This window comes from Vitis riparia, chromosome 15, assembly GCF_004353265.1.
Source record: "Vitis riparia cultivar Riparia Gloire de Montpellier isolate 1030 chromosome 15, EGFV_Vit.rip_1.0, whole genome shotgun sequence".
NCBI classification, from domain to species: Eukaryota; Viridiplantae; Streptophyta; class Magnoliopsida; order Vitales; family Vitaceae; genus Vitis; species Vitis riparia.
This window is the reverse complement of record NC_048445.1, coordinates 20360866-20432954: the sequence shown is the minus strand read 5'-3', so window position 1 is coordinate 20432954 and position 72089 is coordinate 20360866. Positions and strand designations below refer to the sequence as shown.

The 72089-nt window shown below is 32.3% G+C and overlaps 2 protein-coding genes across 6 annotated transcripts; both read left to right on the top strand.

The window, feature by feature from the left end:
• The first annotated feature begins 26170 nt into the window (after nt 1-26170).
• Nucleotides 26171-38435, top strand: LOC117931659 (tRNA (guanine-N(7)-)-methyltransferase). The gene is made up of 8 exons (XM_034852658.1): nt 26171-26428; nt 27056-27112; nt 27256-27331; nt 35632-35711; nt 35855-35904; nt 35997-36081; nt 36212-36310; nt 38087-38435. Exons 1-8 carry the CDS (start codon nt 26171-26173, stop codon nt 38309-38311), a joined length of 930 nt encoding a protein of 309 aa, XP_034708549.1. The 3' UTR covers nt 38312-38435.
• A 1002-nt stretch (nt 38436-39437) lies between these two features.
• On the top strand, nt 39438-47820 carry LOC117932487 (glycine-rich protein A3-like). Of its 5 annotated transcripts, none has more exons than XM_034853754.1 (3): nt 39438-39635; nt 45977-46366; nt 47349-47820. In XM_034853754.1, exons 2-3 carry the CDS (start codon nt 46000-46002, stop codon nt 47588-47590), a joined length of 609 nt encoding a protein of 202 aa, XP_034709645.1. In that variant the 5' UTR covers nt 39438-39635; nt 45977-45999; the 3' UTR covers nt 47591-47820. The 5 variants fall into 5 exon arrangements, with proteins under 5 accessions (XP_034709645.1, XP_034709641.1, XP_034709644.1 ...); XM_034853750.1 differs by lacking the exon at nt 39438-39635 and adding an exon at nt 43807-43913; XM_034853753.1 differs by lacking the exon at nt 39438-39635 and adding an exon at nt 43999-44226.
• The last annotated feature ends 24269 nt before the right edge of the window (nt 47821-72089 follow it).

The following is a 72089-nucleotide window of genomic DNA, read 5'->3' as shown; positions in this document are numbered from 1 at the left end:
AAATATATTAAAAGCACTTTAAAAAATAACTTACTGATTACTACTCAAAAACTACACATTTTAGATACTAATTCTCATGAGTTTCATATCTTTTGAGTAGTAATTATGCCTAATATGCCCAAGTAATACATTGCTACCCTTGCAAGAGACACTAATGGTTTTTTGTTGAGTTTTGGAGATATTTTAAGGTGATCTTTGAAGCATGGAATGACAAATGGAAAATGGAATGGAGGAGGGTACACAATGCATGTGGATGAAGAGGAAGAGGAAATGCACTTGGACCAAGCTTTGGAGCTGAATTGAAGGTTGTGGAGGTGGATTAAAAATGAAGAAATGGGAGAAATTGCAAAGAGGAGTTGAAAAAGCATGTTTTTCAATTTCGCATGACCATGCGAAATGAAATAGAATGGGTTTTGGCTGCAGCATACTAAGGGAAAAGTGAAAAGCAATTTTGCATGACCATGAGAAATTTTCGAAAAGTTATGTGAAATTTTCGCACAATCATGTGAAATGCTCCAGGAAGACTAAAATAATGCTGATGGATCCTCCACTTCGTACCATCGTGCGAAATTTCTGGGGCTCTTGCGAAAATGTATTTTCTCCATATTCCTTGCGAAAATGTATTTTCTAGGGCTAAATCTCATTTTTCTCGGAGAATGGAGGATCTAGAGGCAAGATCTATGGTGAATTAGATAATTGAGCTTGAATTGCAAAGGTAATTTGATCCAATTAATTGATTAATTGAAATTTGGGGATTTTTCTCTTCAAATTGTCTTGGATGATTACTACAATGCAAGCTAGGTAGATTCATCAAATTCTTAATGCTAGATTTGATGAGATTGAATAGTTGCATTGTGTGAATCATTGGAAGATAATTTAAGATGAATTGAATATATGATTGAATTGATCTCTTGGATTAGATTACCTAATTTGAAGATAAATTAGATCTAGACCTAAAACTAAATCAAAAATCGATTTAGTGAAAATTTAGGTTTTCAATCTAACTTGATGAAATTACTTTCTAGAAAATCCTAACTCTAAGAATTTCACCTCCTATTAATTTTCTTCTCTCTTACACTTCATTTTCCTCTCAATTTGAATACATTGTTATTTTGGAATTTTATCATGCAATTTCAAGTCAATTTCATTTGATCACAATCATTTCTTATCATCTCATTCAACCCTTAATTACCAAGAATAATCCATCCTTGTGGACGATACCTAAAAAACCACTACACTACAGTAGTTGGTACTAAAACCACTTTTTGATTGGGTACAAATTGCTATAGAATAGTGAATTAGGTTATAAATTTTGTTTTGATCCAATAAACGACAAAATCATGAGCGGTCACTTACTTAAAAATTATTTATGTACATACCACTAAAAATTTTATACTAAAAACATTTAATAATAATAATAATAATAATAATAATAATAATCAATGTTTTAAAAACCGGACCGGACCGGCCGGTCCAACCGGTTCAACCGTCGACCGGTCACATTTCCGGTCCGGTCCACTCTATTAAACCGTTTAGCTATTGGACCGGTTACGAACCGCCTGAACCAGCGGTCGAACCGGTGAACCGGTAGAACCGGACGGTTCCAAACGAACCGAACAGTCCATATTGGCCCATTATTTTGCAAGCCCATTGTATAAAATATTAAAAGCTGTAGGTCATAAACCATACTGGGTCATGTCTTTGCATGACAAAGCCCACACCCCAACCATTTAATGAGCCCACAAGGTGGGCATGCTGTAGCTTTCAACAAGGATACCTTTTATAGGCATCCTTTGCACCCTTATTTCTCTCACAAACCGATGTGGGATTGCAAACTAATATCAATGAAAAAAGTTTTACAAATGCAACAAGAGGATTTTAAGCTGGGACCTCAAGTTTGGTGAGTGAACAAGGACACCACTGGGCTACACGTGATTTGTTGTTTGATATGCCAAACAAAACAATATATATTGGATTTTAATTTTTTTATAATATTAAATAAAAATAATATAATATTTTTAAAAATTATAAATTAGTTAAATTTTTCATTTTTAATATATTCACATTTAAATATTGTATACATTTCATTTAATATGATTTAATTTGATAATATCAAATATATAAATAATATTATTGATGTTTAATTTATTCATATATATTTTAAAATTTTTATAATTATTTTTAATTTTAATAATATATAAATTATATATTTATGACATCACCGGTTCCATAGCGGTTCGACCGCCGGTCCGACCGGTGAACCGTGAACCGGTAACTTTTCCGGTTCGATCACCGGTCCGGTTCTGAAAACATTGATAATAATGATAATGATAAAAAGAGATGAGATAACCAATCACATGCAATTTTCTGAAAATAAATAAATAAAAGTAAACAAATAACTAAACAAATAATAATCAATAAATAACTAAATAAAATAAATAAATAGGTAAATAAATATAGAAATTAAGCACATGCGATTGTTAAAAAATGCAAATCATGCGAACTATATAAGTCATGCAAAAGTGACCTATACAAGCCTAGATGAACCTAGATGAGCCTAAGTGGTGCCTAATGGGCCAAGTGTGCCTAAATGGGCCTAGGTGAGCCTAAGTGGGCCTAGGGTGTTTAAATGACCTTAAATGGACCTAAAAGGCATCTAAGTGACTTAGGGTGTTCAGGATAGTGCCTAAGTGACCTAAATGGGCCTAAGTGAAACTAGATGTGCCTAAGGTGTTGTCTAATGGGCCTAGGTGAGCCTAAGTGGACCTAGAGTGTCTGAATCAGTCTAGGTGGACCTAAAAGGCGTCTAAGTGACTTAGGGTTATCAAGATAGTGCCTAAGTGACCTAGGACAATCAGGAAAGTGTCTAAGTGACTTAGGGTGATCAGAATAGTGCCTAAGTGACCTAAGGCAATCGAGAAAGTGTCTAAGTGACCTAAACATGCCTAAGTGTGCTATCCTAAAAGTGTACCTAAATGAGTTATCCTAAAAATGAAAGGAAAATCCTAGATCTAACTCTGGGCTGCCTAGGGTCACAATGAGGGGCCAGATAAATTCCTCGACTAGAGTCTCCAAGGTGGCTCGAAAGGTAAGTTGTACGAATAGCATGGGTTACCAAGGGACTAATGTGGAGTACTAAAAGAACACTTAACAGGGCATGTGATAAGGGAACAAAATGGAGGGTCTTCACACTGCCATGAGACTTGGAAGCATTACATGATGGGCACCAAGTTCATGGTGGTGACAGACAATGTGGCTAACATGTTCTTTACGACTCAGAAGAAACTAACTATTAAGCAAGCTAAATGGCAAAAGTTCTTAGCAGACTTCAACTTTGTGTGGGTACATAGAGTAGGCAGGCACAACCAGGTTGCAGATGCCCTAAATCGAAAAGAGGTAATGGAATTTATAGGATCCTTATCTATAGTTATAGCAGATTTCACTACTAGGGTGAAGCAGAAAGCTCCACACGATTCTGCATACAACAAACTAGTGGAGCAAGTGAAGGAAAGCACCACTAGATACTACTGGTTAGAAAACGGATTGCTATATTAAGTGGGTATGAAGCTATATGTTCCTTCCAACAAATTAAGATGGGGGTTGCTAAAGGAAATGCACGATGAGCTAGTCACCTTGGAGAAGATAGGACATTCACTTTGATTTCACAATCCTGTCATTGGCCCAAGATGAAAGATGATGTACAAGCTTATGTGAAATCATGTATGGTATATCAGATGGACAAGATAAAGTGGAAGAAGGAAGCTGGTCTATTGCATCCTCTATCTATCCCTGAAAGACCATGGCATGTCTTTCAATGGATTTTATAACTGGATTCACTAAGGTGCAAGGTTATCGATTTGTTTTTGTGGTGGTTGACAAATTCTCAAAGTATGCAATGTTCATCCCAGCACCACATGAATGCCCTATTGAGGAAGCAGTGAGACTCTTCTTCAGCACTGTGAAGAAACACTTTGGGATACCCAAGGATATTGTGAGTGACAAAGACTCACGATTCACAGGCAAGTTTTAGGTGAAGTTGTTCAAGATGATAGGAACATAATACAAGTTCTCCACCCCCAACCACCCTCAAACAAATGGGCAAACTGAGAGGGTGAAGGCTTTGCTAGAAGAATACCTAAGGCACTACGTATTAGCTACATAACAAAACTGGCTCAAGCTCATGGATGTAGCCCAATTGTCTTACAACCTACATCAAAGTTCTGCAACCCGGGGGAGCCTATTTGAGGTGACTATTGGGTTCCAACCACGTATGCCTATGGATGTACCGGCCACTTCTCAACCAAGACGAAGTGTGAGTCCTGCAGCATACCAGTTTGCTAAGACCTGACAAAAATTACTTGATAAAGCCCGGAATAGCCTAAAGATGGCAAGCTAACGAATGAAAAAATATGTTGATAAAGGGAAGAGACCATTGGAGTACCAAGTGGGAGATAGAGTGATGTTCAAGCTCACTCCCCAGATTTGGAAGAATATCATAAGTAGGTAACATCAGAAGTGCCTGATTCTGAAATATGATGGTCTCTTTAAGATTGTGAAGAAGATTGGTGTTATCACTTACAAACAGAAGCTTCCAAAAAGATTGCAGCTTCACCCCTCATTCCATGTAAGCTTCCTAAAACCCTATCATGAAGATCCTAATCTAGACATAGTGTAAGAAAAGAGACCATCTCCTAACATCCAAAAGGAGTTTAGCAAGGATATAACAAGTATCCTAAATGATAAGAAGATGGGAAATCGGAAGGTTAAGTGGACCGAGTTTTTAATTCACTAGAAGAGGATGCTCAAGAGTGAAGCAAGTTGGGAAAAGGGTGCCACCTTGTGGCAATTTGAAGATAAAGTACAAGAGTACCTAAAGCCAAGTTGACGAGAACGTTGAATGGGCCAAATGGGTGAGGGGAAGAGGGTTTATCAACCCCTCAAACTAATCATGTTGGCATTGTGGTCTCATGTGGGTAGCACCTTGGCCCCATGAGCAACCTATGAGCAATGCAAGGTGCAACATGTGAGATATATGCCTCGGAATGGTGTGCAAGATGCTGGCGCACATAGATAGCAACAACACACAAGCATGTTGATGTGGCAGCATCCAAAGACTTACACAAATGCACAGGCTAATGCCTTCATCTAGAGTAACCTGTGGGTATAACAACACGAGGACTGTGGGAACTTAGATGAGATAACTTGGACAAAGGAGCCACGCTACAGTAGGAATGAGCACAACCTTAGCAACAAGGGCCTTGATACGTGAGCCCAGTACACATAGATGCAACATCATGCAAGTTATGTGTAGGCAAATATGAGTAGCGAGGTATGTGGCACAGCTTGAGCAGGATTGACTCAAGGCAAGCATGGGGCGGACTTAAGTCAAATCATGTAAGACACGTCTTGGCATTGGTTAAGCCTGAGCAAGGTGTGGTCTTCTTCAACAGCAAGCATAATGAGTTAATGCATTGTATTTATATGAGTTAAACTCCTATCACTTGAGACTCCTAGTCAAAGTAGGGGACTGAGGCCTAATGCAAGAGGAGAATGACTCATAACACACGAAGACTCCTAATCGGAATGGGAAATTGAGTTTGGATGCACAAGGAGACAAAGACTTATCGCACAAAAACTTGAGATTAAGTAGAACTTAGAGTCCTACTCAATGTGGCATCTATTAAGCTTGAGTCAGAGTTGGACTAGGACTAAAACACTAGTTCCCTAGTAATATTGGATTACTTGGTGCAGCATGTATAAAAGAAGGTATGCATGCATTTAGAAAGCAAGTGAACTACCTGTTGCTTATTGTGGGAGTCCTTGCCAGAGAACCTCTTGTATTCTATTGGAAGATCAATAAAATACAAGTTGGGGAAAGCCCCATAACCTCTATGTGTGTACCTTGTGGCTTGGAGAAAGGTTGGCTTAAACTATGTCTAGGCACCATACATATGCAAAAACTTTGAGACCCGATATTGTGTGTGTGACAATTTTATCTTTTACTATCTCTATTATGAGATTGTTTATAGAATAAAAAATTAATTAAAAAAATTATGTATAAAATACAAGACTTGTGAAAGTAATTAAAAGATTATGAGTAAAAATTATGAAAAGTATTTTTTACTTTAATTTTGCCTATGGAGCATTACCAACTTAGTAACTTCTTCTCTAAATTGGATGCCTAGAAAACCATGAAGATTTGAATATTTGGATTTCTACATATAGTCCTTTTTTTTTTTTTTTATTATTATGTTGGCAAGGATGTGGTCGAAGATGTGGGAGCACATGTAAGCCCCATAGAGCCAATGGTGGAAAATATATACCAACACCCACAGTGGAATAAAAAGGCTCCTTCTCATGGTACACATTTGAGGATTTTACCATATATGAGTTGTATTTTGGTTATTGTTAGTATTTCACATATCATCATTTTGCTATTGTGGAAGTTGTCAACTAGTGTTAACAAAAATTGGTTTACTCATGTTGGATTGCAAAGTCTAAATGTTGATTATGATGTAAATAGGTGGTACAATTTAGACATCTGGTTGTACTAATAGTAAAACTTATTTATTGCAAACTTTAATATTTTTCTTAAAAGGTTATCTCTTGAAGAGATAACTTCATACTATATTGAAATCGTCTTTTCAAGAGACAACTTCAAAATTTATAGTTAAAGTTCAACTTTTTATTAAATAGTTTAATTGTTTTTACTTAATTTATACTGAAGTCATTACTTATATATATTCCAAGGTTCTCTATTCAAGTAACAACTTAGTTTAATTTTTTGGGTACAAATTTTATATCTTGAATAAATAAATTAACATTTAAATTATTATTTATTAAAGTTGAATAATTTAAAACAAATTATTTGTAAATTTAAATAATTTTCTATATTTAATTACATGAAAGTTGTGTTTTAAAGTGATAACTTCAATAAGAATGGTGAGTAGTTGTTTCTTGAATATATAGCTTTCATGCATATGGAAATTGTTTCTTAAAGTAGCCCTTTCATTGAAAAAGATATCATATCTAGAAAAAAAAGCAAATAAAAATAAATCGCCAATGTATAAGGAAGTAACACTTTTAAGCTGTGTTTGGTTCCCAAACAATTTGAAAGAAAATGTGAAAGAAAAAAATACAAAGGAAAAATAGAAGGAAAAAAAAAAGAATAGAGAGGAAGTTGATAAATTATTTTCATATGGTTTTTTAAATTCATTTTACTTGTTTTTTTTTCTCTCTTCTATATAAAAATTAAATAATTTGAAAATGAATAAGCTTCTAATTGATTTTAATTATCTCTATTTTTATATATTTTTCATAACAAAACTAAAAATGAGAAAATTATACTCTGTTTGGGAACCATACCTTTATTTTCCAAACATGCCCTTATTTTCTTTAACATTTTTTTTCTTTCCTTTACAAGAACCAAATATGGTATTAATGAAAATTGAGTATTTATAAAAATTAGGTTCTCCAAGAAGTCGTCTTTTGAGAAAACAACTTTTATGTAAATTATTTATATTTCAGTATTTATTATTTAAATTTTTTAAAAAAATCAATTTACACTTAATTGTTTGTGAAAAAGATAACTTTCATGAAAAGGATTGTTAGTAAAAAATTATGTTTTGATAAAAATAATTTAATTTAAAAAAAAAAAAAAAACTCAATGTATAAGGAAAGTGTCACTTGAAGTAAAACCTTTAATGAAAATTGAGTATTTATAAATAAAGAAAAAAATAAGCTCTCAAAGAAGTTATTTGCTTTTGAACAATAATTTTTATATAAGTTATTTAAATTTTAATAATCATTATTTAATTTTTTACAAAAATCAATTTACACTTAAAATTACTTTCATAAAATGAGTTATTAAAAAAAACTATTTATATGGATTATTTGGTTTGATAGGTTAAAATAACCATCAAATTGCAAAAGGGTTATTTGGATACATAGGCTAAAACATCCATCAAATTACAAAAATGACCCCCCTCCCTAATTTTATTGAAAGATGACCTCGAACGCTTTACTTTTTAAATTTTAGTTTCCCTCCAAAAACATATCTTTCTACTTGTTTTGTTTATTTCATTTTTACTCTAAACTCATTTATCTCCCAAACTCATTTTTTTCCTTTCCCACCATAACTTTGACATCAACATATCCTTTTACTTTTAGGGTTTCATCTTTTAAGTGTGACTTCAAACTTCCTTTCCTTCTCGCCTCATAAACAGTCATCACATTTTTAACTTTATTTTTCTATTTCTTCATGACATTGAGAAAATCTTTTCTCTTCTCATATTATCCTATCCCTTCTCTTATGCCTCACACAAGTCATTATCATTCTTGTTTGAGGTGTTAGTTGCATTAGGATTAAGTTTTGTTTATAAAAAAAATTAATTAGGGTTAAACTGTATATTACGGACGATCTTGAATACCATTCAACATTGAGCAAAACCACATGAGGGGGCCCATTAAATAGATCAAAAAAGCCCATGCCTGCTTATGATCACTTAAACTGTATTATGATTAAGTTCAATTTGCAAATAACCTAATTATGGTTAAATTTTCATTTAAGAATTTTACATGAACTATAATAAGGTTAAGTTTCATATACAACAAACTTAAAATGAGTTTACTCATACTCCAAAAATCATTGCAATATATTTAGATGCATAAATATTACTAAAAAAAGTTAAAAAGAAAAACTATGGATCCCGGGGATCAGGATATCTATCGAAAAAGTACGGTTGCAAACCACAGCACCCCTCTAAGCCCCTAAAAATTAGGTCTCTACTAATCAGTTAAGCCAAGTGTGGCAATCGATCAATCAATCATAGATACCAAACAATGATTAAAGATGTACTATAGCTAAAGTACGCAATAGAAAGTGATCGAACAAATGAGAGAAGATAGGATGTGTACCTATTTAGTGAATCAACTCAGGGCTTATGAGGTGGCAGAAAGCCTATGATGGGATTCGAGCAAAGCTGAAGCCCTGTACAGTGGTTCAAGGTGCCTACAAGCAAAGAACACCAACAAGAAATGTGACATCGACTACTTCACTTCACTTTTGCTTCATTTTTAAACTAAAAACCCATTCCCCTTATTTCAATTTTGTTGCATAGCTGCAAAGCATGCTTTCATGAACCAGTCTTTCCATTGAGATGCCAATATTCGGGTTCCATTTCCTCACATTTATGAAGATTCATAACACCCACATCCCCAACTTCAAAGAATGACCAATTAGATAAGTTGATGTATCTTTTTCAATATTTGGGACAAATTTTGAAGTAAACAATGATAAAATCTTCTGTATTTAAGGTATTTTGGATCTAGAAAATGGGTTTTTTGAGCAGACCTATAAACTATGCAACAACCCTACATAGAACAACAACCAATTGGGTCTAGGAAGCGGACCTTGATAAAACCCATAGTGGAAACCATGTTAATTATCCATTGTCAATGAGCATCTAAGAGGCCTTCCACAAAATCAATGTGCCACCCATCAATACCAAAATTACTTCGGAGCCAATTTGACCACTTCTGTATATCTCTCTACATAAAATCCCGTGAATGACCAATATTTGGTGTTGCATGAACCATATCACCACTATAAGGATTTCCATGTCCTTGGAAATTTGGATAATCACAAACAAATGCTTCAAGTCCCTCCACTAAGCTCAATTGAATTCCTAATTGAACCCACTCTGATGATGTGCTCGTTCTCAATTCCCTCTATTATTCTCGGACCGAAATGAACAGTCAAAATTACGCATCAGACTTGTTTCATCTAGAACATTTGCATGATACCATTCGATGAATGGCAATTGCTCTACTCAAAATCACATTCCAGAAGCTTGCTAACTTTGGTCATCCCATACCTAGTCTTACCCATTCCCATATGCAAATGATTCAAACTATGCAAGTCGTGATCCTTCACATGCCAAGCAAACTCGCTTGTCAGTAAGCTAATCCACCCTATGTTTGGTGTTCACAAGAATGATACTCCGAGTGATAGGTTGTAAGCAAGCCATACGACAAAAGATCGTTGATGACTAGTGAGCATGAGAAATTTCAAGTAAATGCGACAGTGGCCCACATCGATGACTATGAGAAAAGTGTGCTCAATGGGTTGACTATGCATTACCTCCAAACTGATAGTTTCCACACACGAGGATGAAGTCATGCTCCTGCATTTTCATTCACATGGGTTGGTGCCAGTGGTAGTGGAGAAGTGGTTTAGATTGGTTAGAGTTAGGTTGAGTAGGCATGAGGGGTGATTGGTGGGCATGATGACGGGAGACAAACCGATGGTAGTAAGCATGGTGATGAGATAAGTTGAAGGTGGTGGGTATGAAGGATGTGGATATGAGGGTGGCCATTCATATAGGAATTCATGCACATTGGGGGTGAATGAAAAAGAGTTCCTTGGAGAAAACATCAATTTCCAGCACATCAAATCACTAAAAATCACTATCATTCTTTTCACCATTGATCATGTTTTCACCATTGATTCTTATATTAGATTCTCTTTGCCATCATTGATGCCTAACAACTTCACATAAGTACAAGACCCAACTTAGAATTGCCCTCTCTCTTCGCTTTGGCCATCCAAACTTGCTTGTAGATGAGCCATGTCATGTCTCCTGTAACAACTTCTTCTGAGTGTGGACTGCCACCACTAGAACTGAGATATTCCATTGATAGCCAGAGCTACACCACTGCATGAATAGGATTCAAATGTAGCTTATTCCCTACATCTCGTCCCATATCTGACTTTGTTCAATTCCTCCAATCTCTCATTGAATAGCCCATGGCTAGTAAAATCTCCAATAGACTTCATTAGAAGAGAGAAGACAACTTCATGCCATTAACACGACATCTATAACATCTTGATGCATTCTTAAGTAAAGGATTCCAAGGATGATTAGAAACATCTTTCCAGAATAATGAAAACCAAATTTGTGGCCAAGAAGAGTACCAACACTGCCACTGCCTCGGGCCCATGAAGAAGATATGATTGGCATGCATGACTAAGAGTAACTAAGGAAGCTAGGGATAAAATAAGTGTACGTAGCTAGAATCCGGGTGCCATCATTCAAACTGTTGAGCAACCAAGTGTTCTATAATGGTGCCATATAATAAGAGAACTCATTAGACACCTCTTCTACAAACAAGTGGGGCAGCAGTCAATTCCAAAAGGTGCCATTAAATCAACTGAGCCCCTCTTGACGTCTAATTGCAAAAACCCTACTCACCAAACCATAGTCCATTCCCACCATAATAACCACCTTCAAAACTAACACTGATAAGACTTGGAGTTGTTGAAACGTCAAAAAGCTCTTATGACCAATTTTGCACAGCTTCGCAAGAGACCTTGCCATGCCCCAAAATCTGGGTAACCTAGAACTCGACTCATGACCTCAAGTGAAAGGTTTTGACCCTAACGGTTACTCCTATCACACTAGCAATCAATCAAAACACCCTGAATTTTTTTTGTTTTTTTTTCAATAAAGCGTCTAATCCTAAATAATTTTATTAAGCTAAGATTTACTACAACATATTATTTTATTTTTTCCAAAACCAACCATCACACTATCTCCTATTCTCAAGTATTATCAATTGGCCTGTCTTTTTTCCATCCTAGGTGATAACCCAACTAGTTACAATAATCTTTAAGTTAAAAGAATATTTCCAAAAATGGTTTAGAAACTAACAAAATATAATTTAAGTTACAAAAGTCCATATAACACAAATTAGTACATTTCAAAAAGGTAATATAAATGAAAAACAACCAATATTATGGTTCTTTTACTTTTTAAGGCTTTCTGGAACACTTCCTATTCTTCCTGTAGTTTCTCAGAAACTATATTTGCATCTAAGAATTTTAGAAAATAAAGAGGTGAGTATTTCCACATTGCTCAATAGGGTGTTTTACACCAAAATGGGTTAGAAATTCTAGATCAATAAAACACAACCATATGCCAAAATATAATATCACATTTACATTATACACACTAAAAGAAACCCTAACCATACAAATTTAAACCAATCAAAATTATCATTTTTTTATTCAATCATATGTCTAACATATCAACAATTCTTAATTTACAAAAGAAATAAGTCATTTTAGTCTTGAATAATATATTCAAACATACACTTGATAAATAATACAAATTTGTCTTCCATATGCAACCATGATGCAAATGCTTACACGTAATCACACAATGCATTATCGTTCTCAGGTTTTCATCAAAGGATAGCGTCCATACCCAAATACACTCCCCATTCGGAGTCATATTGGGATAAACTTTTAGGTCTTTCACCCCAAGAATCTCACTCACTTCTTAATTCGCCCTCTCTTGAGTCATTCCATTTCTCATTTTTATTTTCTTTTCATTTTTTTCCATCTTCGGGGTCTTTTCATTCTCATTTCCATTTCACACAACCATTTCTTCAATTTTTTCCTTTTTCTTCATAAAACCATGATGCATATGAAGTACGATCAAATCATATTTTAACATCCCTAATTTTCCAAGACATAATTCTATTTACTCTCTTTATGTTTCATAATTTCCAAAAATCCACACAACAATTTTTCTTCACTTTAATCACCACAAACATCAAAGAAAATTCACAACAATAATCACTCTTCAAATACTACAAATAACATCTATTATCTCTCAACGGCACAACATATAATTTTTTTCCAAAGAAAAATATTAAATCAAAGTTTTAAGGTTAAACCACCCTACCTTAGATTTGAAAATTTAACCGTTAAAACGAAAATCGAACTCCGTAAGAGTGTTCCTCGTGTTGAATAGAATATCTTTCTTGAATTTTATGTGAAATGAATGTCATTTGGTACGTCCACCGACTCCTTGAAGCCAATGCCCCATTTTTCCTACTCTCTGCCGATGACTCCCTTGCATCTCTCCTTCTACTTCCTTTTTTTTTTCTCTCTCTCTTCTTTTAAAATCCACTCCAATTTCAATTTATATATTATATATTATTATTAAAACAAATCCTAAAATACCACACACATCCCTTTTTCAATAAATTAAAACCATTATTCTCAAATTCACCTTCTGCAATTATGAATTATACACAACTTATGATTTTCCACCTCACAAAAAATACTACCATATTCATAATTAAATTTACTACAAGTTTGTTCTTCAAAAAGTATAATTTGACTATAATTACCTGAAGCATTTTTACTCTAAAATTCACTTAGAACATGATATAATTGACTATTAACAAAATTCAATTTCATAAATATTATAAACATAAAATTTTTTTTTGACAACCAAGAAGTTGAAATGTGTAATAACCCTTAACCCCTTAATTATACCACTATTTATTTACTAACAAAAATTTTAACAGTATACTGAAACTTAATTCCATAAATTCACATTTAATTAATTTATCCCTTTGTATTTTTTTTTTCTAACTTCACATATCATAATTTAATCTTAATTTAATTTTAATTCAATTTTGTTTGATTTTTTGTAATTCTATAAAGTTTAATTCCAATTATAAAAATTCAATTCAACTTCTTTTTAATTATCCATTAAAACAATTTGATATAATATAAATGTTTACCAAATTTTCTTCATAAGGTTCTCTAATAATTTCCTGATAACAATTAAATTAATTCTCGTAACATATTTAATATTCAAATTTTCAAAACCTAATTTCAATTATTTGATGGTTAAATTTTTTCTCCAAATCTAAATTTAATTTCTAAAATTCCCACTCTTTACATCTGACGCGGCTAAATTTTCAAACTATTGACTTTTAACCAACTTTTTCAAAATCTCTCCCAATTAAATACTAACACATGAATCTTCACTTTTTTTTATCATTTAACCCACAATTTTAGGAAAGACTTTATGCTCTAAGAATCTAACGTGTCCTTAAAAACTCGGGTATTACAAACCTTCTCAGACCATTTCCCAAGGGTTTCTTATGGAGTTTAACACAGAAACCTAACCTGCTCTTTGATAACATCTTCAACTTGAGGACATGTATCATTATAGAAGTTCATAACCAGGCTCGGGTCTTCTTCCTCACAACCCATGCATTTGGATAAGAGCCAAGAACAAAGGAAAGCCAGAACAAGGAGGAAACCATGGAAACAAAGCATAAAAGAAAACAAATAAAGATATCATCAAATGAGGCTCCACTTCATGGGTTATCAGTGAGCCTGCTAACTAGGTAGGGAAATCCATATCAAATATGAACAGGTCATGATTCTCAAGCATTTCACAATGGAATTGAAATGGAGTGAGGTCATCTTCTAGCAAAAACCAAGAGGAATAAGAAACAAAATCTATAACAATAAATCCACATTCATCCTAGAATATCAACAAAATTCAAACAATGGGAGTATCCACACTCAAACCAACAAACAACACCCATAAGTAGTCAGAAGAATAATGGATAAATAATGAAAATAAGAAAAATACAGGAAAATCATGATGGACTTACTTGAAGATCCTCCCCCAAGTAGTGTTGGTTGGCTTCAAGCAACCTCGATCCTCTCCAAAATCAACGAAACCAATGGGTTAGCTAAGCCATCCTCTTCTGCTTTCCTTTTGTTGTTTTTCGACCCCCAAATGCAAGCCTTCTTTGCTCTCTAAAACCCAGAATATACCTTTGTATCTTCCTCTCTAGCTCTCTCCCCTTTAGCTCTCAAACTTTTCTTGTTTTACCCAACTCACTCTCTCACCATACTTAGCTTTTCTTCTCAGAATCTGCTTGCCCTCTTCCTCGAAAAAAATTTCTTCCTATTCTTTCCCCTTTTAGCCCCCTACAAACACTCATTGATACCTCCTTTGCACTTCACTCTCTCTCTCTAAAGAAACAACCCACCAAGAACTTTTTGGCGTGTCCTCTCTCCATGGCCTACATTCTCTCTCCCTAACTATCCTAAAAAGGAATCTTCCCTACAGAATATCCCCTATGCTTTTTGGTCGCCACTCTCCACTTTGGAGAAGTCTCCATTATCCTGCAATAAGACATATATTTAAATATATTACATAATACACATTATATATGGCATTCTTAAATATGCATATCATAATACTTATATGTTTATATTATAAATTATAAGTCTATGAAGTGATATATATTTTTTTGTATATAGATATCATAAATTAATAATATTCAAAATATTATAAATTAATTAATTTTAATTATCCTATCTTTTTTTAATAACTACATAAAATATAAATATAAATTAATAAATAAAATTATCAATATTTTAATATAAAAAATATTTCTACATATATCATTAAATCTTTTGAACATTATTGTTGAATATCATAACTTATATGATATGTATATCAACTTTTTTAACATAACAAAACAATCTCAAGATGTCTATTATTATTATTATTTCTTTCTTTTTTTGAAGGTTTTCACAATATTTCAATAAGTTTTGATCAATTTTTGTTTCACCCATATTTTACGTCAAGATTTCCATCGATATATCCTGATATATCTATAAAATCAAATAATCAATATATTTCTAAAAATCGATATTTTCATCCTTAGATTAGATATCAATAGAAAATTGATGAGGGTTATTCTATTAATTAAGGATTATTTTGCCCATTTCAACAGAATATTTCTTTAATTTTTCTTGGGATTATTTTGTTGCTTTTATTTATATTTATAAAGAAATAAGAAAATTAAGATATAAATAAATAAATAAACCTAATGCCCATTCCATAACTATTAAAAACAGAAAATGGTTTTTCAAGTACAATTTTTTGGACGTAAAATTATTTTTTTAGGATGTGCTCTAAAGTTAGATTATTTCTTTTAAAATAAATTTTAAGTATTTTCAATTGTTTTTTAGAGTGTTATTATTTATTAGTAGTAACTGCAAAGATAAAAAATATTTCAAAAACTTTTAGGCCTATTTAGGAAGTGTTTCCCTAAACTGATTTTTGTTCTCTAAAACAAAAAAAACAAAAAACAAAAAAAAAATAGAAAACAAGTTTGGTGACCTAGTATTGTTTTATTCTTGGTGCTCTCCATGTTCTCAAAATCCCATTTTCAAAAAACATCTTAAACTCATTTCTCCTATTTTTTCACTATTTATAGAACATAAAAATAAAATAATAAAAATAATAAAAAAAATTGGATTGTTCTTCGTGTTTTCATTAGTCTTGTTCTTTATCTTCTTCATGTCCTCAAGTGCATCCCTTTCTTGTGAAGGTCTCCCCACCACCAACACATTCATTACAGAGAAAAACAACCAAGTGCATCATTTTTACTGCTTTCAAATCAAAATAATACAACCAAAAGAGAGAAAAATCTTTGAAAAACAAAGAAAACTTTATAAAAAATAAAAATAAATAAAATAAAATAAAATAAAAGCTAAGAAAAATTCTCCAAAAATACATTAAAATTTTGAAAAAAAATATATATCTAAAAATATAGAGAAATTTTTTTCAAAAAACTGAGAAATTTATGAACAAAAAAAGAAAAATCTCTAAAAAAAATAAGAGATTCTCTAAAAAAGAAAAGTTATCAAGACCTATGAGATGAAAATGAAGATGGAAGAAACTGATTACTACTCAAAAACCACACATTTTAGAGAATAATTCTCATGAGTTTCACATCTTTTGAGTAGTAATTATGCCTAAAACACTCGATTAACATGTTTTTGCCCTTGTAAGAGTTACTAACAAGTTTTATGAAGTTTTGGAGTCATTTCAAGGTATGATTTTGATAAATTGGTGACAAAAGAGATGAATCAAATTGAAGAGAACAAATAAAGTTGATGATGATCCAAATGCATAATGAAAGAAGCAATGCAATCAGTTTGGATTAGGATTTGGAGTTGATTTGGAGGTAGTTGAAGTGGAATCAAAAGAAAGAAATGGAAAAAATGACAAAAAGGAGTTGAAAAACTATGTTTTTCCATTTCGCATGAACATGCGAAAAATTCGCACAGTCATGCGAAATGGAACAGAAAGGAATTTAGCTGCAGCTCAAAGGGGAAAAGTGAAAACCGATTTCACATGACCATGCAAAAATTTCGTACAGTCATGCAAAATGCTCCAGAAAGGCGAAAATGGTGCTGATGAATTTTCCACTTCGCACAATTGTGCAAAATTGTTAGAGCTCGTGCGAAATTGCATTTTTTCTAGATTTCTTAGTGAAGAAGTCTCTGGAAGACCTCTTAGATGATCCCAAGTGTCCACTTGACCTTGGCCTATAAATAGAAACTTGATTTACTCATTTTGGACACTTTTTTACAATTTTCTAATTGTAGAACTTTCCAGATTTCCTCTCTCTATAGAATATTCTACTTTCCTTCATTTTCTCTCATTTTCTCACTAGCCAAACATGTCTTGTGAGACCAAATCTCCAAGCATGAGTGGTTAAATCTCGTTTTGCTTAGAGAAGGGAGGATCTAGAGGCAAGATCTATGGTGAATTAGAGAAATGAGCTTGAATTGCAAAGGTAATTTGATCCAATTGATTGATTAATTGAAATTTGGGGATTTTTCTCTTCAAATTGTCTTGGATGATTACTATGCAAGCTAGATAGATTCATCAAATTCTTAATGCTAGATTTGATGAGATTGAATAGTTGCATTATATGAATCATTGGAAGATAATTTAAGATGAATTGAATATATGATTTGAATTGATTTCCTAGATTAAATGACCTAATTTGAGGAGAAATTAGATCTAGATCTAAAGCTAAATCAAAAATCAGTTTAGATGAAAAATTAGGTTTTCAATCTAACTTGATGAAAATTAGATCTTAACATCTATTCACCATAGAGATTGTTTTCTAGAAAATCCTAACTCCGAGAATTTCATTTTCTATTAATCTTCTTCTATTTTACATTTCATTTTCCTCTCAAATTGGAATCATTGTCATTTTGAATTTTTACGATGAATTGTCAAATCGTTTTTACTTGATCTCAACCATTTCTTCTCCTCTCATTCAAGCCTTGATTACTAAGAATAATCCATCCTTGTGGACGATACCTAAAAACCACTATACTACAGTAGTTTGTACTAAAACCACTTTTTGATCGGGTACAAGCTACTATAAAATAGTGAATTAGGTTATAAATTTTGTTTTGATCCGATAAGTGACAAAAATCCGAGCAATCAAAAACCCAAATGATCGACGGATCAAGTAAAATACCTTGGTTCCAATGAAGCTGCTATGATGAGAGACATTTGATTCCTCTCATCGGTTGTCTTTTCCCTCTCTGCTTTTGGAATGGGTGATTAGGTGTGTTGTCTCCTCTTTGCATTGCATCGTGGATATTGTTAACTAAACTTTATGCGAAAATAATTATTTTAGAAAATCAATTTGGATGTATAAAATGTAATAAATATAAATACTAAAGCAATGGTAAAATGATGATCATATTCTTACCTTGATCCATGATACCAATAATACTTCTGAAGTGAGTCGAAGTCACCTTATCAATTGTTTTGGTTAAGGTTTTCAACTCACTACTTTCATATAGTGGATGAGTCACTTGTGTGGTGTATGTTGTTGTAAGTAAAACAACAAAAGGACATAAGAAAATGAAAGAGTGGCTTGGGACATGAACCTTACATAAAATATTTATATCTCTTAGTCTTTCTATCAAAGACTACATGGGAGTTATACTCATTATTTACAACCATTATGTACAAATTAATGGGTAATGGTGGGTTACCAACTTGAATGCATTCACATAATTGCATAGGTTATACTTTTCCATTTTCCTCCATTACTCATAAACATTACGTACAAATTAAATTTCATAATAATGAGGTTACAAAAATTGAAACAATATATTCATATAAATGAAATTTTCTAACTCCCCATTTATAATTTTAGTCTTTCATACATAAGACTCTTAAATGCCCAATCAATTGATTCACCTACCTATCAATTGATACTTTTAAATAATATTTACACAAATATAATTATATATGGCCACACATTATAGGAAAAAGCTAAAAACCTCCCACTTGGCCTACACAATTATATTTACAATAGATTAAAACATAACATGGCCATAATAATTTCTCAAATATAGCATCCCTTAAGTTAAGATTATGTTTCATGGAATAACTAATACTAAATCATTGAAATGATTGGATCATACAACAATCCAATATTCTTCAAAGATTATAGTACTAGCATCCCCACTAACATGAATCAATGACTTTTATGACATTAGCAACATTAAGGTGATAATGCTAATTCATTCACATAATGGTCCCATCTGCTTTTAAACATATAGATTGTGCACAAAATTGATGTATAAAAGTAATATAATTATAATCATCAATATATCATAATCAAGTACTTTATTTTCATTATAATGTGATCATATACATTACACTCTCAATCAATCTAAAATTGACAAGCTTGCCAGCAAGTCCATACGTGCAACATAATCCATAAAAAGTTTAGGTGGAGGACCTTTTGTCAATGGATTTGCCAACATTGAGTGTATTTTTAATATGTTCAATAGAGACAACTCCATTTTAAACTATCTTCCTTATAGTCAGATAATTAATATCAATGTGCTTTGATCCTATTGTAGTTTTATTATTTTTCGAAAATCGCACAACAACACTATTATTACAATATATTCTCAATGCTCTCATTATCGAATCAACAACATATAGCCTTGAGACAAAGTTTCTCAACCATATTACATAACATGTGGCTTCATAATATGCTACATATTCTACCTCCATTGTAGAAGAAGCTATCAATGATTGCTTATGGCTCTTCCATGAAATAGGTCCATCAAATAGCATAAAAATATAGCCAGATGTAGACCTTCTAGTATTTTTACAATCGACATAATTAGAATTAGAATAACCAATAATTTCTAGATTATTTATTCTTTTGTATGTAAGCATGTAGTCCTTAGTCCCTTGCAAATAACACAATACTTTCTTGACTACTTTCCAATGATCAATACCTAGATTAATTTGGTATCGACCAAGAATACCTACTACATAAGCTATGTCTGGTCATGTGCAAACTTGAGCATACATAATACTCCCTACTATAGAAGCATAAGAAATTTTTTTTCATTTGTTTCTTTTCAAGATCATTTTGGGGTAGAACAATTTTGCATGTTCAATCTTTTAAGAACTTTTTCAATATAGTTCTTTTGGGATAATCTTAATAATCCACATGACATATCTTGATGAATTTCAATGCCTATCATAAGATGCTTCACCAAGATCTTTCTTATCAAAGTTCTTGGATAAAAATTATTTAGTCTCATGAATCATTCCCATATTGTTGCTAGCATGCAACATATCATCAATATACAATACGATAATACAAATCCTACTCCCACTAATTTTAAGGTATATACATTTATTCACTAGATTCTCTTTGAAACCAAAACTGATGAGAATTTCATGAAACTTAAGATACTATTGTCTAGAAGCCCACTTTAGACCATATATGGACTTTCTAAGTTTACATATCATATGTTCCTTGCCTTTATCCTGAAAACCCTCAGGTTGATCCATATAAACTTCTTCATGTATGTTACCATTCAAGAAGGCGGTTTTAACGTCCATTTGATGTAACTTTAAGTCAAAATGAGCTACTAAAGCCATGACTACTCTTAAGGAATCTTTCTTGGAAACAAGAGAAAATGTTTACTTATAATCGATTCATTCTTTTTAAGTGCATCCTTTTGCAACTAATGATACCTTGTATCTTTCGACATTGCCCTTAGAATCATGTTTGGTTTTAAAAAATTCATTTGCAACCAATAGTTTTAATTCCTTTAGACAATTTTACAAGATCTCAAACTTCATTATCTTTCATAGATTTCAACTTTTCTTTCATAACATTAATCCATGGAGTTTAATTTTCACTATTGATGGCTTGGTCATAAGAAGTAGGATCATTTTCCAAGCCAAAATCATAATCAACTCATTAAGATTAACTTCATAGTCATTTGATATGGTAGGTCTTTTCTCTTTTTGTGATCTATGTAAAGATACTTCTATAGTTGGGACATTCTCATTTTCATCATGAGAAAACTCTTGAGTCACACCATATTCCATCATTGGTGTTGATACTTCATTAGAGGTTAACTTGTTAAGCTCGGTTCTCTCACTAAAATCTTCATTTTTATAAAAACACAGCATGTCTAGTTTCAACAATTTTAGGGCCCTAACCATGATAATAAAATCTAAAACCTTTTGATCTTTCAAGATAGCTAATGAAATAACAACTTATGGTTTTGGAATCCAATTTCTTTATTTATGGGTTAAAAATTTTAGCTTTAGTTGGACATCCCAATACATGCAACTAATTCAAAGTTGGTTTCCTACCCACCCACAACTCATAAGGAGTTTTGGGTACAACCTTACTAGGAACACGATCGAGAATGTGAACAGAAGTTTTCAATGCTTCACCCCACAAAAATTTAGGCAAGGTTGAGTTACTTATCATACTTCTCACATTGTCAATTAGAGTACGATTTTGTTGCTCTACTACATTTCCTCTAGTGTTCTAGGCATTGTGTAGTTTGCAATGATAGCATGCTCTCTTAAAAATAAGGCAAAAAAACTACGATGTTGACCTAATTTGATGAACATACCTACCATAATATTCACCGCCTCTATTAGATCTTACACTTTTAATTTGTCAATTGAGTTGATTTTCAACCTCAGCTTTATAAATCTTGAAAACATTTAATGCTTCAGATTTTTCATGAATAAGATACACATAATAATACCTTGAAAAGTCATCAATAAAACTAATAAAATACTTATATCCACTGATAGTTGGAATTGGATAAGGTCCCCAAATGTCAATATGAATGCATTCTAACAATTTAATAACCTTTAAGGCACCCTTTTTCTTAACCTTAGTGTATTTTCCCTTTATGCATTCAACACAACTATTAAAATTAGAAGAATCAAGTGAAGTTAAAATTTCATCTTTAACAAGACGTTCCATTCTTTTTCTTGAAATGGACATAATCGCTTATGCCACAATATGGATGAATTTTCACTCACTTGATTTCTTTTTTTAAAAGAATTCATACACATGATAAGATAAAAGAGACTATGAATATTTATAATCTAAATTCAATGAATAAAAATTACCACGTAAAGTGCCAAAGCCAACCAAATAAGAATTATAGAACAAGGAAACTCTATTATTTCCAAACTTTAATTCATAACCATAAGAATCAAGTCTTGGAATTGAAATTAGGTTTCTAGTAAAAACAAAAATATAGATTGTATTTACTAAATCCATAATGAAACCAATATCCAAAATTAAACGAAGAATGCTAATAGCCTCAATTTCCACTTTTGTTCTATTTCTCAAAGTAATGGTTCGCTCTCTTTTACTTAGTCTCTTGCTTATAAGGTATCCCTGCAATTAATTTGTTAAGTGAATGTTTGCACTAGTGTTAATCCACCAAGAGTTTGATGGTATATCAACTAAATAAGATTATAAGACACTAAGCATTGAGTTTTACCTTTTTTTTCCAACCAAGCCTTAAAACCAAAACAATATCTTCTTTTGTGACCTTTCTTATGACAAAAATGACATTGTATCTTATTTTCATTTTTTTGCCCATTGTAAGATGCATCATTACCTTGCTTATTTTTCTTACCCTTACCTTTCTTAAAGGATTTTTTACTTAGACTTGTAATAATGAGATGAGCCATAACAGACTTTTCCACTTTAAGCATCTTTTCTTCTTGAACACACATGACAATTAGTTCACTCATTTTCCACTTATCATTTTTTGTATTATAATTAATTTTGAAAGGCCCAAATGGTGAAGGAAGGGAAGCCATTATGAAGTGAACAAGAAAACCTTCAAAAATTGTCATGTACATTTCTTTTAATTGAGAAGTCATATAACTCATCTTCATGATGTGCTCACGTACACCACTATGACCATCATATTTTATTGTTATCATTTTGATCATAAGAGTGTTTTCCAAAGACTTGGAAGTTCTTAAGTATTGTTCTTTCAATTGATTTAATACAGGTCATTTCATTATTTAAATCCGAGAGTGCTCCATGAATTGCAGAAGTGATTTAACCTTTCATAATCATTAGACTCATGCAATTAGAGCGCACCCAATTTGTTCCTTACATTTTTTAAAGTTTGCCCCACTTAATTGTTCAATACCAGACAAATAGCCTATAATAATAGTAGGATTTATTACTACAAAATAAAATTTAATTCAAAAGAAAAATTATTTTTATGTCATGACAATATTTAACACCACACTTTACTATAATCCAACTACAATAAAAATTAGTTAGATATCATATTAATCATAAATATAAGATATAATATCATAGTTCTTTCATTGGACCGAACTACAATCACATAATCCAAAAATATATTATTATAATCATTTCGTTTGGTTGAATTATAATAATTTATAAATTATATGAATATGATATAATTATTAAAGTAAAAGTTTGATCAACACTTGTTTCATAAGTTGAACAATATACATACATATATACATACACACACACACACACACACACATATATATATATATAGAAATACACAAACAAACAAGTAAATAAACATACGTACTAGAAAAACTATTTCTTGAGATTTTCGTAATCACATATTTAAATTACTAATCATATTTTTGCAACTTTTATAAAATCATGAAATAGATATGATTAAAATCATAAAACATTGGAAATGTATGTTGATACACCATTCATATACATCACATCATATATAATTAGTTGTCCATAAGATCTAACAATAATCAAAATTCGGAAAATATGTTTTATGATCTAAAATTGGTTAGTTAATACCAATTGTTAACTAAACTTTATGTGGAAATAATTAATTTGGAAAATCAATTTTGAATGCATAAAACATAATGATATAAATACTAAAGTAATGATAAAATAATGATCATATTCTTACTTTGATCCATGATACCAATAATACTTCTGAAGTGAGCCTAAGTCACCTTGTGAATTATTTTGATTAAGGTCTTCAACTCACTACTCTCATATAGTGTATGGGTCACTTGTGTAGTGTATGTTATTGTAAGTAAAACAACCTTTACGTACAAAAATAAGAGTGGCTTGGGACCTTAACCTTACATAAAAGATTTATCTCTTAGTCTTCCCATCAAAGACTACATGAAAGTTATACTTATTATTTACAACCATTATGTACAAATTAATGGGTAATAGTGGGTTACTAGGTTGAATGCATTCATATAATTGCATAAGTTATATTTTTCCATTTTCCTCTATTACTCATAAACGTTATGTACAAATTAAATTTCATAATAATGGGGTTACAAAAATTGTAACATCATATTTATATAAATAAAATTTTATAACTCTTCATTCATATTTTTAATCTTCCATACATAAGTCAATTGATTCACCTACCTATCAATTGATACTTTTAAATAATATTTACACAAATATAATTATATATGACTACGCATTATAGGAAAAAGCTAATAAGTATCTCTTTGCATCTTAACCTAGGTATGCTTTTGGTGGTGTTTGGGCATTAGAAATGGGAATTAGATTTGGTAATATTATTTTATATAATAATAGTTTATTATTTTATTTGTGTAATAAGAATATTGAATCAAATCATATCACATAATGTATTATTTATGGCAATGGTAACATATATGGTGTATAATATAAAATCTAATGACATTGTATGATTTTAATAAGGTTTGGTAATATATTATTTTATATGGTAATGATGTATTATTTTATATGTTAATGGTATAATATTACCAAATAATATGGATTTAAGGATATGTATCATGACGTAGATTTAATAATATGTTATAATTTTATGATTTAAACTTATTTAATAGTAAATATTTTTTAATAGCTTTAATAATATTTTTATAATTTTTTGAACTTTTCAATTATCATATTTTGAGACATGAAAATTAATATACCTCAAAACCTTTTGACTTAATGATCAAGATCACAACTTTGAATAATTTGTCACAACTTGAGAATGTTGTTCCCACCAATACATCTTTATTGAGGCATAGAATGTATTTCCATGATTTACAATTATTTTAAAAATAAAAAATAATGCAAATAATTTTAAAAATTGATATAATTGTGTTAAATTTTAATAAAATGTGAATTTAAAAAATTATTATTTATATTTATAAATCAAGTTAATTGAAGAAAACACTCAATTTGAAAAAAAAACAACTTCTAAACAAATCTTTAATTTTACTCATTTTATAAAACTATTTTTATTAACTCAACCAAACATGGATTTTAAAAAAAAAATAAAAAAACTATTTTTTAGAATTCAGCGTTCAAACGAAATTTTATTTCTAAAAACACTAAAATTAAAATAAAAAAAACTATTTTCAAAAATTGTTTTTCAAAATTATTTTTTAAAATACTTCTCAAAACAGACCCTTATGATTTATAGAAAGATGCAATAACCGTCAATAATAAACCTAAAAAAACATTATGAAATCAAATAGAAATTGATTTCAAAAGATAAGCGAAATTCAAATCTAAGAGCATGTGGGACAATATTTCTATTTGAAATGGTTTTAGTAGATTTACTTTCTTTATTTATATATATATTTTTAAGAGAATCACTTAGGCGGTGTTTGTTTTTTTGGTTTTTTATTGAATACAATTTGTTTTCAGAATTTAGTTGGTTTGTTTTTCTACTTTTTCATGACTTATTATGAACTTTTTATTATATAGAAAAAAACCAAAATATGTAACTTTTTCTAAATAGAAAAAATAAAATATTAGGTTTTTTTATTTTTTAATACTTAATAAAAATAAAATACTATAAAAACAAACAACTTAATATTTAACACTATTAAGTATTAAGGTTCTATTTAGAATTAAATAAAAAAACAAACACCACTTTAGTGATCTTCCAATAATCAATACAAATCATTTGAATTTTTCAAAAGTGATTTAAAAATTTTATCAAACACCTGGTTGTTTTTTAAAGATATATTTCATACTAAAATGTTTTTCAAAAGCATTTCCAAATGGATTAAACTATCGGAAAAAACAAGTTTTTTTTTTTTTTCAAGTAACATTGTCAAATGTTTATTTTTTATTTCTTCTAGTGATAAAAGGGCAAGATTACAAAGAAAGAATAGGAAAAAAAAAAATGGGTTCCCTCAACCTCTGCTGCCACAGGGCTTTGCCCAATGCCAGACTACTACCGTGTTCTTCTGCAATCAACAACATTATCACAATCAAACCCCACCTTCTGTCTTCTTCATCTTCTTCTTCTATATTTAATCATCACCGCCATTTCTGTAACAGCCCAACAGCTGTTGCTTCGACAGCCAAACAACTCACAAGCCCAGAACTTGTTGCCTTGGAGTACGCCGACCTCAACCTCAACTACGACAATGTTTCTCAGGTATACTCTCAGAAACCCCAACCCTAACCCTATCATTCTTCTTATTCTTAGAGTCTCTGTAATTGAACGCATAGTCTTTGTAGTTATTGTCAAGGCCTCTTTGGTTAATATGAATATATCGGGGGCAATAATGTTGATAGAAATGATCGAATGGGCTGTCATCATTGTTATTGTGGGTCGTGTTTGGTTGGCGGCAAAGAATGCGTAAGAGGGAAGAAAGATGCTGAAATTTTCTTGGCAACGGGAGGGTTTTATTTCTGGAAGTAAAATTCCTTTTGAGCTTTCCTTTTGCCGCTTATGTTTCAAATGATTTGCTGGGATGATGGAAATTACCAGGGAAAGGGAAAAAAAAAAAGAAGGGTAGTTGGTTTTCGTAGACTATGAGAAGGAAAACAGAAAGTAATGAAAATTATTTAAATATTTGTAAATTGTTAAATTCTTTATTGTCTGTATAAGGTAGAAGGGAATTTGGAGAAAGGATGAGGGAAAAATTTAAACTAAATTTTTTTACTTTTCTTAAATCTTTTCTTGCTTTTCATTTCAGCTCCTCTCCCTGTACTCTTCCGTATTCAAATGGAATGTAAAAGTCTGGTTGATTGATTACTGATTAAAATTGTAATGTTACAGGAGGTAGGTCATGTTCGAATTCGGCAGCACGTCAACCCTTTTGCTCCTTCTTTCTCAGTATGCATCATTCACTTCCAACTCCATGTTCATGTGCAGAAATTTTATATTTGTGTTTGACATTCTGTTTTTCTTTAAAAAGAAAAATCTTCAATTTGTATTAGGAGATTTGCTCACTTCCAAAGTAATTACTGATTTGATAGATCCCTGCACCAGTGCCTAATTGGAATCAAGTCTTTAAAGATTCCACACTGCCACTCATGGTTGATATTGGAAGCGGTACTAGCTCACTCCTTGTGATATGCACTGTTTTTGAATTATAAGCTTTTTCCAGTTGTTGATTATGTTTGAATGCTAATGCATTTTTAGTTCATTATTATGTATAATAATAACGAACACATTTGGGTCATATTTGGTTTTTTGTTGGACCGATATTTCTAAAATTATTGTCTGATAAAAAAAAAAAGAACTCTGACATTATTCCTATTTATTGGTAATATGCCACTATTATGGGAGGAACATGGTCATATCTAAACTTGTGTTTCTTAATTTCTCGAAGAACACATCTTTTGTTTCTCTTTATTGTGGGGTAGTTTCTTACAAGATATTTAATCCTTTACAGTCCAGAAATTGTTGCTATGCTTGGACTTTTGAAAAATATCATGCATGATGATGCACAAAGTAGTAGAAAGGTCGGATCACTTGATGTTTGATGATGTAGAATATGTTATGTTTTGAAGAGTAGTATGCCATGGAGTTCCCATAAATTGCCTAAACATCTCTCCAATACCTTCTAGACATTGAAACCTGTAGGAACATAATTGGACATGTTTTCTATTCTTCTGCTAGTTTGTGGCTGTAGGTACTATTTGCTTAGTCCTTCTCATAGTTTTCTGATGATTTTTATAACGGATGCTACCATATCTTGAGTTGGTGTTTTTTGTGCGACAATCATTTGAATAGAAATAAACCATGCAAATAACATAATTAATAAGAATGTTTCAAAAGTTTATTTATTCATAGGTAATTATATGGGTATTATAATACTCGATTTAAGATAGACATGTTCTTTAAGAGATTATTAAACCATTAATCTTTTCTTATGAAGGAAGTTTAATTAGTCTTCTCGACATCAAGTTGTTCAATGTTTACATCACCCAGGATTTTTTACTACACCTCAATTACTGCTGCAGTATGCCTGTTCACCTTATGATGCTTTATTACAAAAAGTACCAATGTTTATCCTTGAGTCTGACTACAATGTAATCCCTGCTCCATTTCACTTGTTTAATATTCAGGACTTGCTTACCATGTAACTCCTCATGTTTGATGCATTTGATGTACTCAATTTTAACTCCAACCAATAATAGTTTGTTTATTTATTTTTTTATTATTCCCTTTTTTAATGTATCTAACATCTTGCACTTACTTTCTTTTGTGTAAGAATGGTTTTCTTCAAGTACTTTGTTATAAATACCATGTCCTTTGTCGAAGGCAAAGATGATACCATAGAAGAAGGGATAATTATTGTCATATTTATTCTACTTACAGCTCCTTAGGCTCCAAAGGTGCTAACTCATTGCATTTATAACAAGGGATGGTAATGGAGCAGGGGCTTTTAGGTACCCATCTGCTCCGTCCCTAGTTGGATGACTTAGGAAAATAATAAATGAGTTAAGGGATTTTTTTTTACCCATATCAGGTTCAGAGTAGGTTTGGGTATTGCCTGGCCCTATCCCACCTTGCACTATCTCATTTAGATATATAATTTTTTTTTTAAAAAAAAAGTTTTTTTTTATTTTGTTATTTTTAACACATAAAAAATAAAAATTAAATAAATTATTATATTTTATAATAGTTATTTATTTATAAATTATATTTATTTTAAAATAATTAAAATAAAAAATTTTGAAAATTTTGAAACAGAAAAAAAAACTAAATAGGGTGGAATGGGGCGGGTATGGGAATTTACCATACCTGTCCCACCCCATTTAATTTTTATTTTGGGATAGGGATGGAATTGTTTAAATAACCAATGCGGGGTCAAGATGGGGTGTCTTGTCTCGAACCCACCCTATTGCCATCCTTATTTCTAACTTGTGAATTAACCAATTTGAGGTAATCAAAAGTCACTAGAAAGAAACCTGCCTATGATGTTTACTATTAACCTCTTTTTATCATGAGGAGGTTGATGTTAGAAATCAATTCTAACTCTTTGCTCATTGCATCCTTAAGGTGAGAGTTGGGTAGATTCCTCATTTTGATGTTTTCGAAGAGCTCTCTTGCACAAAAAGAATATTGGGAATGGTTAGAAGATGTGTTGAGTTGTAGGGTTTTTAAAGATATGTTGGAGTATGTTAGAATCAAATACTTATCTTTCTCTTCTAATTCAAGAAGACTTGCAAAACAAATAGGGCTTGGAGATTACAATTTTGGTAAGGACTAAACTGGCCATAATGAAGCAGAAGTCCAACTTCAAGTTATGTTCTATATACTATGATACTCTAACTCTTCAGCTTCACTATAGTCCAACTTCAAGTTATGTTCTATATACTATGATACTTTGACTCTTCAACTTCACTATTTTAAATTTCTTTTTAACGAGGATAATGGAGAAGAGATGGTTTATGTATGTGCATGTGTGGGTTTGTTATTTTTTGCTTTCAATTATTTCTATTTTTATTATGTCATATCAAGTACTATTCAAAATCCTTTTCAGCTGAGTTTGAGTATCCTATAATTTGAGATACATAGGATTAGACACCTAGCCACACAACTATACCAAACTCATGCAAGATAGACTATGTACTAAGTACCCTCTCTATTCTTGTAAAACATTATCATATCCAAATTATTATTTGCTTAGGCATCAGAGAGATTTTTTTTTTTTTTTCCTTTTTACAGGTCTGCCATTGCTTGGATTGAAAGACTACGTTAAATGTTTAGTTCCAAGAGCATCCTTGATCAATTAGGATCTTCATGCTTTGTCATTAAAACCTTTTTATGGATATTGGCTACAAACCCCATTCATACTTCATTGTGAAAAAATTCCATTTCTTTTTTAAACTTATTCCATATTTCTAGTCATCACTATATGGGTTATTTTATGATCAAGTTGTGCTTAATTTTTGGAAAATACCTAGGATGGACAATGGGATAAACCTCTCTTTCTAGCAAGTTGTCAGTATTTGTTCTTAGCTTACCTATAAAGGCTTTAGGATGTTTCTTTACACCACTAAAGAAATGATGTAAAGAAGACCTAAAGCCAAAGTGTATAATCCATGTGGATTTGTATGCAGGATTTGACAACATACCTTGATGTAGGACAACCCTAAGATGGTTGCCTACACTCAAAGTAGGTGGCAAGGGTTTTTATTTTTAGGGTGTAAGGAGAGGAACAAGGAATAAAGTTTATGACAGAGAAAAAAAAAATAGAGAGAAAGAAGGAACAACGAAGAAAATATGGAAACCTTAGAGTCTCACTAAAGCCTTATAGGAGTCTCACCAAGGCCTTATAGGAGTCTCACCTAGAAGAAAATCAATGGAATCTCACCATTGAGGGTTGCAACAATTGTAATGAAAAAACATAATATTATTAATGTCAATCAATTCATTCCTTTGATTTATATCAATTAGCCTTATTTATAAGTTTCTCTAAGAAATCCCAAGTCTACTACGATTCTAATAACCTATTGCGACTCTAATTCTTATTATAACATCCAAAGTTTACTAAGATTTTAATAACATATCATGACTTTAATTCTAATTATCTTATAACCTAGTTAGTTAATCTTAAGTTGACTCTAACAAATACTAATCCTATTTTAATTACCAACTAATACTAATTCTAATTTAATTCCAACAAATATTAATCCTAATTTAATTCCAAGTAATACTAATCCTAATTTAATTGGAACTAATACAAATTCTCTTTCTTGATATATATATCCTAGAGATTCATCCTCATCAATTCCCCCCTATTTGAAAAAAAAACTCAACCTTAAGTTTTAGTGATTTTTCGACGTTCAATTGAAATCTTGAGCAATGCCTTCCATCATTTCTTTCTTCGTCTACTCTTTACCATGATAAGACAAGACATGAAGATCTCTTGAATTTGTTCAATTTCATGCAAGACAATTACCAAACTTCAAAAAACTTTCCAATGTTGTAAAACAAGTTGATAGTTCTTGAAATAATTATACGTCATCAACAAGCTTGTGGAAAGTTGCTTCCTACACACTTATTGTAAATTGTCTTATGGAAGAATAAGATTATTGAATTCCCTATATTCAAAAGAAATTTCAACTCAAAAAGAGGGGTTGGGGGATTCCTAATAGATGTTACTTGTGTAAGGAAAAAGAAGAAACCAGTGACCATATTCTCATCCATTGTTCGAAAGCTCGTTTGTTGTGGCAGTTGATCTTTGCACTTTTTGACATTCAATTGGTGTTGAGTTTTTCAGTTAGAGAGGTCCGTCTAAGTTGACATGGGTCCTTTGTGGGTAAAAAGAGGAAGAAGGCTTGGAAAGTTGCTCCGTTGTGTATGTTTTGGGCTTTATGGTGGGAGAAAAATAGGAGGGCCTTTGACAACTTTGAAAGCAAGGATCAAACAATTAAAAATTCTTTTTTGTATCTATTTTGGGATTGGGTTAAATTGTACATTGAAGGCAGATCTTTATCATTGTTAGACTTTGTGGATTGGGACTCACAATAGGGTGCAATAGCGGGTTTTTGTGTCTTCGCGCCTTTTTGTCCTTTTCTCTTTGTATGCGACATGTATACTTTCTATCTTTTACTACAATTCTTATTTACCTATCAAAAAAAAGAAAGAAATTTCAACAGATTCTTCATGTTTGCCACCATTCATGATAATGTTTTGCCTTAGGAAGTCAAGCATTGGTTCTTCTAAAGCTTCTACAACTTCTTTGAGCTCTTCTATTGGTTAATCTAAGATCAATTCCATCACCTCTTGCATTCTAGATATATCATTGATGATTTCTTCCTCCTTAGTAGTAACTTCGACTTGCTTTTTAATAGGAATATTTGATGGATCTTCTAATTTCAAGGGTGCTAATTTTTCCTCTGGTTGCTTAAGTGGTGGAATTTTCTTCATTGGATGGAGGATCTTCTTACGCTAATTGCGCACAAGTGTGTAAGTGTTCTCATATCCTTCATGTTGGACCCTTTCATAAAAAAAGCCACGGTCTTCCAAGCATAATATGGGCAACTTTCATCGACAAAACATCACACTATGCTGATAACTCAAAATTATTACTGAAATTAAATATCACTAGACAACGAGAATTCACCAAATAGATGTCATTTACCCATGCTATTTGATAGGGATTTGGATGGTCTTCTGTCCTTAGAATAAGCTTCTCAACAAACTCCTCTGAAGCTAGATTGGAACAACTACCTCCATCAATAATCAAAGTACATAGTCTCCCTTGGTAAGCAACACGAGCTTGAAAGATGTTAGTACGTCACCAATCCTCCTCTTCCTTTAACCTTGGTATGTTCACCAATGATTGCATAAAAAAGTTGTAGCCTTCAACCATGTTTGCATACTTTGCTCCACTCAATTGCATATGCCTTCATGCTAAGAACTTTTGCTCTGATACCAAAATTGATGTAGGACAACCCTAGGATGGTTGCCTACACTCAAGTAGGTGGGCAAGGGTTTTTATCTTTAGGTTGCAAGGAGAGGAACAAGGAATAAAGTTTATGGTAAAGAAAAATAAAATTAAAAAAAAAAAAAATAGAGAGAAAGAAGAAATGATGAAGAAAAGACGGAAACCTTAGAGCCTCACTAAGGCCTTCTACGAGTCTCACCTAGAAGAAAACCAATGGAGTCTCACCATTGAGGGTTACAACAATTGCAATGAAAAAAAACATAATATTATTAATATCAATCAATTCATTCCTTTGATTTACATCGACTAGCCTTATTTATAGGCTTCTCTGAAAAATCCAAAGTTTACTACGATTCTAATAACCTATTATGACTCTAATTCTTATTTGAACACCCAAAGTTTACTAAGATTCTAATAACCTATTATGACTCTAATTATAATTATTTTATAATCTAATTAACTAATCCTAATTTCACTCTAACAAATATTAATCCTACTTTAATTCCTACTAATACTAATTCTAATTTAATTCCAACTAATATTAATCCTAATTTAATTCCAAGTAATACTAATCCTACTTTAATTGTAACTAATACAAATGCCCTTTCTTGATGTATATCTTAGAGATTCATCCTCATCATACCTCTAAGGAGAGGTGTGTTTGATGACCTACAATTATCAAAGGAGGATGTAGAAGAGACAATATTTGGTTGTCTCCTTGCATGTGATTTTGCATGTTTGTTCCATTGGGTAGAATCTTTGGTGCTATTCAATTTAGATGTTTAAATTTGCAAATAAAATGATTTGAGACCACTTATTCTACTTTACTATCCTTGTCCTATCCAATATTTATGTTTGGATTAACAAGATTATCTACTCTTCATATCTCAAGAATCATGCATCCATGTTTCAGATCCATTATGTCTATGCATCCTATCTATTTTCTCACTCCATCTCGAACTTCTCTTCCTCGAATGACTGAAATGTTAGAGACTGGTAAACCACACACTGTGATGAATCACAGACGATATCTAATTATACCTTGTGAGAGCATGATGAACCTCATGGGCATGCAACCTAGCAAACTTGTGATGTTGATTGATGATGCATATATTTCTATGATATCTCCCATGTAGTTAGTCTTTTTTTCAGTTATTTATCCTTGGTGGCAACGTGGTGTCAAAATCACTTTAGCATATGATTTGGAAAGCATCAAGAATATGTTGGCTAGAAAGGGAAGATATTTGTGTCAAGACTCTCCTAGATGCAGAAAAGTATTGGAATCATTTTGTAGATTTGGCCCCAAGTATGTAATCTTCTTACTATACACTGAAATAATAAAGCTTACTGCTACATGAAGTGCATTACCCTGTAGGAAGATCCACTCACATCAATGAAAAACCATCCTAGCTCTTCTCAGCAGAGATCCTATTTGAAGAAAGTGAAACTCGTAAAACTAGACTAGGTGCCTTTATCAAGATAATGGCTCTGGAATGATTGATGAATCTCATAGTGGAGATAAATGGTAGTTCGAGAATTCCAGTATGTCTGTCCCTGTACTTATTGTTGCCTTCACTTGGAGCCATCATATCAATTCAATTATGAATTTAGAGGATGAGGCAAAGAAGCTCCTATCAAGCATGCTAGAAATTTATATGGACTATCCTGAAATAAAACAGACTAGAAACTTAAATCAAATTAAATTTTGTATTAATGTAAATAAAATGATGTGACTCCCTGCAATTATACCTTTTTCTTTTTCTGCTATATCTTTGCAAAGAACAAAAAGTAAAAATCCGTTGATTCAATTGCCTTAGTTTGATTCAAGGGTGGCCAGTGGCCAGTAGTCTTCTCAAATCACAAGTTTAATCAAAGGCTAATAAAGGTTTGATCTCAAATAAATGATAGTGATTTCCTTGATTAGTTCAAAAAATAAAGTGGCTTTGATTTGATTTGATTTGTGATTTGATTTTCTTTTACAAGCTTGTTGAAGAGCTCTTGAAATTTTTTGGAGCTCGAGTGCTTGCTTTTCTTTTGTCTGAAAGGAGCACCTGTTCAAGGAATGGCCCCCTGAATTTCAATTAAAGGAATTTGTTCCTTGATTTTCAAAATTTGCTCCTTAATTTAGGAATATGGAGATCATTATATTTTTATCTGTCCTTTTTGGTATTAAATATTTAGTTTTAGTAATTTAATCATGAAAATTAAATACTTTTAAAATTTAAGTTGGGAGACTTTATCTTCTTGGTGATAGTGCCTTTCAGCTAATCACACGTGTCATTTATGGACACCCACAATTTTGATGAGTTATGCTGCAGCTGTCAAGTGTCAAGTGTATTGAACCTGCATGCTGTCCAACTTGAGTTTGTTTGAGTTGGCATTTAAGAAATCAAAGAGAATTTTGAATTTGTGGATTTGTGAACAAGTTAGTGGTAATTTATATCCCATGAAATTTTGGTCTTTGCAAGAATGATTGAGACCAAATTAAATTTTGTTTTTCCCTTGAGATCAAATGGGACTATAGTAACCTCTTTTGGTTTGATGGGGAGAAGTCAGATAGATAGAATGGCAGAGCAGTGAATAATTTTGGTTGCATATCCTCTCAAGCATGTTATATATGCCAAGATAAATTGGCATGAAGATCCCTGAACCCCACCCCCAAATAATAGGACTTAATGGAATACCTTTTATTGTGAAATTAGGGTTTGATCTGCAATATGTTGTAAGTACTTGTTCTTGCATGAACCAGGATGCTGTTGCTTTGTAGTAAATCTATGGCATGTGATGATGTTCACTTAACTCTAGCCTTATTCTTTCTTATCAAAAGGGAGAAATCTGTCTTTTCTTTTAATCTTCTTGTCACATATCATTAATTTTCGTTATTATTCTTGAGAAAGAAGAAGAGGAATGTTTTTTAAATTTTTATTAACTCTAACAAAATTCCCAGGTAGCGGCAGATTTCTCATGTGGCTTGCAAAAAGAAATCCTGATTCACAAAATTATTTGGGATTGGAAATAAGGCAGAAAGTACAGAACACACTCCTTGGATTACTTGCAACACTCTTGAGAATTCTTCTGATTGAGTTAATATTGTAATCACTTGGTTTTTTATTTGCCTCAGAACTTCAAGGCATGATGCGTTTGATGTGGTAATATTGTTTCCCCTGCAGTTGGCCAAGCGTGCTGAATTCTGGGTGAAAGAGCTGTCTCTTCATAACATGTAAGGTTCCAAAAATTGTTTCACTCAAGGCAGAGAACGAGACCAAAAATATTTTGTATTGGCCATTTTAATGATGTTTTGTTTGAATCCAGACATTTCATGTTTGCAAATGCCACCATTTCTTTCAAAGAATTAGTATCCACTTACCCAGGGCCCCTGATGTTGGTTTCAATACTGGTGAGTTAGAGCAGTCTATAAAGCAGGTTTTCATTTATATGTTATGTTTCTGTTCCCATGTTATTTAATAACTAGGTTAAATTGTAGTGGGTCTGTGTTTAAAAAGGTCTTGGCTCATATTCATATGCAGTGTCCAGATCCTCATTTCAAGAAGAGGCATCATAAGAGAAGAGTTGTCCAGAAGCCTTTAGTAGATTCTATCGTGAAGAATTTGATGCCTGGAGGACAGGTACTTCTTTAAATCATATAATGAGCAGTTTTGCATTAAAAGATTTACTCAAGTAAAATTCTCTTAGATCACATCAACTTTGTAAAATTTTAAACAGGGAGTATGTTTACTAATTGGGAATTTCATGTGAACATACTCTGTTGTTTTAGTCATGGAATTGGCTTATAGAGAAGTGCATGTTACTTTTGAAGTCATGTTGCAGCAATATTTTCTACTGAAATGGCATGCAATATAAAACATATTTAATATTTCTGAAAACAAGAAGGAAGTACCTGGAATGTCTCATTGAAATATGAAACAAGGTCATTAATTTCATATGATATAATGTTTAAATACTAAGAGGTTATATGATATAATTTGCTGGCAAATGTGAAAATTTTCATTGCATTAGTTTACCACAAGATAGAGAAAATTCAAAAGGGGGTCTGCATAAATTTCTCTTAATTTTTGAGTGATCTCTACTACCCACTAAAAAAAAAGGAGCTATGCATAAATTAATCTCAAAATTATGAAAAATAATGCCAGGTCGCACATAAATCTCTTAATTTTTGAGTGACCACCACCCAGAAAAAACAGTAGCTATGCATAAATTAATCTCGAAATTATGAAAATAATGCCAGTTAGCTTCACAATGGAAACAAAACTAACGTTGGCCACAATTGACCCAATCCCTCGAGTAATTAGATTTTTTTTTTTTTTTTTGGATAGGCAATAGAGCAATATAGATTAAAGAGCCAAAAAGGCTACATCAAGTACACAGGAAGTATACATGTGCACTCCAAAGTTTATTTTTAAATTAGAAAAATTTAAATCCCAAAATACCCTGTTTTCTTTTTTGGGGAACTGCTGCTCAATTCCAGACCTCATGAGACACATTTCCAAACAATGGCATGGCGCATGTGTTAGTTCACGTTTTGCTTGTTTTAGTTCAATTCTCTTATCAGATTACAGTTCACCTCATTCCCTTGTGATTATATAAATTATGGTAGGTGTACATGATCAGTTACTTCTGTAACTCCTTGTCCTAATAAGCTGGTCTATGGAGTAGATGGAGTTGAAATGGTGTTTGCAGATACATTTAACATAAAAGAGTCAGGGACTTGGAGTTGAGGAACATGTTGGGACTTGCAGAACTTGGCATGGAGTCTCTTGCTTTGGTAGCTCCTTCTTGTTCAGTCAGTCTTTGACATTAAATCCAGAGTGGCATGTCCAGCCTTTCCCTTTCATAATTGAATAATCTTAACATTTCCAATGCAAAGTAGCAGGGCTAGATGAGTCCTACACAGTCTAGAAATGATCATTGTGATGCCTTGCATTTATGGTTATGAAACAGGATATTCAACATTAGATTCCTTAATGTGAAGAGCTGGAAGATTTCTTTTTGCTTGTACCAGCATTTATTTACCTTAAAGTCGAGAAACATTGGAATAAGAGCCCCTCTCTCTGTGGGGAGATGATAAAAAATATATTCATGTTTATGCTAAAAAACTGTGTAGCATTCGTCTTTCTCAACTCTCTTTTGTCCTGTCACTTGAAAGTGTGATTTGTGAATCTTCTGTTAAATGTGGAAGTCCTACACTGAAATTGACCATGTGACCATGAACCAATAAATTTCCTCTTCCTCTGCTACACTCTTCTGGAAGCAACTACATTTTGCTGCAGATGGTAGGAACATTTCTTTCTGATGATCTGTCTAATAGAAAACCCTCACCAGCATCGATGCTTTTGTTCTTTGATACATAGTAGGTGTTCATTATGTGGTTCATGGTTGAACAGGTGTTTATACAGTCAGACGTTCTTGAAGTGGCAGTTGACATGAGGGATCGCTTTGATGCAGAGTCGGATTTGCTTCAACACATTGATGCCATTGATCCCAGTATGCAATGTGACGAAGAAGGATGGTTGGCGAAGAACCCAATGGGGATACGGACCGAAAGAGAGATTCATGCAGAATTTGAAGGTGCAAAAATCTATAGGAGGCTCTACCAGAAGCTGATATGAGATTCTTCCCAAGAATTTTGTTAGCTCCTTAGCCCACTTGAGTTTTAGACGTGCAATGCTGTAACTCAAAATTTTGATCTGTCTCTTGGCCTTTCAGTATCTCTTTGGCCGCTATGTTTAATTCCGGGAAAGTCTCGTATCTAATTTTATTATGAAAATAAAAAGAAAATCAAATATAATTAAAATTAGTCATTTTAAATTATTTAATATATGATAAAGGAAAATAAATTAAATAAGTTTGAAGAAATATATAAAAATAATTAATTTATTTTTTGCCAAGCATTTTCACACAAATGTTACCAAACAGAAACAAACAAAATGGCAAATTTGAAAATGTATAGTGGATGTGGGACACTCACATTTATATTAGAAACTTGCCTTGAATTTGTTAGGTGGGTTTGGTTGGAGTAGGTTTGTCTCGTCCCAATCTCATTTCAATTATTTATGTATCAAGCATACAAGTGGAACAAGTATAGAAATTTCTGTCTCACTCATTCTATTGAAATTTTTTTAATTATTATTTATTAGTCAAAATTTTCTATCATATTAAAATGAATATAATTCCTAAATATATAAAATATTTTCTTATAGATTTTGATCATTCATTTTTTATGAAAAATAACTATAGTTTTTGTTTTTAATTTATATATATATATAAAAAAAGCTTTTATTTTATATGTTTAAAAAGGAAAAGATGGGAAATAGAAATTGGAATGAAATTTATTTGATTTGACAGATGATTGAAGAAAAGAGAGATAAAATTTCTTATCCGGATTTCTATTTAGAATAAGTTGTAGAATCCTAATAATAAATTATAAATAAAACCAATCATCTATCTCAGTTCCAAGGTCACTATGTTTAGGGTGCACACGTGTAGGTCCCTCATTTTGGGTCTTGAGGGAGCTTTATTTTTAGGCCCTTGTGAGAGTGACACGTGGCTGTAGGAGCCGTTGGAGAAAGTCTTGGGAAAAAATGTAAACCTGTGAAAGAAATTTTCACAGAACGAGGATATTCTAAATTAGGGAGTAAGAGCTGGTTTTAGCGAGATTTTTGAGAGAAAGAGAGGAGGAAAAAGGACAGTTGTTTCCAGAGAGTGTGAGCTTTTGAGAGAGCTAGAGAGGAGGGATTCTCTGGTGTGGCTGTTTTAAGAGAGGTGCAGAGAGAGGCTTGAGGGGCAAGAAACTGGGAGAGAGGGTGAGGTGTCTTGGGCAGCGGGCAAACTGTGAAGGGAGGCAGAAGGGAGCTCGAAATTTTCTGCTAGGTTGGAGAGACGGTACCTAGAGCTAAGAGCCAGTCATATTGGTGTTTGAGGGGAGTTTTACAGGTATGGTTATTCATTTCCTACTGTACTTATTTCCTTCCTGTTGATTTCGGGTTTATTTGATGCTTTGATGTGGATATTGGAGGTTGCATTTCATCTTATTATGTCATTGGTTAGCTATGGACTTGATATTGCCTTGCTCATCTGATTCCTTTAAGCAAAATTTGAGAATGAATGTGAATGTAGACTTGTATTTGGTGCTTGATGCTTGAAAATCAGATCTCTGTTCTTGTGCTAAGCACATTTCCACTCTCGACATGCTCTTCTAGCCCATTGACAGCCCATGAAATGGAGCTAGTTCATTTATTTATGCTCTGTTTCTTTTCTTGCTCGTCTCTGTTATTTGTCTCCTGTCTCCGTGTTTGCTACTGTTGCTGGTTGAGCTGTGCTACATGTAACACTGCCCGAAAGTATCAACACCCTGACCATCCTGTTCACGGCTTACTGATGTGCTGCTCTTGGTGAAGAATTGGGTTTGGAACCCACAGCCCTGCTTTCTGATGATACGACCATACGGTTGTTCTCAAAGACTTCCAGGACGAGATGGGCTGTATGATGTTCACAGTGATATCAGGATGGTGTGGGTTCTTAGAAAAATGAATTTGGGTTCTGTACAGTCTCCTGTCATTGTGGCAGCTTTAAGCCTTCTGGAACCACCCTCAGGGCCTAAAACAACCTGCCTTCAAATGGGGAGTCAGTATTGCAAATATATGTAACTTTTGGGAACCGGTAGAGCATGCTTGTTAATGAGCTGGGCATTCAATGACATGGAGAAGATAAGTGCACTTGAAGGGTCGATATCTTTGGGAATCATGGCAGGAATTCTAGTCATACTTGATCCATTAAAACCTGGCGCTGGTGGTGTGAAATCTGCCCAACCCGCAAATAGGGCAGACCTGAGTTCCAAGCAGGGTTCTTATCATGGACCTGCTCAAACTTTTCTGGATAATCTTCGTTTCCTTTTATTCTTCCAATTGCCATGGGCACTAAGCTGGAGCACGTCATTTCCCAGTTGGCCAATGAGACTGCATCTTCAACTGTTGAAACTGAGGACAATGACATTGATGGAATCGGGTGGCAGCAAAACCAATAGTCAAGACTCTGACCGCTTCCTCTCAAAACTCATCTTCCTCTTGATTCAACCCTGTGGAGAACTCAACTTAGAAACCAAGTGCAGTTTGGTTTCTGAAAATCTGCCTAAGATTTCAGACGGGAGTCTTGATGAAGTATCATGCTCGCCAATCGAAGAAGGTTGTCCGTGGGAAAATCTGTAGCTAATTTTATCATTACAGAACAAAGAAATTCTTCTGTAGGAGAAGGTACAGCTTGCATAAGATTTTGATGCTTAGATACCAAAAAGAATGGCTGGCCTGGACTTTGAAGCTGGAAGAGTCGATAACTAGAGGAGAAATCCTTACAGATGAAATGGGAATGGTGAAATACAATTCAGGCTGCTGCACTTATGCTTTCCAAACAGGAAATCTCCCAGAAAATTTGTGAACCAAAAGAAGTTTTGCACTCGTCTGGCGATTCAAACCAGTAAGATGAATGAAGATGAAACGGATGTTCTGGAGTTGAATTATGATCATGGTATGACTGGGTATGCCAAATGAACTGCATATGGACAACAGGCACAGAAACAAGAGCCATATGCTGATAGTGTTCTTGGCTTTGGGAATGAGAATATGGATGCCTTGAATGAATGGAACAGAGGGCTGCTGGTTCCACAAGTCAACATCACACTGTCAGCATCTTTCCACCACCCTCCTTGCATGCAGGTTTGGCCATGCAGGGCCATCTTTCTGCACTATTTTAAAGTACATGTGGCCCTTTCCTCAATTCTTCATGCATATTTTAAAAAATTCAAGTTTTCAAATAGTTTTAATTCATCAACTTTTCTTCTTTAGAAATCTTTAGGTCAATAAAATCTATTTTTTAATAATATTTGCTACCATCTTTCTTCTATAGGAATCTTTGATAAGTTTCCTGGATTTTTAACATTTTTTTTCCGTTTTTCTCAATTTTTTAATAAACATAAAAAAAATTCCATAATTCCAAAATTAATGGAATTTCCTCCATATTTCTATGCTTCTCATTAGAAAAATAAAAATTTATAGAATTTATTCATGTAAAAATAAATCAGGCACTGGTGGGTCCCAACATACATGCTATTTTCCTTTATTATTGATTCTATTTGCTATTGTGATATACTTTGGAGATATTTTGTACATATTATCGTACACGGTACACTAACCTTTGTTTCATGTGAAAGCATGTCATTATTTGCTATTAAAGTACGTCTCTCATACTCGATCATAATCATTTATTTATTTGTTATTATCCATTACTTACTTTCATTATTTGATTATTTCTTGATATTCATTGATTTTTTGATTAATTGTTGTACTTGTCTTAACTGATTAGTGGAGACCTAATTTTAAGGCTTAGAGATCATACATTCCGGATAGGTAATTAGAACCTTGGATCTATTTTCCTTCTTTTAAAACCTGTCTTTTCCTCTTAAGGCTCACATTTATTCCAAAACTTTTCCAAAAATAAAATTTTCTACAAATAAAAGTGAGTCTAGTGTCTAAGTAGGAACACATACGAAAAATGCGCATCCACAACAAGATTTTGAAAATTTTTATTTCCTTAATTCCTTACTAATTAAACAAAATTATCATCTTTAATTTTTTTTTAAATGAAAAAAAAAAAACTCATTTCTTATTATATATTGAATGATTTATTTTCACAAAAAAAACAAAACAAAACAAAACCTCATAGAAACAAAAAATAAAAACTCTATCCGCATCATCCATCCAATGATTACAAAAAAACACAATGAAAGGCTATTTTCTGCAATGAATTTTCATACCCACTTTAAAAAAAATAAATAAAAAAAAAAAAAAAACCCTTAATAATAATAATTGGCCAAAAGTGATGACCCTTTTTCCCAATACTTGTGGGATTTCTGTTTCCAAAGATAATTGGAGTTATAGATACTCATAAATGTATAGTTGACATTTACAAATGGCTACCCATATTTGATTTCATTTTCTTAAACTTCCAATTAATTTAAATTTTCAATATATATAAAAGCATGAATTAACAACATAAATTAAATTTATTTGAGCTGTTATATTCTTCACACCTTTATTTATAGGCATCTTTTCTAGATTAACATTAATAAATAAGGGGAAAAAATAAGGATCAACTAATAATACACATTAAACTTATTTGAATTGTTATTCTCTATACATCTTTATTGGAAAGTAATTCTAGATGTGCACCAATACATATCAAGTTTATAAAAGATTTTTTTTTCTCTCTAGAAAGCAATAATCTATTTATTTATTTTTACTTTTTGTTAACTTATTACTTATTTCTTAATTTTTCTTATTAATAAAAAATCAAAATTTCTAAAAAAAAATTATTGATTTTTCTGAATAAAATATTTTAAAAAATAAATTATTTAATATTTGACACTATTAAACACTATTTAATTTTAACTTTTATTTTAAATTAAATTAAATAAAAAAAACACCATCTTAATATACTCATAAATTGAATATATAAATATATAGATAAATAAATAAATAAAACATGCTAACATTTAGCAATTATGAGATTTTGAACATGATTTCTATAAAACAAGATGATGATGTCACGTTAATCTATCAAACAAGACTAGATAAACATCATTGAATTCCTCAACTTCCTTCCCCAGTCAAAAACAATACTCCTAATTGTATACGATATTGCTAATATCATCATTACATCCATGAACTACTTGCCAAATCTCAAGCCATTTCATATTTTAGGGAAAAAAAGACACTTTTCCATAACAAAATACTCTTATTTTCCCATAAAATTCCAGTCAATTAAGAAACACTTTAAAGAAAGGTCTAAGAAAGAGTAATGTAGAAGACTTGTCTACCATGATTTTAATATCCGAATTGGAGAAAGGGGGTCAAAAATTGTGGGTGATGGACCCAATTCCAAACCTAAAATCAGGGAGCTTTCCCGGTTCTTTTCCTTACAATTTCAAAGAAATTGGGGTGCACCGCCCAGGTGTTTTCTGTGTTACGTGTCTCCATATTTTAAGACAAAAGGTGAAGGCAACGCGTCTAAGCAACGCGTACCTTAAATAAGGTTATGGATAAGGACTTCGTGCCTATTTATTGTTGTATCCAACCAAACCATCCAAAAACCTATCCAATCAACTGCACAAACACAAAAACTAACACAAACCCATTTCACCCTTTTCCCAATTTTGGTGGGGTAAGGCCCTCTCTCTTCTCTTTTCTACGTTCTTTTTTCTTGATTTTTTGTTTAATTTTATTTTTTTATTGCTGTTTCTGGGTTTGATTACTATGTTTTTTGGCACCTGTTGTTGTGTGTAACCAACTTGATTAATGTTTTTGTTTCAGTTTATGCACTTTCATGACCTATGATGATAATTCTTTTGAGTTTGAGTTTATCCATGGGTTGATCTCTTTCTCCAAATATGGAAATTGGAATGGATTGTAATTTGTTACTAGTCAAGAAATCAACAAAACCATCACAAACCCACTCCACCAATTTCCTAAATTTGGTGGGTGACAACTCTTCTCTTTTCTCCTTTCTGTTCTCTTTCTCAAGAATACGTTTTTCTTGATTTTTTGGGGTTTTTTTTGTTTTTTGGGTTAGTGTAATTTCTACTTATTTTCTTGTCACCTTTCATGGTGGTGTGAGACGTTGATTAATTTTTACTATAATTTTTCTTTGTTTTTATTTTTTTATTTTTTTATTTTGTTTTTTGGGATGAGTTTAGATGTGTGGATCATATGTTGGTTAGACATATTTATATTCCTTTTTGGTGGATTTTTCTTCTGTGCGTTGTTTGGTTGTCGTGTTGAGATTTTATTAACTTTTTTTAGGAACCAAGCACCAAAAGGGTTTGTTGCTGGTTTTGATTTATTTTCCTGAAGCTTTCTCTGCAACCAAACAAAGAAAGTTGCATGTGATCACTCAACGGACCAACAAAATTATCGCAAACCCAGTTCATACATTCATCAGATTTGCCAATTTTGGTGGGTGAGAGCCCTTCGCTCTGGTTTCTTCTCTGGTTTTCAAGAATATATATATATATATATTCCTGTTTTTGATTAATTTTAATATCCTTTTTTTTTTGTCACCTTTGATCGTTTGTAAGCCACTTGATTAAATGTTTCTGTTCCAATCTATAAAACCTTTTGTTTGTTGATTGATGGTTATCCTCATTTCATGATCATGATGTTTTAATTCTTTTTCTTTTGTTCTTTATTTTTCTCAAGAATTGATTGATGTGTTTATATACCCAGATCTCGTCGACTGAATATGAACCTTTTGTTCTTTATGCTCTCTTTGGTTGCAGAGACACCTAACAAATACTATTAATTGTTGCTTTGAGGGTTTTTCTTTTCATAACTTTTTTCTTAGGAACCAAACACTAAAGGTTGTTCTACTGCATTTTATTTCCTTAGATTTCCCTGTAACTTTGGTTAATCTTTGCTTTTTAACTCTGCATAAAATATTATTCATGAGAAATCAGAAAAACTTCTCCTGGAATTTTCCTGGGCATATAGTTTGATTCTGTCATGAGTTTCTGAGTCTTTAGTTTAATTCTTTGGTGACTTTTCTGCAAGGTTTTTGTATGTTTCACATCATTTTGGGTTCGGCCTATAACCCACCCATCTTATTTTATAGAGCAACCTTGACCTTGTAAGTTAAGCCTAGGCCTAATTAGGATTTCATTCCTACACGTGGGTGCATCTGTGTGCCTTCAGAGCTGTCTTGGTCACAAATCCAGGCTAGTGATTCCCTCTGAGCCTCGTAGCCCTGAGCTAACTTTTCTTTCTTAGGCCCGGAGCCTTATAGCCCTAAGTTATTCTTTCTTTTTTGGCCCTAAGCCTTGTAGCCTTAAGTTATCCTTGATCTTAGGTTTTTTGGAAGCACCCACAAGGGTAATCACGGTGATGAATGATGATAGGAACAATAACAATAACAACCTTTTGGTTTTTAGGATGAGAAATTTTCCAAAACTCACAATAACAACTTCTCAGTCTTCAGACCGAGAAAATTGTCTAAAATCACACAATCACTCTTAATCAATTAAGATGTTTCTGTGAGAGTATTTTAGCAAACACTTGGGAAAGCTGTTGTTTGAAGTGTTCTAGTTTTGCTCCCATTACATGTTAGATTGCTGATAAAACTGTAGAAAAAGAAGATATAGCTTGTAAAATACAATTGCATAACTTTTGGTGAAGTTGAATAATTTTGCTCTGAAATGGTCACTAACTGATCAGTTTTTCTAATTCATGCAGCATTGATTTCAGGTTGAAGAAAAATGGGAGGTGGAAAAGACAGGCCGGACGAGGAATCTAGTGACAAAGGGCTGTTTTCAAATCTTGCAGGATTTGCTGCTGGACACTACCCTCCCCCACATGGTGCATACCATTCTCAAGGTTATCCACCATCTGCATATCCTCCTCCAGGTGGATACCCACCATCTGGATATCCTCCTCCGGGTGGATACCCACCATCTGGATATCCTCCTCCGGGCGCATACCCACCATCGGGATATCCTCCTCCGGGCGGATACCCACCAGCGGGATATCCTCCTCCAGGTGGATACCCCCCTGCACCATATCCTCCCCCTGGTGGATACCCGCCATCTGGTTATCCTGGTCCTTCAGCACCACCATATCATTCAGGTATCTCTTATTCTTTCCTGTGAAATTGCTTATTCAATAGTTAGGATAAAGTGACCTTTTACACAACTGGATGGTCCAGACTTCAGCTTCCAAGGACCTTTTACGGGTCCTGATTGCCTTTTGGTTAGGAGTCATGAAGGTAACATGGTCAGGGACCATTTTTAATGTCCTAGAAGTATGATTTTACTGTCAAAATTTTCAATAGAACAGTGGCTCTTGGTCTTCAGGCATGTAAATGGTGGATCGGTTAAGTTATCTGCAAGCAATGGTTGAACAATACTTGTTGACCGAACTTATCAGGACCAACTATCAGGAGCACTTAAGATGCCTGGATGTCTGTCTGTCCGATGCCATTGTGCCCAGACATGAACTCAATACCTTGTAGGATTCAACATTAGATTGGTTTGCCAAGGAATTCATTGATTCAAAAATCAACATTCAGGGATGGTTTTGACACTTGAATTGCCAAATGATAAGATCACAACTAAGGGTGGTAATGAGATGTTTTTTTTTTTTTTTTTTGGATACCCACTGGACATCATTCCTAATAAGACAGGTTTGGCAGAAGCTTAAACTGGTTAGAGGTGGGTTTGGAATTTTTTATTTTATTTTTTTTTAATCCGGGTCTGGTTTTGGTATATATTTTATAATATTTATTTATTTATAAATTATATTTATTTCTAATCTAATTAAAAAATTTAAAACATTATATAAAAATGGGATCAGGGCGAGATGGGTATAGGATATTTCTCATAAAAATAAATTATAAAAATTGGGATAGAGTGAAGACAAGGTAACCCAGCCTGTACCCATCTTACTGCATTACTGATGAGAGCCAATATGAAATTTTCCTTTTTAGCATGTAAATTTATTGTTAGACTGATGAGAAGTTGGTTCGACTGCATCATGCTTTCCTCAGCTTTGTATGTGATTCCATCATTCTATGGTGATTTCTGGTGACTAATTTTATGTACATCCACAGGGCATGGATCCAACACAGGAGCATTGCTGGCTGGGGGTGCTGCTGCAGCAGCTGCTCTTTACGGGGCTCACCAGCTCTCACACGGTGCTCACCATCTTGGCCATGGAGGTTACTATGGCCATGGCTTTGGCCATCACGGGAAGTTAAAGCACGGAAAGTTCAAGCATGGCAAGTTTGGAAAGCGCTGGAAACATGGAATGTATGGAAAGCATAAGGGGGGTTTCTTCAAGAGATGGAAATGATTCATCTGGTTCCCTAGTGTGTTTGGCTTTTCTACCATCTTTACTTCCTGGTTTATTTGGCTTTCTACTATTTACCAATATGACTTGGGCTACCTGTTCTTTAATTTGATTAGGGTTTTTAGCGCTTGTACACTTAACCCAACTACTACTAGCTAACCTTTTGTACAAAATGATCTTTTGGTGGTGCATGATGGGAATCATATTAGTTTTCCAACTCCTGTTTTTTGAAATTTGAAGTCTGAATGACACTTTTATATCAATTTTTATTTAGATAAGAGGCAAATTCAGATCTATTCGAACTTCAGATAAAAGAACAATTATCACTTAATCTTAGGCCCCGTTTGGTTGTGTTTTTAAAGAATATTGCTAGCTTTTAAAAATTATTGTTAGCTCGATAAGTGTTTTTAAAGAAAAATAAAGTATTTAATAAAATTTAAAAAACACTTTTAATTGAAAAATCACTTTTGAGGAAAACTTTTTAACTAAAAATAAAAATACATGTAAGAAAATCATTGTAAAACGCACAAAGATATGAGATTAAAATATAAAGACTAAAGCTAAAATAAGAATGAAGTAATAAGTTTTAAGTTAATAATTTAAGTAAAAACAATTACCTTATTATTAAGTATACATCTCTATTTTACCTTCTTATCTTTATTTACTCCATTTACCTCAAAAGTTTCCTTTACTACATCACCTCTATTGTTACTAAACTTCCTTTACCCTAATTATAATTTATGATGATAAATACATTAATTTGATGATTTAAAATATATTTTAAGTTAATTCAAACAACCTAAATACTTAAAATAACAATTAAGAAATAAATTTTAAGTTAACAAGTTAAGCATAATTTAACTTAAATAATTAAATAATAAGTATTAAATTTTCTCAAACACCGTAATAAAATTGAGTAATACATGTGACACCATTTAATTATTGGCATTTGTTTTAGAGGGATTAAAACCAAACTCTCTATGAAAGAATAATATATAACTCTAAAAGCGTGTTTGGTAGTGTTTTTATTCAAAGTATTTCTAGTAAAAGTGTTTTATCCAAAAGTGATTTTACGGAGAATCACCTATAAAGTGTTTTTTCAAAAAATATTACAAGTGATTTTTCAATAAAGTGATTTTTAGATTTCAAGTGTTTCCTATTTTGTTAAAACACCTAATTTTTTTTTTCAAAAACACTTTTTAGACTTAAAAACTTTTTAGAATCACTATCAAATGGACTATAATATTGTTTTTTATTATAAGGAGAAAAAAAATAGAATAAAAGAAAAAACAATTAAAATTAATAAATCATTTTTATTTTATTTTTCGTTTCTATAATTGGGAAGCTCTTCTTGCAAAATATTTCCACGGTACGGTGAACAATAAGATATTAACTTTTGAAAAATGGTTGGAAGAAAATAGAAATAGGTAGGGATGGTAATGAGATGAGTTTTTTTTTAGTATCCACCATACCTCGCCCTTAATGGGACGACATGTTTTAATTTTAACTAAACGGGTTTGGAACAATTTTGAAATTTTTTTAAAACTCGGTGTGGGTTTGGGTATTGCCTTGTCTCACACCGCCTCGATATGATTATATATAAAATTCATTTTTAAAATTAAATTAAATTAATTTTTATTTTACTATTTTTAATATATAGATAATAATAAAATATTTTTTTAATAAAATAAATTATTAAAATATAATAATTTAATTATTTATAAAATATATTTATTTTAAAAAATTTAAAAGTAATTTTTTTTTAAAAAATAAGTTAAACGGGCGAGGCGGGGTGGTTATGAGAATTTCTCATACTTGCCTCACCCCATTTAATTTTTAAATGAGACGTTTGAATAAATGGGACGAAGTTGGGATGGAGCAACTAGTCCCCAACCTGCCCCGTTGTCATCCATAGAAATAAGCAAACAAAGAGGGAATAAGGTTCTAGAATGCACATCTTGTCCTGAGTACTATGCCTGAGCTTTTTTGGGTACAAAAAATGTACTAGAAAATAATTCACAAAAGTGTTTCCATCTTTTGTTATGAAAATACATTATTTTTAAAAATAATTTTGGAATATTTTTGAGAATTTCTTATAAATATATATATATATTTTAAAAATAATAATTTTAAAGTATTTTCCATGTGTTTCTTTAGAGTATTTTGAGAAATAATTAAAAATCATAGGGTACTTGTACACACTGCTTTTTAAAACCGTTCTTGATTAAGCCAAATTAAGATTTACTTAATAGGTGTTTGGTAAATTAAATTAATAACTTGATTGACTTAATAACTTAATTTAAGTCATTAAATAAATTAAGTATGTTTGATAAAATAACTTAATAGTATGACTTAAAGTTAAAAACAACTTTAAGTAATAAGTAAAAATAATTAACTTATTTTCAAGTTTATATTTTCATTTTACCTTTTTACCTTTATTTGCCCTAATTACCTCTACGATCTTTTTTGCTATTGCACAACCTTCACTATTACTCAACCTCCTCTACCCAAATTATAATTTATGAGGATAAATAAGTTACTTTGATGATTTAAAATAAGTTTTAAATTAATTTGATCAAACAACCTTAATAGTTAAAGTAAAAATTAAGAAATGAGTTTTAAATTAATAACTTAAGTATAATTTAACTTAAAATCAACTTAAATCATTAAGAAGTACTAAATTTTACCAAGCAACCCTTATATTTGAGATAAAAAGAACAAAAACAACAACAAATAGTATCAGTATTTAAATATATATAAAAAAAATTAATAATATTTTTTGTAATTTGTTATATAATGAATATTTAGTTTAAGTACAATGAAACGTGATGTGACATGAATATAGGTACAAGCACATTTGGAAACTTATCTATATCTTGCCAACATGTATGCCTAATAAACATACTTGGTAGGAGTGTCTATCAAAAGAAAGTGATGATTTGAAAATTTTGTTAGTGCACATACACCATATGTAGGTATGCCTCCACTTAAGTGCCTAATAAACATACTTGGTAGGAGTGTCCATCAAAAGAAAGGGATGATTTGAAAATTTTGTTAGTGCACATACACCATATGTAGGTATGCCTCCACTTAAATGTCAGTGGGGTAGGTTGGTACTTATACAGGAGGGTGAATAGGTTTCTCAAACAATTTATTTATTCTTCAATTATTGTGTAATTTCTTTTCATGCCTTGACTTTTTCTATTTAGGTAAAAACAACTTGTTATTAACTAATATAATTAAACTGAATATATTGATAACAAGTTCACTTTAATTATATTGGTTGATATCAATGAATTATTTTTAACTGAATAGAAAAAATAAAATATTTTGACTTTTTATCTTCAACCAAAAAAGCAAACATAATAAGTGGATGTTTGGTAAATCGAACTTAACAATTTAAAGTGACTTAATAACTTAATTTAAGTTATTAAATAAATTAAATATGTTTGATAAAATAATTTAATTATATGACTTAAAGTTAAAAATAGTTTTAAGTAATAATAATAAAAAAAACTTTATTCTTAAGTCCACATTTTCATTTTACCCTTTTATCGTCATTTAATATAATTACCTTCACAATCTTTTTTACCACTTCACGACATCTATTTTTACTTGACTTCCTATAATTTATGAGAATAAATATGTCAATTTAATGATTTAAAATAAATTTTAAATTAATTTTATCAAACAACCTTAATACCTAAAATATGAATTAAGTAATTATAAGTTTTAACTCAATAATTTAAATATAATTTAACTCAAAATTAACTTAAATCATTAAGTAAAACACCTCCACCAATCTTAGAAAGCGTTTGTAAAGTTTAACTTAAAAGGTTTTGAGAATTTAAGATTTAAAGCAAATAATATTTTTGGTACTTTTAAGCTCAAAACTCTAGGTTATTAAGTTCTATAAAAATTGTAAAATGTAGACCTAAAACAAAACAAGATTTCTTCAAAATTAAATATATTTGTTGTTGAAGCCCAACGAGTACTTAACCATCCTAGTTGGAAATTCAAGCATCATCCTTGTATTTTTATCATTTTTGCATTCAAACACTTTTTTTGACTCGTTTAATAACGCATTATTGCCCTATTTTATCATTATTTTAATTTAAATCCAAACTACATAATTTTATTCTCATACCTTTTATTATTATTATTATTATTATTATTATTATTATTATTATTATTATTATTATTATTATCTTTTAAATTTGCTCTCATATTAGTACGTCCAATGCTTTCTTGGAGCAAAGTCACCAGCCTAATTTAATTATACTACCTTGGTATAGTAACAAAGTACATATTTTCTAACCCAAACAAAACTGTTTTTCCATGATATACGTTACTTTTAGTATGAAATAATTGCTCTTTCATATCAATCTAAATTAATCTTAGCCACGATATTATATTTGGATAATAACTTTTGAATTATCTACATTTTTCATATAAATATTATCTATTTCGGGTCTAATGGACTTTTACTTTGAATTCTCTCATTATTTTAATACATATTTACATGATTAAGAGACATTCATATATATATATATATATATATATATATATATATATATATATAATATTATATTATAATTATTATTCCATACAAACACAATGAAGACATTGTAATATCCCATAGGATAATGAACTCAAATAGACAAACATCCACGAAGTCCCACTTTAGGATCACTCATTCTATACAAACACAATGAGGACATTGTATCCCACAAGATAACGGACCAAACATACAAACACTCACAAAGTCTTACTTTAGGGTTTAGATATGTTTTGATATCATTTGAATGTAAATATTATTTGCTTTGGATCCAATGAGCTCTCATGACTTTAAAACGTGCTTACATGGTTAAAAGAAATTTATATATATTCCTAAAGAGACTAAACAAACAAACACCCATAAAGTCCCACTTTAGGATTTAAATTTATTTTGATATCATTTGTAATGACTCACTTCTTTCAATGTTAGACATTATCTGCTTTGGATTCAATGAGTTTTTATGATTTTAAAATACGTTTATATGATTAAAAGAAATTAATATATATTCCTATTGGTTAAAAAAAAAAACTCATATATATATATTGTTTAATTTATAATCAACATTACATTTTATTTTTATGATATGACACTTAAATTTGCATGTAATTTCAATGTAAGATCATTGAAGTAAAATTAGATAATAAAAAAATTCATATAAAATAAGAATATTTTTTTTTCCCATGATAAAAAAGAATCTCAACGTGAAAAGTAACTTTTTATCTGTTCATTCGTGGCAATAATGGGTCTTGTTTTTATTTGAAATCCTCACCAATTATTTGAACACTTTTCTCTCCAAAGAATCATAATAAAATGTATGTACATTATTTCAACTTCAATTAATTAAATAAATAAAATTGAGGAAAAGGAGAAAGTCAAGTCGAAACAAAGGGGAATTACGTGTGCCATGTGGGTGATGCTAAGAATAAGATTCTCTTAATGTGATTGGACTTCACAATACACACCCAGCTTTATCTCAACACTCAATTCTAAGCTTTTCTTATCTTTTCATGACTTTTGTCGCATAATTCCATTTTGCCACCTCAATCTGTCACTTTCCAACTCTTAGTTTTTTTTTTTTTTTTTTCTTTTCAAATTATGACAAGGAAAATACATTAATTGCATGCTTTGTCATTTTCCCTTTTATTTTTAAAGATGTTTTTTTAATAAAAATATTATTATTGATTTTTTTTTAATCTCACATAATTTCTTCATATATCATTGAAAGGAAAAAAAAAATGAAAAAAAGGCCAAAATATATAAAGATTCATTTAGGTACTTATTTTAAAAAACAATTGAAATTTTTATAGGAGTAGGACATTTTGTACAAAAAGTATAGATTTATTTTATGTATTAAAAACCATTTTTAAAATTTTTAAAATTTTGGGTAGTAATACCTTAATTTCTAAAGACAAAAATTCTAGTTCCGGTATTTGATAAATCAATTTAATAATTTAAAGAGACTTAATAACTTAAATTAAATCATTAAATAAAATAATTTAAAGTAAAAAATAACTTTAAATAATAACTTAAACAATTAACTAATTCTTAAGTTTGCATCTTCATTTTACCTTTTTATTCTTATTTATCTTAATTACTTCTATAATCTTCTTACTAGTTCATGACCTTCACTATTACTCGATTTCTTTTATCTTAATTATAATTTATGAAAATAAATATGTCAATTTGATAATTTAAAATAAGTTTTAAGTTAATTATATCAAACAACCTTAATATTTATAGTAAAAATTAAGTAATAAGTTTTAAATATAAAACTTAATTATAATTTAATTTAAAATAAATTAAGTAATAAGTATTAAGTTTTACCAAACACCCGTAAGAGTGTGTTTGGAAATGTTTATATTTGAAGTACTTTACTTTTAGTTGAAACGTTTTCTTTTTTTTTCTGAAAACGTTATTAGAAGACTTTCTAAAACTATTGTTAAACATATTTTTAAGTTGTTTTCAAAGATTCCATGCTAAATGATTGAAACTCATTTTGAATTTCCATTTTTATGCTATAGCCAACGTGAGGGGCATCTTGAGAAGGCAGGGGGAGGAAGAAAGTTGTCTTTCTACGTTTCTGAAACGTTGAAAACAAAAATCTCTAAAATTCACTTTTCCATTTGACTTCATATTTGAGGAGTGATATTGGGTTAAGATAATCCCTAGATTATAAAATTAATTTTTTTTTTATATTTATAATATTAGATATAACATTTTTAAAAATATTATTAATTATGGGTATGTTTGATAATTATTTTTTAAAACAATTTTTAAAAATTATTTTATGATGTTTTGTAAAACAAAAATATATTTAAAAATTTTAATATTTTTAAATATATTTTAAATATATTTTAAAAATAATTTTTATATCTAATATTTTATTTTTAATCATTTTACACATTTATATAATTTTTATTTGAAATAGCTCTTAAAAAACAAGTGAAAAACATTTAAAAGCTCAACTTTTAGTCCAAATTTAGAAACTTCATCTTGAAATTAGACTTTAGTACACTTTTATAAATTGTATTTTGCTCATCTCATTTTTTAATGATTTCTGAAAATCAGACTATTGTTTCAAACCAATATAAAAGATTAAAAAAAAAAAAAAAAGACTACTTTGAACACTAGTTCACAAGAAGCCCATAATAAAATGATCATTTTATCCTTAAATTTTAAAAAGTACCCCATAAGTATAACATTCCTCATTTTGAAAGTTGGTGTTCCCGTTAAAATATTGAAACAAAATATCTTAAAATTTCCAAAATCACTTTCTCTTCAATAAAGTATTTGATTAATGGGTTAAATTAAAAAAGGTACAAAGTTTGTTTTGCATAGTTTCTTATTTTGTTTGAAGTATTAAGAGGTATATTTTAATAATATATATTTTTTTTTATTAAAAATAAGAATCATGTTCATACTTTTAAAAGAATTAGTTTAATATTTCTTTTCAACGTTTTCATGACATTTAAGAGTTCTAACTACACATCCTTACAAGTTGTATTTATTTTAAGCACTACTTAAGATTTGAGAGGCTCTTGTACATTAATGTTGGGTAAATTTGAGAATTTTTTTTTTTTTAATATTTGACCACAACATCGATGTCATTTTAGATCTAATATTAGACCTATATTTCAAAATTAAATAACAATATATTGCTGCCAACTTTTTAGTATGGTAGCACTTTGGTACCACAACCACACTCTGTTAAAGGACAAGTTGGACTCAAAAAGCTATAAAAGGCATACATTCATGCATATATATATATATTAACAATACTTTGAACAATAAATTCTGTGTAAAAAGAAAGATGAAAAAAGACAAAAGGACACATAAGGAATTGATTTGAAGAGGCTCATAGATACAAATAAAATTGCTACTTTATGCCTCTTTGTAAGCATGATAAGGACTCAAACTTAACACTTTAATGGGGTCTTTGAAACTTATTTAAATGTGTTTGAGAGCTTCAAAATTGATTAATTACCTATGTTTGATGCTAAACCCTTATGCATTGGTGTTTAATTTGTTTCTTTTGGTTATGTTTGGTTCCCGGAAAATACTAAGGAAAGAAAAAAAATGTAAAAAAAAAATGATTTTTTCATGTTTGGTTGTCCTATGAAAAATATAAAAGAAAATCAAATATAATTAAAACTAATTAAAAACTTATGTATTTTTAAATTATTTAATCTTTATATCGATGAGTTAAAATAAATAAAATGAGTTTAAAGTAACAAAAAAAATAATTTATCAACTTTTAATCTTTTTTTTTTTTTTTTTTTCTTTCACTTTTTCTTTCCTTCTATTTTTCCTTTGTATTTTCTTTCCCTTGCATTTTCCTTCAAATTTTCTAGGAACCAAACATAGCCTTAGTGTTTCAGGAATAATTGAAGCAATTTAAGCATGTTAAGATTGAGGGGAAGAACTCATCAATGGTTGGATTGTAGGAAACTTACAAGAATTTGTTAATTTTTTTAAGGAAAATAAGAACTAGAAAAGTTCACACAAGCTCACGTGCATGAAAATGTAAGTTGTAAATAAGAAAGGAAAGTTGAATTAGTGAAACCTGAACAATTGTACACTTCAACGTTTACATAGAAGGAGAAAGGAAAAGACTTCACGCACACAAAGCTATACACAAGGAAGACTTTGCTCAAGTGAATTTACGCCCGATACATTTTGCTTAAGCAAGGCATTCTTAAGCAAGGAGAACAAAGTCATGCATGACTTTATGCACACACCCATTACACAAAATGAAGAAGACTACTAGTGCCTTAAGCAAACTTGAAAGTTCGCTTGCATGAAGTTTGTGTTGCATGAAAACCTTTGATGTCTCTTGTGAACTCATGCACATGAACTCCCCATTTCTTAAGCTAAGCTATAATGGAGCTATACTAGTCATGACTTAGCATAAATGATGTGTTTAATCCTCATGCTAAGGTGATGAATCTTGTTATGTCTAAAGATATATAAAAATAAATTATGAGAAGCGCAACAAAGAAAAAAAAAGGAAAAATGTGAATATTAAAGGAAAAAAAGGTATTACAAAATATATCAATGCTTAAATGAGATTATATTTATAATTAAAAAAAATGAACGAGTTATTATCTTTTTTTTTTTTTTATATATCAAATAATTCTTCTCAAATTAGTTCATTTCCAAAGTTCTAATCACCTTCTTCCTTGCATTTATTGTGGAATAAACTCCGTAGATTTTGTTAATATTTGACAAAAATAAAATAAAATTGAGCCCATGATCTCAAATTATAGACCCAATAAAAATATTAAAAAAAGCCTCAATTTTTTTGTTTAAATTACCATAAAAAAATAAGAAAGAAATAAAATAAAATGAAAACTATTTAAAAACTAATATGTTATTAAAAATTTCACTCTTTATGGATAATAAGTTTATGTATCTCGAATCACTATTATAGTATATCAACATGTGATGTAATACAACCATCCATTTGTATTTTATAATCTTTAAATAAGTAAGAAAATGGTAAATATGAATGAATGTTTTGCATCAACATTTTGAAATGATATATTGAAGACATGCTACAAACTTTCTCATTATGGGCTCTCTTTATGTGCCCCTTGTGCTTTCGACTTCATTGACTATATTTTATAAAAAAATTATTTTAAAATACCACTTATTTTTATCTATTTTTAAAGAGAAATAAAACAAGAAAGAAATTTTGTGTAACTCCATAAAAGGAAATATTGGCCTTGAGAAATAGTACAAGGTTAGTGTAGACCCACATTTTTCATGTGTGTCTCCACTCGACAATGAGACAAGCAAGAAAGTAATTTTTGAAAAAGATGGAGTCGTTACTTAATTTTATTTAAAAGGGAAAACAAAATAAGAAATAAAATCCTAAAAGTGGCTCATTTTTAATGGAAAAGCATGTTTACAAAAACCAAGTTCAAATATGGAGGTCAAGTTACTTATTAGAGATGTACCATAGGGTAACACTCTCTAAACCTAAACATATCTCCACTAAACAAATTAAGGGAACTAAGGCAATTGACTAATAAACCGTAAATACCAAGAGATCATAATAGAAATAAATGACAAGGCATGGTGATAATAAACAAAAGCAAAGCATGACATGCAAATCAAATGAATCAAACAATAAAAAGGAATGGAAAGAAGAGTACCTCAAAATACTTAAAAGAAAGTAGCATGCTTACAAAATGAAAAAGAGGTTAGGTCATAAGCAAAAATATAAGATATAATATTAAGCAAGTGTCACCTAATATATACAAGATGTACACAATCAAATCAAGAAGCAGGGGATAGTTAAACTAACACTAAGGTGAGCTAATGTATATTAAACATGCACAAGTATCAAATCAAGACAACAAGTATGTGATCACAAAATAAATCCAAATAAAATAGCTAAAGGGAAAATATGACACAAATTAAGGAAGATTTTTCTAACATGTACAAGATGTCTACAATAAAAATCAATGGTCAAAGAAAGTCAAAACATGCAAAATGAGAATGAATTATCAAGTTTATATAAGATATACAGAAGTTGGACAACAAACAAGTATTTACAAAATAAATCTAAATAAAATAGTTAGAGATGATATAATAAAGACAAAAATTCTACAATATGCTCAAAGTGTCTAAAATACAAACCAAAATGTCTAAGTGCCTAAAAATGCATGGATTATCCTGGATTTAATCAAATATATTATTACTCATAAACAAGGTAGAACAACACATCATACAAAAATAGAATTATTTGACAAGATTAAAGGTAAGATAAAATAAAAAAATTAAAATTAAATCATATTTAAATATCTAGAACACACGAAAAATATCTAAGGGTTCCAAACATGCACCAATTATTCCAAATTTTGAAGGACATTTTCACAACACCAAATTCAGGTCATCACAACAAACAAGGAAATATGGAATTGGTTTTCAAGCTTGGAAAATGATTTTTGAATGAAACAAAAGCCTAAAACCTTATCTAAGAAGTCTAAAATACAATATAAAAAATAATTAAAAACCTATGAGCTAATACAAAATTGAAAAAACATTTTTAGAGGCAAAAAAACAAGATAGAATCTAGACACATGGAAAAATAAATTTATTCGATAAGATTGAAGAAGGATTTTTCAACAGAGCAAAAATTCTTTGACATATTTAAGAAGTCTAAAAAATCATCCAAGCCTAACAAATATTTTAGGACAAGTCAAAAAGTTCAGGTTTAGAAAAATATTTTAGGAGTCAAAAAACAAGGTAACAAGTGAGCAAGTTTTGAAAATCAAAGAATGCGAGCCTTACCAACACCCACATTAATTTTCATGGATTGATCCACATGCCTAACCCTCTACTGATCATGGAAGGAAGCTCATGAGGGCTAAAGATGACCTCATTAAATTAAGATTTGTGAAATTTATCCATGTTTCAATAATTGCGAAAATCTGAAAATTATAAGTTTGAAAAATGAGTGATGTAGGCCAAATGAAAAGTCACAAATCAATTCATAGGGCATTCAATCCTTTTCAACCCTAAATGAGTACAAATTTAAACTCATAATAGGCATGGAGGGCCAAGTTAGCATTCACACATGAAAAGATGACCAAAATTTATAAAGAAACACCAATAGATGAGGATGTTCTAGTGTGAAATCATGTATTATATACCAAAGGATATGACAACCATTTATTAAACTTAAAATGACCATAAATGTAAATCTCAAAAGATCATGAAAAAGAGTTCAAATGGGCTAATAATGATCCTTTAAAATTAGTTTAAAAAACCTTTAAAAAAATCTTAAAAATCATGAAAGCAACTATCAATTTTCTCAAGCATAAATGTAAGATCAAAGCTTATGGAAGGAGGCTTGACCTTAGGCCACAAAAATGGCCATTAAAAATGCTTGAAATCTTAGCAAAAGAGGGTTTGAAAATTAGTTTTATAATCATATTTGAAAGAAAAAAAAAGGCCAAAAAAGGCTTCAACTTGTCATTTATGTGGAAAATCTCTTTGGTAAATAAACAAACACGTTATGACTCTCAAAATTGATTTTAAAATCTATCAAGTAGAAAACTGAAATCCCAAAAAAAAAAAAAAAAAATCAAAAGAAAATAAGGATTTTAAATCCTAACAAAGCATCATCTCATGATTTGATCAATGAGCTTGAAGAAAGTGGTAAAAATACCTAAAAGCAAATCAAAATCAAATCAAATAAGTCCATAGAAACCACTATACAACTAGTGAATCCAAAGATTAAACAATTTATTAGATGAACAAGAAGAAAAAAATGAGTTAAAGAAGAAGAAACCCAAAGATGAAGAATAATATAATCAACAATCCAATGTGTGACCTCTAATATCCATATTCAACGTATAAATATCCTTAAGAATCAAAAAAGAAGAAAAATGGACTATAAATGAAAGATAAAAAAAGAAATAAAACCATACTTACAAAGTTTCTCCTTACAAATAATTAAACTTGTTTTTCAAGCAAGCTTCCCTTCTTATCCAGGTCACAAATTTCTTCCAACCTTCAGAGTTCTTCTCCCAAAAATCTAGCAAAATTTCCTTTCTCAAAATGCCAAAAAATCTCCTAAATGAGCTCCCCAAGACCCCTTTTTTATAGGGTAAGGAATAGTGGAGATTTGGACACTTATCTTTATCTCACTATAAGAAGGTAAGTTTTTTTATTGTGGCCATCGACTTCAACTAAAATCAAGATTTAGTGCAATGATAGGATATGGATTTAGAAAAACTGGACCATAACAAGGCGTGACCATAGGGGGTGTAGAGAAATGCTATGGATGTGGTCATATGCAAGAGTATGACTATAAACTATGTTGAAACTTCATTTTACCCGCAACTAAAGGTGGTGCATAGTTGTGGCTAAGGTTGGCTACAACTATAAGGTGGTGAAATGTATAAAAATAAATAAAAAATTCAGCATAGATGCTTATAGACATGGATTAGTGTTAACCACAACTATAGTTCTGATATGAAGAAAGAAATGGTTTGGTCATTATTATAGGTTTTGCTATGGATGGGGGCTTGTTTTAGCCACTACTATAGGTCTTGTTATGGATGAGGGATTTTCTTGGCTGCTACTACATGTTTTGGTTATCATGTGGACAATGTTACCTAAACACAACCTAATGATAATGCAATTTTACTCAATTTTATTCAAGAATTAAATTAAGTCAGCCACATGCAAATAAGGCATGGGAAAAAAAAAAAAGATGGTGTACAAGTCAATAAAAAGCATTTAGAAGATTAAGATTCTTTCTCATGCAGTAATTAAGGTAGAAGCATTGTTGTATAAGTTTAGTTTGATAAAAAGATGAGTTCGTTAGTGACATGAATAGGAAATTTAAAAATCTAGTATCAACCCATGTTTGGGAACCAAGTACATGCCTATAAACAAGTAAGTATCAACTAGTAAGCCTTTCATAGCTAAAATGGCCCATTCAACTAATAACTTTTTTTGCAATAGGGTAAGATTTCATTGATAATAATTTAAGAAACATTGGAAATAGAAAAAGAAATATATTTTAATAAATAATGGAATCACTAACTACATGTACATGTAACATATAGGTAATTGTCTCAAAACCTAAAAAGAAAAATAAAGGAATGGGAATCAACCCAATTTTGGTCTCCTATTAATTAAAGTACAATTTTCTCAGGAAAAAGATAAGATTGAAATAGAAACTGCCAAAAACAAACCTCTATGGGGGTGATCAAGAAGAGCATCGGTACCCCATATAGTGCCCTTGATGGTTGGATCAACCTTGTATCCAACAACTTAGTTAATTGTTTCCTCAATTCCAACATCTCCGGTGGAGTCATACGATACGAGACTTGTGTAGGATGCTTAGCCCCTGGCACTAGTTTGATTCGATGGTTAGTGGGTCTCCTTGTTGGAAACTTCTTAGTCAACTTCAAATGCATCACGTTTTCATACTCTTGCAAAATTGACACAATTTTGTTAGGAGCTTCCACCATTTTTTTTTTTGGCTTGATTTTTATCAAGGCAGCGACATAAGTAAGTTGTCCCTTCCTTAAACCTTTCTCCACCTATAGGGTTGAGATAGTCTCTTCCTTAGATGGTTTCTTAGGCAGCTTGTTTAGTCCCTGCACACAGCAAGGTTGTATCTCGTCCATTATGAGCATTTTGTTCAGATGTGGCAACGATTCTACCTTTGCTTTCTAGAAAAAGTCATTGCCTAGTATGAAGTCAAAATCATCCAATAACATGTTAAGAAAGTTGACGGTGCCTTTCCAATTCTTCAATTATACTACCACATTCTTTGCTAAGCTGTGGGTCCCATGTGCATGGCTATTTATGACTTTTAGCTTGTTATCATCCTTGCTAAACTTCAAGCTTAACATGACTTTCTGCCCACTAAAGCCACAACTTCAAGCTTCAAAATTGTGGGTTGCTCGATTGTTCACTAGAGCCACAACTTTCTGCCCACTTATTGCAAACTCGACATACATCAAGCCCTTATAGATCTCTACTTGAATTGCATTCAGAAACTGGAAAGGGTTAACTCTTATGCGGGGGTCTCCGACTTGTTGTGGTCCTTTTTAGCAGTAATAAAAGCATTCATTTTCCCTTTCTTTAGGCAACCCCTCGCTTTGTGTGTCCCGTTGCATATAAAACAACCAGATGGCTTGGTTTCTTGTGAGAAATTTTATTTCTCCTCCACTTTATCCTAAGAAGACTCAAACTTTTTATTTGATTTGTTGGTTCTTTCTTTTCTGGGTCGTAGTAAAGGAAGAACTTAGCTTGTAATCTACCAAATAATCAGTAACTACCATGGTTGCGGGAAAATCTTAAACACATTGCCTTCTCAATTCCATCTAAGCCCACCTTTATGGCCTAAACATGAAGTTGAAAAGCTTGTCAACTTTAGACATGTCTTTAATGTCAAGAATCAATGAACTAAACTCCTTGACATAGTCTCTAATAGAACCTGTTTGCTTTAGTTTCTTCACAGACTCCTAGGCCATCCACATTGTATTTGTGGGAAGGAACATATCCTTCAATTCATTTTTCAATGTCTCCCAAGCATTGATCCTTAGTCTCCCAACCACAACATCATCATTTGTTCTTATATGCCACCAAAGCTTTGCATCTCAAAAGAGATACATAAACGTGATTGATACTTGTTCATTTGTAGGGATACAAGTAACATGAAAATGCTACTCCATGTCCTAGAGGAAGTTTTCCAAATCCTTAGCATTTTGGGCACCACCAAATGGTTTGGGCTTAGGCACTTATACCTTTGAAAGGTTTGGTTTTGAAGTTGATGGCATGCTTTGCAACACTGCCCACTTCAGCAACGCGATTTTATCATCAAAATATCCAATCCTTCCCGAAAATTCCTCAGTTGCTGATTTGATCATGGCTGTTAGAGAATCTATTCATTCCTCTGCATATTCATCTTTGTTTTCTACGAGTCCACGTTGTACTCTAAGTTCCTCAAAGGCTTCCGCTACTCTTACAAATAGAGTGGAGTTTGCATTGCAACCACCAACAACCGCTTCCAACCCTGCAACTTGCTCATAGAGTGCCTTTAAGGGTGCTACTTTTTGTAACCATAGGCTTTGATACCAACTGTCATAGAGACAATTATAGGTCCTAACTTTTTGTGTATGTGCGACGCTTAAACGCATTCTAAGCCAACCTTTCTCTAAGCCACAGGGTTACATGTAAAGGTTATAGGGTTCTTCCCAACTCATATTTTATTGATCACACAACAAAATAAAATAAGTTCTATGTAAAGGAATCCCACAATAAGCATTGGGTAGTTCACTTGCTTTCTAAAGGCACACATGTCCTCTTTAATACATGTTGCACCAAACAGTTCAATCTTACTAGGGAACTAGTATTTGAGTCCTAGTCCGACTGTGACTCAAGCTTAATAGATGCCACATTGAGTAGGACTTAGAGTTCTACTCAATCTCAAGTTCTCGTGCCATAGGACTCTGTCTCTTTGTTCATGAAGGCTCAACTTCCCAACCCAATTAGGAGTTTGAGCGTGCTAGGAGTCCAACTTATATAAATACGATGCATTAGCTCACTATGTTTCTTGCTACAGAAGACCACACCTTGCTCAAGCTCATCTCAATGCCAAGACGTGTCTTACATGATCTGACTCAAGTCTGCCCATGCTTTCCTTGAGTCAGTCCCCTCAAGTTGTGCCACAGACCCCTTTACTCATGTCTGTTTGCACATGACTCGCATGTTGCTGCATCTATGTGTGTTGGGCTCACACATCAAGGCCTTTGTTACTGAGGTTGTGCTTATCCTTGCCACAATGTGCTCATTTGTTTGAGGCTTCCTATCCAAGTTCCCATAATTCCCATGTCATTGTACCCACGGGTTGTGCCATATGAAGGCACCAAGCTTGCACATGTGCATGGGTCTTTGCATGTTGTCACGCCAATATGTTTGTGTGTTGCTACTTCCCATGTGTGCCAACAACTTGCACACCATTCCAAGGCGTCCATCCCACATGTTGCATCTTGTATTTCTTACAAGTTGCTCATGGGGCTAAGGTGCTGCCCATTCATTTTGCCCTTTTGACATACTCATTAACTTGGCTTGTAGGTACTCTTGTACTTTATCTTCGATCTGTCACAGGGTGTCACCCTTCTGCCAACTTGCTTCACTCTTGGTCATTCCTTTCTAGTGAATAAAAAACTCAGTCCACTTATTCTTCCAATGTCCAATCTTCCTGTCCTTTAGGATGTTCTCGCTATGTTTCTATTAAACTCCTTCTGGATGCTAGGAGATGGTCTCTTTTCTTACACACTATCTGGATCAGGATCCTCATGATAAGGTTTTAAAAAGCTTACATGGAATGAGAGGTGAAACTTCAATCTCTCTGGAAGCTTCAGTTTGTAAGCAACAACACCAATCTTCTTTGCAATCTCAAAAGGACCATCATATTTCATAATTAGGCCCTTTTGATATTGCCTAGCTTAAGCTTAAGCATCACTCTATCTTACACCTGATACTCTAGTGGTCTTTTCCCTTCATCAACATACTTTTTCATTTGTCGGCTTACCTTCTCTAGGCTTTCCCAAGCTTCTTCAAGTAATTCATGTTGGGTCTTAGCAAACTAGTATGTTGCAAGACTCACACTTCGTCTTGGTTGAGAAGTAGCCAGTACGCTCATAAGCATACGTGGTTAGAACCCAATTGCCACCTCAAATGGGCTCTTCCCAATTTTAGATCTTTGATACAAGTTGTAAGACAACTGGGCTGCATCCATGAGCTCGAGCCAGTTCTATTGTGTAATTGATACATAGTGCTTTAAGTATTCTTCCAACAAAGCATTCACTCTCTCAGTTTACCCATCCATCTAAGTGTGATTGGCAGTGGAGCAATTGCATTATATTCCCATCATCTTGAACAAATCCACCCAAAACATGCTTGTGAATTGTGAGTCTTTGTCACTCACAACATCCTTAGGTATCCCAAAGTGTTTCACCACTTTGCTAAAGAAGAGCCTCACAGCTTCCTCAACAAAGCATTCATGTGGTGCTGGGATAAACACTGCATACTTCGAGAATCTATCAACCACCACAAGGATAGATCAATACCCCTACACCTTAGGGAATCCAACTATAAAATCCATTGAAAGACAGTGCCATGGTCTTTCAGGGATAGGCAGAGGATGCAGTAGGCATGCTCCCTTCTTCCACTCTATCTTGTCATTCTGACATACAAGACATGATTTCACATAAGCCTGAACGTCATCTTTCATCTTGAGCCAATGAAAGGATCTTGAAATAAAATCAAATGCCATTTTTTTTATTAGGTGACTAACCTACTTTGTATCATGTGTTTCCTTCATCAACTCTCATCTTAATTTTCTAGAAGGAAGATACAACTTCTTGCTCACAAAATGTAGTTGTTTGTCTTCCAACTAGTAGCGTCTAATAGTGTCTTCCTTCACTTGCTCCACTAGTTTGTTGTATGCAAAATCTTATAGAGCTTCCTGCTCCACCCTAACAGTCAAATATGCCACAACTCTAGATAGAGACCCCACAAAATCTGTTAGCTCTTTCCAACTCAGGACATTTGCAACCTGGTTGTGCATGTCTGCTCTATGTACCCACATGAAGTTGAAGCTTGCCAAAAACTCTTGTCATCGAGCTTGCTTAACAGTCAATATCTTATGAGTCATAAAGAATGTGTTAGCCACATTGTATGTCACTACCATGAACTTGGTACCCATTAGGTAATGCTTCCAAATCTCAAGGCAATGGATGACTGCAATCATCTCTTTCTCATGCGTGCAATATCTCTACTTTGTTGCATCTAATTTCAGGCTCTCAAATGCTACTAGGTGCCCTTACTGCATTAGCACACCTCCTAAAGCCTTGTCTAAGGCATCAGTTTGCACCTTAAATCAAGGTCTGGCAATCTCAGCACTAGCTCTGAGGTTATTATGTCTTTAAGCCTTTGGAAGGTAGTCTGGCACTCCAATTCCCACCTTCAATCTCTTTCTTTCTTTAGTAAGTCAGTGAGAGGGATAACTATCTTAGAGTATCCCTTAATAAACTACATGTAGTAGTTGTTTAACCCAAGTAAAGAGCGTAGATTTGTTACCTTTATGGGGGTAGGCCAATCTCAGATTGTTGTCACCTTATATCTATCCATCCACATTTGCTTCTTAGACACCAAGTGCCCTAGAAACTTGATCTCAGTCTGTGTAAACTCACATTTCTCCTTCTTCACATACAATTGGTTTTTCTTTAGTCTCTACGATACCTTCCTGAGGTGGACTAGGTGATCCTATGGAGTTTGGCTATAGATTATGATATCATCCAAGTATACCACCATGAATGAGTCTAAGAAATCGAATAAGACATCATTCATGAGGTTACAAAACATGGCAGGAGCATTAGTTAGCTCAAAAGGAATAATCAAGAACTCAGCTCCCATATCGAGTCACATAAGTAGTCTTGGACTCATTTCTTTCAGCAGGGCAAACTTGCTAATATCTCGATCGTAGATCTAGCTTTGTAAAGTATTCAACCTTTGTCAGCCTATCAAATAAATCTACAACTAACGGTATTGGATAGTTGTTTTTTATAATGACTTTATTCAATGCACAATAGTCAACACACATTCGCAGCGACCCATCTTGTTTCTAATGGAAGAGCACCAATGCACCATACAATGTCCTTGATGGTTTGATTAACTCTGCATCCAATAACTCAGTTAATTGTTTCCTCGATTCTACATGCTTGGGTGGAGTCATATGTAAGGGACTTGTGCAGGCGACTTAGCCCCTGACACTAGTTTTATTTTATGGTCTGTAAGCCTCCTTGGTGGAAGCTTCTTAGGTAACTTTGAATGCATCATGTTTGCATCCTCTTGTAGAAATGATAGAATTTCATCAGGAATTTCCATCATCTTTTCTGGCTTGATCTCTATTAAGAAAGCAACATAAGTAAGTTATCCCTTCCTTAGACCTTTCTCCACCTACAGGGTAGAGATAGTCTCTTCCTTAGATGGCTTCTTAGGCGGCTAGTTCAGTCACTGCACATAACAAGGTTATGTCTCGTCCATTATGAGCATTCTATTCAGATGTGGCAGTAACACTACCTTTACTCTCTAGAAAAAGTCATTGCCTAGTATGAAGTCAAAATCATTTAATGGCGTGCTAAGGAAGTTGACAGTGCTTTTCCAATTCCCCAGTTGTACCATTAAATTCTTTGCTAAGTTATGAGTCTCCTATGCTTGGCTATTTACGGATTTCAGCTTGCTTTCATTCTTGCTAAGCTTCAAGCCTAGCCTGATTGTTTCCCACATCGAGACAAAATTGTGGGTTGCCCCACTGTCCACTAAAGCCACAACTTTCTTTCCACCTATTGCCAACTTGACATACATTAGGACTTTATAGGTCTATGCTTGAATTACATTTAGAAGATGAAAAGAGTTAACTCTTATGGGGGTTTCCAACTTGTTGTGGTCTTCTTCAGTAGCAATAAGAGCATTCAACTTCCCTGTCTTTGGGCAACCCCTTTCTCTGTGTGGCCCATTACATATAAAACAACCAAATGACTTGGTTGTCTGTGAGGAATTTTCCTTTTCCCCCACTATAGCTTGAGAAGACTCAAAATTTTTATTCGATTTGTCGCATATCTTTTTGGAGGGCTTAGACTCCCAATTTTTACCCTACTATTGCTATTAGTTATTTTCTTTTTGGGTTGTAGCAAGAATTTAGCTTGTAGTCCACTAAATAATCAACAACTATCATGGTTGCGGGCAAGTCTTGCACACTTTGCCTTCTCAATTCCATCCAAGCCCACCCTTGTAGCCTAAACATGAAGTTGAAGAGCTTGCTAACTTCTAACATGTCTTTAATGTCAAGGATCAACAAATTAAACTCCTTAACATAGTCTCTGACAAAAGACATCTGCTTTAGTTTCTTCAAAGACTCTTAGGTCATCTGTGTCGTATTTATGGGAAGAAACTAATCCTTTATTTCATTTTTCAATGTCTTCAAAGTGTTGATCCTTGGTCTCCCAACCACATCATCATCACGTCTTCTCATACGCCACTAAAGCTTTGTATCTCTAAAGAAATACATAGACATGATCGTTACTTGTTCATTCATAGGGATACAAGCAACACTAAAATATTGTTCCATGTCCCAAACAAAGTTTTTCAAATCCTTGGCAATTTAGGTGATTACTACTCAAAAAGTATTATTTTGTAGCTTGTGATTAACTCTTTTAAACACTTTTGAGTAGTAGTTATTACCTTTTAACTCAATTGGCATGTTAAGGACCTTTGCAAGTGTTTCTAATCAAATTGTGTTAAGTTTTGGTGTTTTTGATAGCTTTTTGATCACCAAAGCAATCCAAGATTGAGGAGAGTTCTATAGAATCCATGGCAAAGAAATTGGAAGCTCATTTATGTGAAGAACCCAAGATTTGAAGCTTTATAGTCCTTTGCCAAAAGTAAATCATGAATGCAAGGAGGGCAAGCAAAGAGAGAAATCTAACATGAAGAATTCAGGAGGACAGAAACTGTTGGACACATTTTGAGTACTTCCTGGAGTCTATTTCATGCATACTATATTTTGTTTCGAAGCTCAGGAAATCAGGAGTCCAACGCTTCAAACGGTACACGAATCGGAGCTGAAATGAAGAAGTTATAGTCATTGGAAGCTAATCACACCAAGCTGAAGGCCAATTTCGTAGTTGCGAAATCACAAGGTGCTAGCTGCGAAATCAGCCTTTGGCTGCAAAATGGAGACTTTCAGCTTGCGAAATTTCACAGCCCATCTTGCATGCCTATGAAATCCACTTGAGTGCTTCCAAATATTTGCGATCGACTCTTTTAGATTTTTTTCTTTAGATATTTGTTGTTTAAATCCTCATTCACTCCTTGTAATCCACCAATCATAGGATTCCTTAGTTAATAAGTAAGAACAAAGGGTGAATAACCTCATATATATAGTTTGTAATTTTTCTTTACAGAGACATCTCGAGAGCTTGTTCTTAGAGACCACTTTTTGTATAGTTTTGAAGGAAGTAATACACAGGGCTTTGCTCTGCTTTACCTACTCATTTTGATTGTATTTTTCTTACTATCCAAACAAGCTCTGAGGATGTTTCCTCAAATAATGAGTAGCTAGGTTTTTTGTCTCTTGGAACTAAGGAAGCTGGGTAAGGTGCCGAATGCAAAAATTGGAAGTTTTGTTGTTTCAACTTTTAATGAAGAGAAAGTGTGACCCGTTAATGGTTTCTGTATTTTCAGTTAACTTAAAACGCTTTTAAATCACCTGGGCCAACACTTGGTAAGGCAAGTGATCTCCATCCATTGAGATGCACTAGTTTATCTCTTACAAGCCTTTGGGAGGTGGTTTGAAGGTAGGATTTTCTAGAATAGCCAACACTTGGTAAGCTTTTAGACTCTAAGGAGACATCCATTAGTTATATCTTGCGAGCTTGAAAAGGGAAATCCAAGGTTAAGGATCACCTTGAATGGTAAATGCTAGGTGAGAGGCACGAGCCATTGCAAGATGAATTAGTGAGAGGGATTTAGTGTTTGAATCCATAAAAGGGAAGCATCTGTACCACACCGGTTAGAGAAACAACTATATGTTAATTCTCCAATGCGAGGAAAAGATTCAAGTGACCGAAACTCTATTTTTGTATTAGGAGCCTGACCCCAATGATCCTAAATCTCCAAGAAACATTTTTCTTTTTTTTTTATAGTAATTTCAGTTACTATTATTTTTTGTTAGCTTAAAACCAATCCTTTTTCAACCAAAGATTATGTTTTCTTTTAAAGCTAACCTTGAAACGAAAAAACACCAATTCAATTTTGAATTAATATCAGTAATAAGTTGAAAACCCTTCCTAGTGAAGGATCCTAGAGCCACTATACTATGCTAGCTGAGGCTATCCTAGTACATGGTGATATAGGTTATAAATTTTGTTGATTACTCCCGTCTGAGGACCAAAATCAAGGTACACCAATTGGGAACGAATCATTAGGCACCACCAAATGGTTTGGGCTTTGGCACTCATACCTTTGTAGGGGTTGGTTCTAAAGTTGATAGCATGCTTTACAACACTGCCTACTTCAGTAACACGATCTCATCCTCAAGAGATCCAATTTGTCCCTGAAATTCCTCCATTGCCAATTTGATCATGGTTGTGAGGGAATCTATTCATTCCTCCACATATTTATCCCATCTTTCTATGAATCCATGTTGTACTCCAAGTTCCTCAAAGGCTTTCGCTCTTGCAGATGGAGTGGAGCCTACATCGCAACCACCAACAGTCGCTTCCAATTGTGGAACTTGCTCACGTAGTGCCTTTAGGGTGCTATTTTTTGTAGCCATAGGCTTTGATACCAACTTTCACATATAATTCTGAGTCCCAACTTTTTGCGTATGTGTGGCGCTTAGACTCACTCTAAGCCATAAGGTTACACGTATAAGTCACGGGGCTCTCCCTAACTCGTATTTTATTGATCGCACAATATATGACAAGAGGTTTTCTAGTAAGGACTCCCACAATAACCATTGGGTAGTTCACTTTTTTTTTTTAAGGAACACAAACCCTTTTTCATGCAAGTTGCACCAAGTAGTTCAATTCTACTAGGAAACTAGTGTTTGAGTCTTAGTTTGACTTTGAATCAAGCTCAATAGATGCCACATTAAGTAGGACTCCAAGTCCTACTCAATCTCAAGTTCTCATGCCATTGGACTTTGTCTCCTTGTACATGAAGGCTCAGCTTCCCATCTCGACTAGAAGTCTTAGCATGCCAGGTGTCCAACTCATATAAATATGCTGCATAAGCTCATTGTGCTTCTTGCTACAAAAGACCACACCTTGATCAAGTTCATCCTGATGCCAAGACATGTTTTACATGATCTAACTCAAGTCCACCCATTCTTGCCTTGAGTTAGTCTCACTTAATTTGTGTCATAAACCCTCTACTCACATCTGCCTACACATGACTCATGTGTTGTTGTATCTGTGCATGCTGGGCTCATGCATCAAGGTCCTTGCTGCTGAGGTTGTGTTCATCCTTATTGCAGCATGGCTTCTTTGTCCAAGACATCCCATCTAAGTTCCCACAGTTCCTATGTCATTGTGCCCATAAGTTACGCCACATGAAGGCACCGAGCTTATGCATCTGCATGGGTCTTTGCATGCTACCACACCAACATGCTTGTATGTTGTTGCTGCCCATGTGTGTCAACATTTTGCGCACCATTTTGAGGCATCCATCTCATACATTGCACTTTGTATTGCTCACAGGTTACTCATGGGGCTATGGTACTACCCACATAAGACCATAGTGCCGACATGCTCAGTTTGAGGGGCTAACACAAGGCCATAATGAATGACAAAAGTGCATTAGGATGGTTTGCAAGTGGAAAATCAAAGCACCAAGTATGAAAAGAGAGTTTTAAATGAGAAACAAGTACTTGGGAAGATGATTGCAAGTATTATCTATGTAATAAATGAAGAGAAGCTCTTAATGTATAGGTTTCTAGCCTCGATCACCAAAAACACCAAAAAATGGTCTTGTTTAATCGAGCTCAATTGTGATCAATTGACTAGTCGTACGTGTTGCATTAAATACATAGCAGGTGACCGTTGGACCTTAATCAAGAAGACATTTCCCTTAATTAAGAGAAGTTTCTCCCTCAACCAGGAATGTAACCTCTTCAAAAGAGCGAAAAGAAAAGTTGCACTCCTTTACTAGTCTTTGACCAAGAAAGTTGAATTGGTTTATTAATTCCTTGGTCAATTGAGCCAGTTGAGCAATCCCTTAGTCCGGTTCACCTAAAATGGCCCGAAAACCTATCTTTTTTTATTTATTTTTTCACATCTAACACTTATGCAAAGTCTTTAAGTGCATTAATAGGTCAAGTTTGAAATAATTTGTCTAAGATTC

Coding starts and splice junctions, on each gene's coding strand:
- LOC117931659 (XM_034852658.1), top strand. CDS start 26,171: ATGGGTTCCCTCAACCTCTGCTGCCACAGGGCTTTGCCCAATGCCAGA. Junction 26,429..27,055: donor ACTACGACAATGTTTCTCAG/GTATACTCTCAG, acceptor GTAATGTTACAG/GAGGTAGGTCATGTTCGAAT. Junction 27,113..27,255: donor CTTTTGCTCCTTCTTTCTCA/GTATGCATCATT, acceptor CTGATTTGATAG/ATCCCTGCACCAGTGCCTAA.
- LOC117932487 (XM_034853754.1), top strand. CDS start 46,000: ATGGGAGGTGGAAAAGACAGGCCGGACGAGGAATCTAGTGACAAAGGG. Junction 46,367..47,348: donor AGCACCACCATATCATTCAG/GTATCTCTTATT, acceptor GTACATCCACAG/GGCATGGATCCAACACAGGA.